This window comes from Teleopsis dalmanni, chromosome 1 (genome assembly GCF_002237135.1).
Source record: "Teleopsis dalmanni isolate 2A chromosome 1, ASM223713v2, whole genome shotgun sequence".
Taxonomy (NCBI): domain Eukaryota; kingdom Metazoa; phylum Arthropoda; class Insecta; order Diptera; family Diopsidae; genus Teleopsis; species Teleopsis dalmanni.
In genome coordinates, this window is record NC_051846.1 from 93104359 (window position 1) to 93169012 (window position 64654).

Sequence of the window (64654 nt, forward strand, 5' to 3'; positions counted from 1 at the left end):
TTCAAACACAAGCGTGTTTGAAGGAATATCAAAATTACACAAAGAAACTTCGCATTTCATAACAAAGTGCGAAAAAAAATTCTCATGTGTAATACGTGCATAAAGTGATGAAAGTCGTTGAAATGCATGTATGATATTATTTTCTAGTATATTTGTTGTTTTCTCTGAGGCGTGTGTAAAAACTATCGAATGGGCTCTTCAGACAGAAATTTGATATGCAAATACACACAGTGCGATTTGATAGCACGCATACCTTGTCTGCAAACATGTAGCTTCGCCTATATCCTGCTTCAGGTATGTGGGCAATTTTTTTTCGAAAAATCGGTTGACTGCACCCCCCAGATCGGTTCATTTTACTAAAAACATAAACTGTGTAAAATTTTAGTTGAATTGGATAAGTGGAAATCGCAAAAAAAAATTAGAAAATAATCATTTATTTCATAAAATTCATATTTGATTGATTTTCCTTAGCAATTTCAAAATTTTGTATTATTGAGAATGCTCTAATAACACTAGTTCACAGCAAAAAATTTCCAAAGACGAGACCTACATTTTCTATAGTAGCATATAATTTAGTAAAGTAGCATATTACATTTTCTATATAATTTTCTGTAGCACTAGAAAATCATAATGATTTTTTTTTGTGAGTCGTTTATTTGTGAATAACCATTATTTTGATTTTTCTCAAAACATCATTATTTTGATTTTTCTCAAAACATCATATTCACACTACTTTTTTTGGTAAAGTTACTGCATACACACAGTAGAAAAATTTTGCGTTCAAAGAAACACAATAATATTCAAACTTAAAAAATTAACATTTACTCTTTAAAAAAAAATTAAACACAAGCAACAGTTTTTAAAGCAGAAAAAGTCTGCATTCACTTTTTAATATTTACATATAGATATTTTAATATTTTAGTAATTAAATGCTATTTAATTAACAATTACTCCATAAAGAATCTAGGAATTAATATTTAAAAATATTCTTAGATCAAAACAGTAAATTGTTACAATGCAAAATAAAAGACCTGAAATTAGTATTAGTCAGCGACATATAAGTTATATGATATAACTGTTAAATTTTGGAAAAATGACGTCACTCAATGAAAAATTGCTAAATATATTGGTTGTCAATATTCATCTGTCAATATTCATCAGAGTTATAAATAAAATTAGTACGCCATGTTCAAAAAAATTCTAAAGCAAATGCTATAATTTTTTGTAGTATTGTTCAGGAATATTTGGGAAAAGAGGTCAGATCACAATCTATTCGAAATTTGCTTAAAATTAATGGTTATAGAGGAAGAACTTCACGAAAGAAACCATGTGTAAATAAAATCAATACATTTCAAATGGACACATCTCGCAAAGACTTATGTAAAAGAGCCAGAATTGTTTTAGTGCAATTCGGTGTTTTGATTTGCGGATGTATAGCGACATCTCGTGTGTGAAATATCGAAGTAATAAGTAGAATATTGGATCATAAGTTTTGAAGAAAAGCATATATTATACCTGGGTTGCAAGAAAGAAGCTATACATATCCAGATATAATAGAATAAAATGATTAAGCTTTGCAAAAAAGCATATATGTAAGTAAACCTGCGGAGTTCTGACAATGAATTATTTTCTCTGATGAGAGTTAATTTTGCATATTTGGAATCAAAGACAACAAACTTGTGTAGAGATAATCATGTACAGCCTATGACAAACAAAAATTGATTTCAACGGTGAAACAAAGTTATGGAGGCGGCATAGTTTGGGGGTGTATATCAAGTAATGATGCTGGCAAACTTGAATTTATACAAGATACAATGCATAAATATGGGTATCTAAATATACTAAAAACAAATTTGAAAGTAAAATACAGAATGTTAGGGATTGAGGCAATCTTTTTGTTTCAGCAGGACAACGACTCTAAACATATAGCAGCGATCTTACAAATTTGGCTGTTGAACCATGCTCCCAGGCAACTTCAAACACTATCAGAATCACCAGACCTTAGTCCTATAGAACATCTGTAGGTGAACTTGGAAAATAATATTCGCCAGTTCCCGATTTCCAGCCATGATATGTTACTAAATGTCATCAAGGAAGAATGGCTAAAAATAAACGCACAGGATACTGCAAAGCTGGTTGAGACCATGCAAAGACGCTTAAAAGAGGTTATTAAACGCAGAGGTTATCCCACAGGCTATAATATATAATATTTTTGTGAATTTTAATTGCTTTAATTTAAATGTTAAGAAATGAATGCAGACATTTTCAGCTTCGAAAACTGTTGCTTTTGCATGTAACTGTGTTTAATTTTTTTTAAAGAGTAACTGTTAATTTTTTAATTTTGAATTTTATTGTTGTTTCTTTGGTTATAATAAATCAGAAAACAAAAATCAATTTGAATAAAAATTAAATAAATTATGTGAAAGTTAAAAAAAATTTAGTTTGTGAACGCAGACTTTTTCTACTATGTGTATATTATTAGGTCTGTTCCACAAGCTACTCGTGGTAAAACTCAAATAAAACACAAGTACAAACTGAGAGCGTAACACAAAAATATGCCGAATTACGCTCTTTACACAGATTATCATGGAACAGCTTTGTGTAAAGTCTGGTAAGAACAGCAGGGCCGTTCAAATAAACAATACAAAAATTTACTCTCATTTAAAATTAGAGTAAATTTGCTGGTGGAACGCACTTGTGAATACACCGTGTTACTTAAAGTTAGTACGAGTAGTTCGGGGAACAGACCTATTATTTTGAAAATATGTCATGTCACTATTTTTGTAGCAAAAACTTATCGAAAACGCATTAAATTCAGCACGGATTTAGGAAAACGTATGAAATGAAATCAACTTTCAATTAAAGTACGAAGTTTATTGTGCTTATTTTTATATGACAAAATCAACTTTGGTTGCTGTTTTTGCGGTCAAAGTCGATTTCCACCAGCAAAGTTCGTAATATAAATCTCGTATTATAAACAAAATTCGCTTACAATTTATTATAACGATATAAACTGCAAGTTGATAGTTTTGATAGGTTAGCATTGTTCACTGAGTTCTGCCTAATAATCCAATAGTTATCAGCATTGGTTTTAGTTCAAGAATTTGGTTTATTATTGCATTGCTAGATTTTTAAACAATAATAAAGTTTAGTTTTGCAGACAAACTCTAACCATGATGTTTCATTAATATACAGCCCTAGTCAAAAGCATTTACACAACGAACATTTTTGTGCCTATTACACTAAAACAGATTTTTATTGTTGTTGTGGGAGGTAAGTTGCAAAAAAATTTTTGTTGTCACTTAGCTTTATCTATGCAGAACCAAATAAAAACTGTCATTAAAAATGTTTGGGGCTTTATAAAACAGCAAAGGATGACTATTAAAAAAATCGAAAACTTAGTGATACCATAATTGAAATAAAGGAAATTTGATCCAAATTGACTTGCAACATGATTGAATTAATTCCACTTAGGTTGCGGACAGTTATTGATGCCAAAATTGGTGGACCTAAATATTAATTTTATTAATTAAATAAGCATAAAAAAATTTTGAAAAAATTTTATAAAAATTTTAAATTTTAATAAAAATCTTGATTATTATTAAGAAAAAAAATTTTTTTTTTTTTTAATTCAAATTCAGTATGTATTATGTCATATAACATAGTAACATTTCACAATTTTTTAATGAACACTATTTAACATAAGTCATGAAAATTTACAATAAAGGTAGTTCTCCCTGTGGAGAGCTATTCTTTTCCTTTTAAATTAAGATTTTTATTATAATATCTGAAGCGGCGTTTTCCTTTTCAGTCTCGTAAACATTTTTGAGGGGGACATTAAATTCGAAGGAAGGATGTTTGGATGAATTTGTATTCGTTCATGATATTTTCTAGCTACCTTTTTTACTTCGTCTCTTACCTGGATTATCCAAAGGTCCCGATAGATTTGAATGTTAGTTACATACCATGGAGCATTTACCATTTCTCGTAAAGTTCTCCATACGTGAATGCGATAGGTCCATACTGGTTTTAGCACACTTTTATATAAAATAAGTTTATTTTTTAGAGATATTGAAGATTCTTTATTCAGTAGCCAAAACATTTTTCTGTATTGAATCTCAAAGGATTTTCTTTTGTTAAAAATGTGTGTTTTCCATGTCAGACGTCTATCTAAGTGAATGCCCAGTTATTTAGCTCTGTTTGAATTATTATATTATTAAGTTTAATTTCCGGGCAGGTGTATTTTCTCATTGTGAATGTAACATGAGTAGATTTTGTTTCATTTGCTTTCATGCGCCAATGCTCAACCGTTTGATATACGATCAAGACCAGCTTGTAGTTTGAAAGAGGGATCGTTTGCACTTGCCAGGATAGCTGTATCATTTGCAAATGTACCGGTTACAATTCCTACCGTCTTCGGTAAATCGTATGTGAAAAGCAGATAAAGAGTTGGACCGAATACACTGCCTTGTGGTACTCCAGCTCTAATGTAGAGAAGACATTTCATTCTGATTGTTGACATAAAAGAATCTTTTCAATAGATACGATTTTATGTACGTATAATAGTTAAGTGGCAGAAGCTTTTTACATTTGAAAAGAAGTCCTTGGTGCCATACTCGATCAAATGCTTGAGATATGTCCAAAAATGCTGCTGTGCAGTATTCTTTTCGCTCAAAAGTGGTCTGTATTTTTTCAACAATTCTATGAATTTGCTCAATAGTTGAGTGTTATCTTCTGAATCCAAACTGGTGATTCAGAATTATTCGTTACGACTCAATTATCGGCATAACACGTTTTATAAATAGTATCTCAAGAACTTTTGAAAGAATGGGAAGGAGGCTTACGGGACGATAGGATTTTACATCTTCAGCTGGTTTCCCTGGTTTTAGTATCATCTTTATTTCGGCAACTTTCCATTAATCTGGGATGAAACTTTTTAACAAGGATGCATTTTAAAGATGAGTAATAAATATTAAAGCAACATCTGGAAGTTTTTTAAGAATTTCAGCAGTTATGAGATCATAACCAGGTGCCTTTTGATTTTTAAGAGATTTAATTGTAGTAATTATTTCTCGTTTTTTAAATTTCCTAATTGGTAACTCCATTTGGTGAGTTTCTTCTAAAAATTTGGAAACATTGACATCTATTTCTGAATCGCCAGTCATATCATGTGGAGTAAAAACATTTTTTAGATGGCTTGCGAAAAGTTGAGCTTTTTCAGACGGTTTTTTCGCCCAAGTATTATTTGTCTTTTTAAGTGGGGGTCGATAATATATTTTATTATTTACTTTATTAAATATTATATGCTTCCATAGAGAATAGTGAGCTAAGTGAGACGTGTCGAGGCTATGTAAGAACTGCTGCGTATTTTGTTCCGTCTGTCGTTTTAGCAGTGTTTTTAGATCTTTAATAATTTTGTTAAGTTTCCTCTTGTCTTCAGGAAATCTGGTACGATGCCATATTTTTCTAGCATTTCGTTTATCCTTTAGTTTTTTTGTGATCTCCCCAGTATACATTACTAGATTCTTCGTATAGACTATGAGAGTAGCTTGCCATGCTGACTCTTGAATAGATCTGGTTAGGTATTCAGTCGCTTCAATTATATCTTCTTCACTTTTTAGTGGCATTTTGACGTTTAGAGACGATGACAACATTGTTTCAAATATAGTCCAATTTGTTTGCTTATTGTATAATTGACATTTTTGGATCTTGTTTCTAAGGTGTTTATCTATTATGACAATCACTGGTGAATGGTCCGATGATAACTCTAAGCTGGTCTTACATTGCACATATTCATAAAGAAAGCCTTTGGTGACGCAGAAATCAATAAGATCGGGAATTTTTTCTGTATCTGATGGTCAGTATGTGGGCTCTCCTGTGGAAACAACTTTAAGTTTCAAGAGTCTCACTGCTTTGTATAATTCACGTCCCTTTGTTGTGGTTAGTCGTGATCCCCAGAGTATATTTTTCGCATTAAAGTCACCACCAGTTATAAATCGATTCCCTAATGTTGAAAAAAATTTTCTGTGGATTTCTTCCTTCAGATTATGTTTTGGTGGATTATATATGACAAATATAAGAATTGGTCTGATTCAGTTCTCAGTCATAACATTTCTGGCTTGAATTTCTGACTTGAAGTGTTGTGGTAAGTACATTCATAATGTTTAAGTGTTCTTTTAATTAATACTGCAGAGCCTCCATGAGCTTTTCCGTCCGGATGCGGAGACTGATAGAAACAATAGGATGGAATTTAAAAAACTTTTTTTTGTGAAATGAGTTTCTGAAACTAATAATACATCTACGTTATTTTTTGATAGAAATAATCTCAGTTCAGAGGAATGTTTTGACAACCCATTGGCATAAGACCTATAAGACGAGCTTTATGGGCATATGGTTTGTTTAGAAACAAGACTTACTAAAAGATTTGTCATGGTAGTTATTTGATTCATTACTTCCCGCATTAGTTTCATCATTTCTTTCATTTCACTCACCAATGCATCGCTGTGAAGATTATTTTTATTGGAAGAAATTTGGTTGCTGACAGTTTTTATTTAGAATAGTTTCAGAGCGTGCAGTTTGAGCGAAAGTTTGCTATTTTTCGTGTTGTTCTTGATGCTGATTAGTTGAGGATACAATTTCAGCATCAGGTTTTAGAAATTTTTTTCTTAGTGTTGGGAAAGTAGACGCTTGCAGTTTTTTATAGACTAAGCAGCTGGGTGGTTACCTTCACAAAGAACACATTTGACATCATTTGTTCTGGATTTTCTTTCGCAGTCAGTCGATGCGTGATTATTAGCACACTTAATGTATTTGAGTTGTCTTCTACATCCTGACTTAGTGTGGCTATAGTGTTGGCATCTTGAGCATTGAGGTAACTCACGCTTAAAATGGGGTGGCTCAAAGGTAACTCGACTGTAGAGTAAGCTTTTAATGTTGTAGATATCTTTATTTGGTTTTTGCTCTATTTCTACAACGAACATTGGAAGGGACCTTTTTGTTTGGCGATGTTTGATATTCCATATATTTGTAGTAGCATATTCAAATTCTTCTAGAGCTGTTTTTATATCCCCAATATCGACGAAAGGATGCATATTTCTTAATATGACCTTAAAGCTCCTTTCATTTTTAGGTTTGTATGTATAAAATTCCGTGTTCTTATTTTCCAGCAGTTTACCGATTTTTGCAAAAATTTCCGGTGTACCGGGCTGTATACGAACCCGAGTAGATGAAATCACTCTTATTTCATATTTGTTATTTGTAATTTCGTTAAGCAGATTTAAAAGTGGCCGGACGTCCTCAACTTTATCTACAAAAATTGCTGGTGATTTAAGGGGTTTTCCTCTTGTTTAGCTGGTTGGTCTTCTTTTTGTTCCACTACCAGTCCATCAAATCTATTCGAATTACTGAGCCAGTAGTTCAATTTTTGTTGCCTGTTTTTTTCATTTTTTCAGGACTGTCTCTAAGTCTTTTACTACCTTTAACTTCGTTCCATTCTTCTTTTCTGCACGATTTAATATCATTAGGTGGAAAATCGATTTTAGCGTTATGGATTTCGCTCATATATCTTGATCGTTCTCGTTGAGAAACCTTTAGTAAAGTCGAAATGTCTTTATTTTGTTTATTCATTTTTTCTGCTGAACTATGTTCTTGTTTAGTTCTAACATCTGCTGGTGAATTTTCATTTTTTAAGTGCTGTGTACCACCTTCTTTTACCGGAGGCATGAATTATTATTATTAAATTTTATTTGTTCAGTCGCTTTATATAAATAAGACAAAAGAAAAATAAGAAGAAAAAAAATAAATAAAATAAACAGAAAAGATTTTATTAGTAAATTACACAATTAAAAATAAGCGAATTGCAATTGGTATAATTTCTAAGTCAATTTGCAACACTTTTTCTTCTTTATTTACGTGAAGCTTTCAAACTTTATATGATATCTCCATCAGCTGTTTTAAATTTGTGTGGAAAAATATTAATAAAGAAATTCAAAACAAATTAGTTTTGCAAAGTTAAACTATTTTTTTTTTTTTTTGATAAAAACAAATGTTTTAATTTTATAAAAGTTTCACTTATCTTTTAAAATCGGGCACAATTTTATTAGAATTTTATTTAGTGTCACTGCCTCAATTGATTTAATTAAATTTGTGATCACTGTATTCCATTTGTTAATAAAAAAAACATTAAAAGTTGCGGAGTGATTTATTTTGCGCACATTTCATGTAACAGATTCTTTGAAATAAAATTAATGTTTTGTGTAAATGCTTTTAACGCAAAAAAATGTGTGTAAATACTTTTGACAACTAATAAGCATCAGTGCATTTGCTTCTATTTTTGTCAAATGAACAGTTATCTTTCCAATTCTTTTTTTATTTGTTTCTGCATAGATAAAACTAAGTGACAACTTACCTCCAACAACAACAACAACAACAAAAATTCTGTTTTAGTGTGATATGCACAAAAATTTTTCGTTGTGTAAAACTTTTGACTAGGACTGTATATGTGAACAACAGTTGATATATTGTAATTTATGTTCAATTAAACAATTGATTGTTTCTAAAAAAAATCGTAGAAATAAAACAAATATTATGTAGATAATCCTTACAGCATCTGTTTTATTTAAGATATTTAAACTAATTTTTACTTTATAATAAAAACAAATTACGTATATATACAATAAATGTGTATACATTGGTATAACAAAATAGTTTTATGAATGTTATGTATTTTGATCTCTTCGTATATATGTATGCATTTTAAATGCATTTTAAATTGTATGTGGAATATACTATAGTAATATAATAATATATAAAATTGTTACAGTTTTAAAACTTTTCAATTGCATTGATATATTTTTCGTCACATTTTTATAAAATTGTACAATTTTATACAAAATGCTAATAGAATTATATATCATAGATCACTATCTCATTTTAATGTAAAGATATATTTGTTTGTGCCTTTAAATTTGTCTAATATAGAAAATATTTTTATAAAATCTTAATAGTTTAAATCATTTTCAAAATTAACTACAAAAATATAATTATAACACTAACACCCTGCACATACATAAGAAAATAGGAACGCATAATATAAATAGTCATCATACATAGACTAAAAACATAATGCAAACTAATAATTAAATATTTTAACTTTCACCGTTCTTTTCGTGGCTTATATTTTGTATATTTGACGTCGCATTTGATGAACTACGCCTCTGCATATTTTCTGTTTTATCAATCAAAGCTGCAGCAATTTCTCCATTAAATTGTAATAAACAGCCCAGAGCACCAAAATACCCTTCATGCTCTAAAAATATTGCTTTTGTGTTGCCGTTTGACCAAAAATTCATTGCATAGGCTAGAAGTTTTGCAGATATTGGATTAACTCGTAAAAAGTTGCCAACAAAAACAACCTAAAAGTAAATGGCATAACATACATATCACATATTTAGTAATGTATTTTAAAAATTATAAAAATCTAATTTATATTCTGAAACATTTTTTAAATTAGTTATTTTTTTTTTGCAAAAACATTTTTATAAATTCAATTTTTAATGGCTTATTCGGTACTTTTTTTTACATTTTGTTAGACATATGTATATACCTAAACACTGATAATTTGTAATTTTTTATAAAAAAGATTTTGTGATTTATATTTAATGGAAATATATTTTATATTCTATAGCTATCCTTAAAAACCAAATACAAAATACAATATAATTATAATACACATATCATAAATTTATTACACATTATTTTAAATGTTATTTTAGAAGAAAATAAGAAGAAAGTAAATTAAAATAAAAATGTAAAAATAATAATTAAATCGGCTTTATATTATAATTTTCTAACTAATCGCAGTCAGCTTAACTAATTATAATTAGGTGTATTCGGTAGCCCCGAAATGTGACAAACAACAGGTTGCTAGCTTAAAGTCGCTAATTTGTACGCAAAACAACAACACTACTTTCCCTATCCAAAGGATTAGTTATAAAGTGGCCGAACATCTTGACGACTGTAGCAAAAAATCATGGAAAGAAATCATTGAAAATATCAACGGATATTCCAGTAATCTGTCAACAAATATTTGTAAACGAAAATTTAAAAAGTTTCACAAATTTGAAAATAAAGTATTTTAAAAGTATGCAAATTGTGGAAAATAAATCTTTTAAAACTATATAAAAAGTTGTAGGAGTTAATGAAGAAAGTATAATTGAAAAGCGCTTTAAATGTTTTAACTTATAATTTACTGACAAGTTAACACTCATTCATGCATAAATATAATAGACTATTGTTAATTTTGTTGTAAAAGGAAATTTCAAAATTTCCTGCGTTCTCAATATTGCTTTTAGTTCATTTCAAATTTTAATTTTTAAGTTTATATTAATTATTTATTTTGATAGAAAATGTGGATTGCTTGTATTTTGTGCGCATACATATAAAATATTTATTCTTTGCGACATTTTAAAATATTTACTCACAACATTTTACAGATTGCAACAGTAATGCCAATATTAACATATTGACATATTAACATATTGGCATTTTTGTTGCAATCTGTAAAATGTTGTGTTTCCGCAAAGAGTAAATCTTTTATATGTGCACAAAATTAAAGCAACTTGTTTTTTGCCATTCTTCGGAGAAGCCGAATATACATATTATTGGCTTTTTTCTATTTTAACGCACAAATATCTAATACATTCTGATTTTTGTTTTATTTCATAAAATGCAAGATCGGATTAATAATGAGAATACTTATTAAATAAATAAAAAATTCACTTTTTACCTCCTCCAAACGTTTTATACATTTCGAGATTACAAGAACAATTACAAGAACGGCTTGTTAATTATATTTGTTTTTTAAATATAAGCTACACACAAGAAGTTTTATTTTTGCTTTATATTATAGTTATTTTTAAGTTTTCATTTTTAAGGAAAGAATAAATTTGCGTTTTAGTGATTTGTGCGTTGAAAATTATAAGGCAAATAATAATAATTATTTTTGGAAATTATAATATAAAGCATATTCAATTACTATGAGTTCTATTTTAAAAGGCAAATATATATAAAGCACATATTATATAGTATGAAGTATGAATGTTGTTAGAATGATATTTTACTGTTTAAATTCCAATATAGCTACTTTTTCCTGCCTCTTTTTTCTTGCAAACAACTTGAAACAACTTGATTATTCGTGCTTATCTAAATAATAAATAAATAATAAAAAACTAAATAATATTTCTATATAATTGTGCACAGTTGTAAATATTTGATTTAGAGTTTAGTGTAATACTGAAAAAATTATTTTGGATGGATAAAATTGAAGACGTATCTGTTTTGTATGTCACCCTCTTGATACAGAATCCTTACATTGTCCAAATCTGGTTCATGTTGATTACTGATACAATGTAAGCTATTTTGATCCTTCATGAAGTTTACATTTTATGCTATATTTGAGTTCAGCGGTGAGTGCATTTCCGTCAGATGAACATTGGTTATAAGAAAATTTTTTTTTTTTTAATTTTGATTTGTATCATTTGTACCAGACAAGAACAGTGAAACGCATTTATTTCGAAATGTTATCAAATATTTCGTTCTTTATTTTAGAACTGATAAAGTTCTAAAACAAAAAAAAAAAGACCATAAAGTTCTTGATGACTCATTATATGTAATCTAGACTTGAGATACGCCATTACAATTGTTATGGAATTGAATGCAACCATTTACTGATTACAGTTAATTTTCAAGAGTAATTGATTTTAGCAGCAGCAGCATAGTATTTGTGAAATAATAAATTTATTGGATTTTATATCTTCGGATGCTAATTGTGTTTGCATTTAGTTTGCCTTCTCATTCACAGTCTCTTATTGAGTTTTTTGTTATTGCTTTTACTATTGCATTAAGTGTGAGAAAGTTTTTCATCTGCACATCAAACCAGACCAAACGGGTAGCAGATATTTTTCTTGAAAAAAAACCGAAATGTTAATTTGTTTTCATTGCTGCTTCTTTTCTTTCATTCAATAGTTCTGACATCATGTTTCCTATTTTTTTGTATAATCACTTATACTTTTGGATTGCTGCGTAATGTAATATAATCACACAGTTGATCAATAAGCCCATATACATATATTGAATATATAAAGATATTTATTTGGTGATTATTTAATAAATTGGAAAGGAAGGGAACAGAAGAAATGAGGTGAGAAAACCTGGTCTGAGGCTGGCGACCTCTTATCAGTTATAAAATCTATTGCTACGAATCCAACAATACTGCCTCGGAGAAAAATACCCCCAAGATATCGACCTACGCAACGTATAAAGGACAACGATTTTAAATTAGCAACATGGAATATTTTAACTATGCTTCAACCCGGTAAAATGGCAGAAATAGCTAACGAACTTAGAACGTATGGCATTACAGTAGCGTGTCTAGAAGAGATAAGGTGGAAGGGGCATGGCGAAATCAAGAAACGAGATTATAGCATTTTTTACAGCGGCGCCGAAATTCAAGGTCATGAAGGCACAGGATTTTACGTCAACAAAAAAACCCGAAATAGTGTAATGGCTTTCGAACCAATAAATGAACGCATATGCTATTTGCGACTCAAAGGTAAATTCCAAAACATATAAATTTTGTCGGTCTAGGCGCTTACAGAAGAAAGTGAAGATGGGAACAAGGATGAATTCTACGATAAAATGTCGTAAAAGGAACAATCAATAATACAAGTCGCAGAAAAACATTTGCTTCATGAAAATACAAACGATAATGGTCTACGTCTACTTTGCCGAATCCCAAGAAGTATTTATAAGTAGTACATCCTTTCAGCACAAGTGTACACATAAGCAAACATGGAGAATACCAGGACAAAATGATACCAATCTAATTGATCACATATTAGTAGATAAGAGACATATGTCTTCAGTTATTGACGTACGATCTTACCGGGGTGCAAATTGTGACTCAGATCACTATATGGTTGTTGCGCGTATTCGTCAAAGGATATTGGCTAAAATCGCAAAAAATGAATACAATAAGAAACATTGGGACGTCGAGGCCGCCATAATAAATAACACAACACAGAAAGAAAGCGAAATGCAGAGAACAATGGAGGCGTATTGTAAAGGACGCAATGGTCCATCCTGGATTGTGATGCCAAAATGATGATGATGATGATTTAATAAATTGAATAAAAACATTTTATATTACAAATTAAACTTTTTTTTTTAAAAGAAAATTAAAATATTTTTTACCTTGTCTATTTTTTCGTTTAAAGCACACATTCTTGCAATCAAACCAATATTATTGGTAATTGTCACCAAAGTTGCATTTGCAAGATCTTCTCGTGAAACAGCCGACCTTTTATCGTCTAAATGCATCTGTCCAAAACTGTAAAAAATGTGTTATCATTTATATAAAAATGTTAAAAAATTCGCACCTGGATGCCACTAAATCACCTGTAAGACCAAATCGTTCATAATCACCACCATATATATCTCTGACTAATTTATCTACTTTTTTATTGTCACCTTTCGTAGCAAGTTGAATTGCTTCTTCAAATGTATTGCAACCTGTTAAAAGACAGCATAGTCCCAAAAAGCTGCCACCTCCTAAACTATAAAAAAGATAACCAATTATATTATATTAACAGAGTGTAATAAAAAGAGTAATTCTTTTATATATTGTGTCAAAAAAAACTTCGTCCATACGTACCTGGTTCCAGAAACACGTTTGTAGTTATCTGGTCCATATACTGCTAAAACTGATACACCAGATCCAACATTAACAAGTATGAAAGGATATGGTTTTGAAAAATCAAATGCTCTCTTTTCACTTTTCCTAATATACAATTTAAATATTTATAAGTTAGACTAAATAGATAAACACAGTATTTAAAACTTACATTATGTCTGTGCCATTTTCGTAATAGTAACATTCGGTTCGATTTTGAACTTCTGCGAACAAAATTCCTTTAATTAATGTGTCCAATTCGTCAAATTTTGCAAGTTTCATGTTTACTTCCTACATATAAAAATATAAGTAAGAAAATGTAATTCGGAATATATCAATATATAGTATAATTCATTTTTGAACTGAGTTTATATTTGTTTCGATTGCTGTCGAAGGCAATACAAGTCGAAAGATTCAATGAATTTTTACTTTGCCTTATTCTTAAAGTAAGGAGATAATTAGAAGGAAATACTTATATCAAAAATTGCATGAAAATTTATGTATATGTTGTAAGGACCATAATAATAATAAATCAAAATCAAACATGTTTATTATAGTAGCGACAATCTTTATTTAATTATAAATTTACTTCCATAATATAAAAAAATTTGGTACAATATACGGCCATAATAGTTTATCGGTACGTTGATAGCATTGTATTGTGTTACTAATGGTAATGGGGAGTACTAAACTGGTTAAATTTCACATAACTTATTTAATTTTTATTGAAATTAATTTCTGTTTTCTAATTTATTTTAACGAAAAACCAACAATGAAGTTCAAACATAAAAAAATTAAGATATTCTTTAAAAGAAAAAAATTAAACACATTTATATGCAAAAGCAATAATTTTTGCAGCAGAAAAAGTCTGCATTCACTTTTTAATATTCAAATTTCAACAATTCAAATTCACAGAAATCTACAATTAATAGCCTTTAGAAAAACCTCTGTGTTTAATAACCGTCTTTACACAGACTCAACCAGCTTTGCAGTATCCTGTGTCTTTATTTTTTTTATTATTCTTCCTTGATGATATTTCTTAACATATCCATGCTGGAAAACTTGTGCGGAAGAAGAAGATTCACTTCCTTTCGAAATAATCCCACAGATTTTTTATATGATTAAGGTCAAGTAATTATAGTAGTGTTGGAAGTTGTCTGGGTGGACGCAGACTATTTCTACTATATGTATATAGTTAGCCACACTGGTGTAAAAAGGTGGCCAAATCGGTTGCAATTTATATATAACTGCTATAGAAACCAATCTAGTTATTGTTTGGGAAACTTTTAAATTTCAATGTAGGCCTTTTCGGAGGCTCGCAAGTGTGGCAAAAAATGCATGCTGGCCTATATTGGCCACGTGAGCCATTGACATCACTGTTGCAATCTGTCAAGTGTTATGTTTCCACAAATAGCAAAAATAACATAATGCAAGAAAATTACATTTTGTATAAAAATAAATAATTAACATAGATTGAAAATTAAAATGAATACAAAATTAAGAGAAATAGGGAAAAATGTTGAAAATTTCAAAATAAAACATTGAAATTAGTCTTCTTTTCCAATTTCCAATGATTGTAATATTCGTTGGAATTTCACAATAGTTCGCTTATTGCGTTGGTAGCACTATACTGGCCGAGGTAGAGAAAATAGTGTTGTTGTTTTGCGTACATTTTGGCCAGTACAGGCCAGCAATTTGCTGTTTTTTGCCGTACTTACGTGCAACCGAAAAGGCCAAAATTTAACTAATGTAGTAAAATATAAAACCGACAAAGAATATTGTCGTTAGACACCAACTGCATTCTAGAAAAAAGTTCAAATAAATAACGAAAACTTGAGATACCATTTAAAATTGATATGGTAGTGTAACATAAAATTTATAGCTCTTAAATTTTACAACACAAAATATTATAAAACACTAACAAGATTGATAAAGCAAGTATTAAAACGCACCACCAAATTTAATACAAAATAAAAAACACCAGAACAATAATAAAAACTTGTAAACAACACACCGTTCGCTAATAGCCCCGTAGAATAGAAATATACATTTCTATTATTTACTTGTTTGTAAAGCAACATTCCGCTAGCAGTCCCGTAGAATAGAAATATACATTTCTATTACTTATTGATAACGAAATCAACATTTCGTTAGTAGCAATAGAAATAGAGGAACCTAGACTTGAGTAATAAAACCTCTATCTACGTCATACGTCCTACCATAGCAAACTTACCACTGCTCCTAACAAATAAATTTATTGTAGGACTGGACCTGGAATCCGGCGAGCAACACCTCGGCCAGAAAGGTTCGTTACAGCAGGAACATGAATTACAAAACCTTTACTTGAAATAGGACAAATTACAGCAGCAAATAGCAGTCATAAGTATGTCTTGAGCTCTACACATAATGATATCAAGCATATCAAATTATTAAGAACTAAGTAACTTGACCAGGATGGCTAAAACTTTTTTACTATCAAACTATTATTTATAAAATAAGTATTACTAATAGTGAAAACTTTAGGACCTTTTCTGAATTGTTAGCTTACTTGACTTACTTGACTTACTGACTTGAAAGAAAAACACATTAATGTTATGAATGCTGTCAATAAATTGAAATGGAAAGTAAAGGAGGCATAGGAACCAATTGTAGCCAATGAGCCCGTCTAAGCTTCGAATCTGGTTCCACACTGTACTACTTGTCAAACATTCAAAAATACTAACAATAACTGTGGTAAACACCAAGGTGTGTGAATTGCGGCGGAAAGAACAATATAATATAATGTAAAAAAACCACTAGAAACCAAAAGTCGAAATTGCGGTCAAGATCATTCTACTATTCACGGTGGATAAATAAACCATATGTATGAAAATATTTAGATAATATAAAATAATTTTTATAATAAAAAACTTATAATAAACTGTCTTCAATGTGTACCAATAGGGTGGCTCAGAAAAACTAAAATGCGATTTTTAATGAGCGCACCCCCTAGGAATATGCCATTTACCAAAAAAATGATATTCCCAAAGTTTTGGAACAATAGTATTAAAAATGACGTTGCGCCACTCGAGCAAAGTTGGGTTTTCAGTACAAAAAACAGAAATTTTTCATTTCAAGGTCATTTTTTATCTTTGTTACTTGTCTCAACAGTTATTAATATATACTCATTTGATAGATAATTAAAATATCTTTTTAATAAGATACTGATGAGCAAAATCGGTTAAAAATTATGCGCAAAACACAATAATTAGTTGAGCGACTTTGCTCTGTTTTCTATTTCATACCTTTTAGCTGGCATGCACAATTACGTAATAGGTATATGCTTCAATTTAGTTAACTATTTACAAAAAATTATAATTTCAAGAAAATTCTTTTTTTCAGTAATTAATATATTGTGTTTATTATGTTTTATAACATAAATCTGACTATGTGAAGGATAATTTTTATGATAATATTCGACTACTTGCAGAACATATTGTTTCTTCTCCTCATATTTTGTCAAAATCGAATTATAATCCATCATAAGCCTAATTCCTCTTTCTATACAATCATTACCACATGAAGTCTGGCACAGAATTCAAGTGCATCTCTATAATCTTGCGTTTCCATCCATGGCGAAGGATCGAAACTAATAAAACTATTAGATAGGCAAAAACGATCCAAAAAATTTGTTATCTCTTCTGTCACGAAATCAATAAGGTTCTTTGAGGAAAATTACTTCATTAGCGGATTCCCACTCTTTATCTAACCAGAGAGACCGGTAACTCTACAGTTACTATCTACACAGATGGCTCAAAGATGGAAGGCGGTACGGGAGCAGGAATCTTCTCGAAAGATATACAGATAAGACAGTGCTACCGAATCTCTGTTACTTACAGTGTCTTTCACGGCGAGATATATGCTATCGAAAAAGTGGTCAACATTATACAACAAAGTACAATTCGTCCTTCGAATATCACGATTTTTGTAGATAGGCCGCACTGAAAGCAATAGAATCTAAATTCCAAGATAGTATTAAAATGTCGCTATTCACTGATGAGCATCAAACATCATAAGGTCTCTCTTTGTTGGGCCTAGTACATTTCGAATACTTGGACATAGCAATATTGAAGGAAATGAACTAGCAGATGAGATGACCAGAAGAGGTTCTGAATTGCATACCGGAGAGGCCGACCTCTCAATATACACACCGATACGTAAACTGTTTAGGATAATAGAGGAAATCAATACGGTGACTAACAATTTATAAACTAACTGCGAAGACTGTAAGGTCGCTAGAATTTTATGGCCTAAGTTGGACAAAAATAAAACGAAAAGGCTTTTAGGCTTCAGCAAACCTGCATTTCGTGTGCTTTCTGGAGTACTAAAGGTGCACTGTGCGATTGCGCCTATGTTCCAATGGTGGCGAGTTCCAACAAGTGGTTTATGCAGAAGTTGCCAAGATGAAGAGGAGGTAAAATCTATCAACCACTTCCTGTGTCTCTGTCCAGGACTTCAAACAAGGCTATTTTAATGTCTTGGGGATCCTTATTTTACTGGCTTGGAAGAGATAACGAAAGCAAATTTATCAGATCTCCTCAACTTCATCTGGAAAACCAAATGGTTTAACAAGGATAACAAAAGTTAGCAACCCCCATCTCCTGGTAAAATTTTTTGAGGTCAATGGGCAATATATGTCTCCGAGTAGAAGTGCTGACAACTGTCAGCACGTGCCTTCCGAACATAACCTAACCTAGTGTGGGTTAAAATTTTCACACATATGCTCACCATAAAAATGTATATATCTCGTACTAATCATCCGAGTTATATGTAAATTGATCTCTTAAAATATACAATTTTAGTAAGTACATGGTTTTCGCCATCCATCGAGAATCTTGGATGGCACCTGGGCGCCACAGCTAACCATACCTACAACTACAAAATATGTATAGCGTAGCGATCCGAAACCTTGCATTTGTCAAAGGCGGAAACTAAACTAGATGTAATAAATTCAATCGTTCTGTCTGCGTTATCTCAATTTTGTTGAACTGTGACTAAAGATTCAGCTTCCATTTTGAGACAAATTTATCCTCGAATTCATTTCAATTAAAATCAATGAAATTTTTAGCCGCTCTTGCTTCGTTTGCTAAAAGGATATTAACTTCAGTCATACTCCCTGTACGACCATTTTCTCTTTGCTTACGAAAAAATTCTTGTTTTGACTACTTTTTCAATTCTATTTAAATGTCTATATAAATTATAAAGTAGAAATGTATTATTTTTATTTTTTATTTATGTTTCTTCCGTTTCTTGTAAACATTTGCGATTGCATTGTGCATGCCAGCTAAACGGTATGAAATAGAAAACAGAGCACAGTCGCTCAACTAATTATTGTGTTTTGCGCATAATTTTTAACCGATTTTGCTCATCAGTATCTTATTAAAAAAATATTTTAATTATCTATCAAATGAGTATATATTAATAACTGTTGAGACAAGTAACAAAGATAAAAAATGACCTTGAAATGAAAAATTTCTGTTTTTTGTACTGAAAACCCAACTTTGCTCGAAGGGCGCAACGTCATTTTTAATCCTATTGTTCCAAAACTTTGGGAATATCATTTTTAAGGTCAATGGCATATTCCTAGGGGGTGCGCTCATTCAAAACTTCATTTTTAATTTTCCCCCTTATAACGTGAGCCACCCTAGTGTACCAACCATGTGAAATTTGAAAAGAAAATTACGCATACATATGGTTTCTTTATATCAAACAATCCCCCTTCTGCCGCAAATCACAGAACTATGGGAACAATTATTTTTAATCTCATAAAACCAATTATTGAATTTCGTAACCTAATCCACACTCACCAATTTGAATTTTAGGTGCACGATACTTTGTGTAAAAAAAAGAAAATAAGTACTCCAATTTTGTATAAACAAAAGCTGGCGTCCCTACAATAAAGCATCATTTCATTTCTTTAGCAAACAGGACACACTTGAGAAGCCGCGGCCGCAAAACAATTGCGGTAGATACAATTAAAAACTTAGAGAACCATTAGATGCAATTAAAAACTCAACCATTAAGGCTACTAAAAGTTTCAATTCCATACGTAAATACTACGGAATATCTTAGCATTCTCTTGTTGCTCAGTTCTGATGAATAAGCACATAAAAATAAAAAAAAAATCAAAAAGTTTATAAAAAAAGGCTAGCTTATCAGACTAAGACGGTTTTATGGTACAAAAATTTGATTCGGTATCACCGAATGTAATATCAACATATTTCAACGGATTAAAAATTTTCTGAGATATTGCAGACTTCTCAATATTATAGTCCTATACCGATGACTTTACCGAAAGAAGCTACATCATATAATTGTCATTTAAATTGATGGTTAAAGTTAAAGGTCCTACATTAAATTGGTAAAAATATATGATGACATCAAAGGCAATCTACTCGTTAGTTCTTTTCATATCAATAATCGTAATGATATCGTTGTCATATTCGCTATCAGAAACTAGGCTCCATTGGCTGGTAAAACTTTATTCATTTTGCCAAATTTCCGAAAACAAGCAGCTGTAACGTTGGGTTCTGAACTCTTATTAATAAATAGTTACCAGTGATTCTCAACATTTCTTAATTTTTTCAATTTTTCTTATGTGCTGTTGTATTTAACAATATTTATTAGTTATAATTCACTTTAGAATTATTTTAAATTTTTTTATTGCTATTTGAACTATAAGTTTAATAACTAATCAGTAATCAATCGTGACAAACGCGTTTTTCTGCGTTCATCAAGTTTATCAGCAATAGACAAAAGAAAATAATAAATTATAATAAAATAAACATGTGATGAATACGTCTGTATTCATTCGTGATTTAAATTAATATTAATAAAATATTAAACAAATTTAATTAATTTTGTAAAACTGACCTTTCGAAATTCGTTTTCAAATTTGAAAGCACCTCCACCAGTAGCACAAACCGTTGTTAGCAATTCAGCCATTCCCTTTTGTCTGGCCAATGACAAAAAATTACGCATATCTGCTGTCTGAAATCGAATGAAATGTAAAGATCCTCGCCTTTTTCGAATTTCAACATTGTCCATCTGTAATTAAGTTATCGATTATTTTCATAGTTACATAATTTTTTTTAACAACACCATAAATTATATGTAGTAATGGTAACTAATAACAACACTACCAGACAAACCCTGAAAGCAGACAAAAATGACTTTAAACGGCAAAACTGACAATACTGAAACTGATCGATGCGGATTCTGGCATCAAGACCAAAACACACTTTGACGCGGCTTAAAATATGCCGTCTTCAATGACATACAAAAATATGTATGTCATTGCAGCGTGAAGAACAGAAAACTGATCTATAGCCAGATAATTAGACCAGCATTACTTTATGGGTGTGTCGCGTTTAGCAAAGCTGCCGACTCTACTATACAAAAGCTACAAGTCGCTCAAAGTCAGGCTCTCCGAAGACTGTTCAAAGTCCCTTGGTACATCCCCACAAACAATATGCTAAGAGACCATAGAATAGACTCGATCAAAAAATACATAAGGAACAGAGCCCTGAAGTTATATGCGAATATTGACAGACTATCCTACTTACCACTATCTAATCTTAGAGTAATCAGTCTCCGCACGGGGAGGTACGCAGATCTTAGATCAATTACTGAATAATCATGAAGCTTATGAGACATACAAATTAGTCAATGAGATGGGTGGGACCCTGTAGTACCCTCTGCTACCAAAGAGTAAAAGTCCCCAGTTGCGCTGACTCGAAAAAAGGATCAACATAGACCTAATCAGTCAGTTAGCCGGCTCATATTTGACAACTCGAAGTCTAGTTCTTCTCTCTTAATAGAGAAGTGCTTTTGTTACATTAGTCGGCGATAGAGATGTATTCATAGATATATAGCTTACTAATTACTAAAAATACAATACATCGGGAATCTTGTTTCCGAATTTTAATTTTTTTCTTGCTGGTTTTGTATAAAAATGCTTCTAAATCCGTTAATGTATTTAAGCCAACTTTAAAAAAAACATATTTTGGACATTGCAATTAGACTACCAAAGATTTTTAAAGACTGTTATTGTATTATTGACAGTTAATATTTAGAAGTTTAAAAGGAATATACCCAGCAAAGTACAGTATTGAAGCATCTTTTATCGCAACCTGTCACTGAAATATTCACATTTTCATGCTCAAATATTTATATTTCGTTGCATAATGATGTATAAGTAGCTTCAAATTCCATATTGGACTATTGTATATACAAGCAATACGTGTAGTCAGTTATAATTGTACTATGTGCTCCGACGAATTTGCTGTCATCCTATATGTGATTAATAAATCAGAATGCCAGTAAATAAGAGAGTTTTTGATGATTTCTTCATAATAATTAAAAATTCGTTAAGCTAAGGTTTCTTACTATTTCATCTATCACTTTTTATTATTGAAGTCTACTTATTATAACCATGTTGAAGTTTGCTTATTAAAATAAAGTCTCTTTTAGAACATTATTAAAAAAAATGCGTTTAATAACATCTGCACTCCATGTAAAGTTTGTATGAGTGCATTACATATATATTCAACAGTTTCATTATCATCGCGTTTACATCTACGCTTAAAAGAGTTTCTATGTTTTAAGATCGACCTAGTCTAAACTAGACAGGAAACATATTAGTTATTGCTTACTAAGAGGACATAGTGTAAGAATGGGTTTACTCTACACTTGCACACCACCTTACACGTAAGTGTCCAGTATTGGCTAGAAGATTCAAAATCTTTGGGCCCCTTTTTTAACCGACCTGGCAATGCTATCTTCTTGCAAAATTAGGAACATAGCTAAGTTTGTAAATTATTTTGGTTTCTTCGCTTTTACTTGAATGGAGGTGTCATGCCTTTTAGTGGAGGTCGTACACTGACCGCTCCAGTTGTTTTAGCGACCTTTCAAGGCTACGTGTTAACAACGCTAATACGTGGTGTTACAACAGGCTATTATTTAAGTTCAACTGGGTGCATGGCTGTTATTTCAACCTACCTTACCTTATATAGTTACAAATTCATTCGAAAGCCAAAAATATTGGACGCACTTCCAATATAAAGTAATTTTATTATATATTGTAGTTTCTGTCGTAAAAAATTTTATTGATGATGATTCTTATAATCTTTAGGTTAGGTAAGGTTATACTGGTGATCCCTAGGCCCATTGTATTACTTTATATATAGCAATAACTCAGGGTTTAAAACCACCTAGAACCTTTAGCAAAGCTCAAAATGATGTTTAGTGTCGGGTCTTGTAATTGATCAAGATCCTCAAGAAAGATCCTCTTAAAGTGTTAAGTCACCGCCGTGCATGCGCTAGACAAAGACATAGTAGATGAGAGACACTCTCATCGTCTTCCCCACAGCTGCAACAGGTTTGATTAAAAATGAGATTTAATCTTCTAGCATGGTTCCTTAGTGTACAGTAACCTGTAAGTACACATACCAAATAACTGATATCTTTTCGGGGCATCTCAATGAGAGTTTTCGATTTCCTTTTAGCGGAAAATTTACTAGATTGCATGCAGATGCCTGCATATCGTTGAGCTTTCCTATATTTTATTAAAAATTTTAGCACAGAAAGAACTCAGTAACAATTTGCATAGTAACTTGTTAAAAACGAAAATAACTTTACTTATTTTTTTTTTGGATTATGTACTGTTCTGTATGTACATATAAAGGTGCATCCACACCAAAGCTAACGCTTACGAACGAACGAACATTCTCAGGTAAGTTGGTGTGGATGCAACTTAACATAATTTATTGCTTAAAATCGGAGAAGGCTTTTTCTACTGCAACAATTTTTCAACGATTTTAATAAACTTGTTTACTATGCTGATGGGGACTTAAATGCGCATGTAGCAGATAAGCAAATAGACTAATTTTTTTTTTTTTTGAAGAACTTCTGTACGTAGAAAAAGTTAAAGTTTTACTAAATGGTAGTAATATTAATAATCAGTACAAATTTATGAAAATTATTTTATGTTACAGAAGATTAATTATTGAAGAATTAATATGAATAATAATGTTAGTAATATGCGCCACTTTTTTGTATGCCAATCTGACACACAACAAATATGTTGTCAATTTTAAGTAAAACTTTAAAGTGCTGTATATATAATATATAATTGTTATTGTCTATGTGTACATTATTGTTTTATTTATTTATTTAAATATGTAAATATTACCTACTTTCAATAGATGTTATTTATAAAAAATATTAAAATTCAATTTTAGCTTAGTTTTAGTTATAAGGTTCAAAGAAAATTTAAATAATAGTTTTATAGTTTTAATATTTAAATTATAAGTGACATAAAATTAGGAGAGAAAAGAAAAATAACATTTACTCATAAATATTCGCACAAAGCAACGTCGCTTCACCGTATTATAAGACAGTACACCAAATATACGATACAATGATCAACAGCAAATTGAGAATTTCACTGCTTGGTGCGCGACCCAAATTAAAGCTGATATAGGAAGCGAGCATTACATTGTCGTATGCGCTTTTAGGATACAAATTAACATAATTCAGAAATGATTAAAAGCTGCACAGAGCAAAGTCGAACGACGGACAAGCCAAATAAAGACAAAAACAAAAACTATTGACTAACTGCTTGTTAGAAGATCGGACGCCGAACACATTAAAAATATTTTGAGCAACCTTTAGGTTAGGTTAGGTTATACCGGTGATCCCTAGTGGATCCACTTAGGCCTATTGGCCCATTGTGATGCCGTATATAAATAATAAAAACCTCAGGGTTTAAAACCACCTAGAACCTTTTGCGAAGCATAAAATGCTATTTAAAGCCCGATCCTGTAACTGGTCCAGGTCCTCAAGGAAGGGGGCCCCTAGAGTACTAAATCGCCGACGTGCATGAGCTGGACAAAAACACAACAGATGAGATGCGCTCTCATCGTCCTCCCCACAGCTACGACAGATTTGGTTGAAAGGAAGACCTAGTCTTCTAGCATGGTTCCCTAGCTTACAGTGCCCTGTAGTCAACCCTACCAGAAGACCAATGTCCTTGCGGGACATCTCAATGAGAGTTTTCGATTTCCTTTTATCGGAAAGTGGCCAGATTGCATACAGATGTCTACATATCGTTGAGTCTTCCCATCTTTTATTAAAAGTATTAGTGCAGAAAGAACTCAATAACAATTTACATGATGTTAGCGATATGCCCAGATAGTCTAGGTGCTCCGAGTATGGTTCTGAAGCACCCTTTCTGGCTAACTCGTCTGCTTTGCAATTTCCGAAAATATCCCTATGGCCGGGAACCCAGATTAGAGAAATATTGAGCTGCGTCGACATTTCGTTTAGAAATGTGTAGCAGTCAAGAACCGTCCTAGATGTAAATTGGACCGAACTCAAGGACTTTAATGCAGCTTGACTGTCTGATAGTATGTATATATTCCTGCCAAATATATCATCTACATTCAAACAAGCTATAGCTTCCCTGATGGCGACCACTTCCGCCTGAAAGACACTACAATGATCTGGAAGCCTAAAGAAGGAAGATTTGTTCAATTCCTCTGAGAAAACTCCACTACCTACACCACTACTTGTTTTGGATCCGTCAGTGAAGATGGTTACGCCCTCATCTAAGAAGGGACCACCTGACGTCCATACCTCTCTAGATGGAAACACGACATCAAATTTCCTGTCAAAGTTGAGAGTGGGTGTGATGTAATCAATGTTTTTAGGAGTAAAATTGAAAAGATTTAGACTGGAGGCATGACCATAGTCACTGTCTCTCCATTGTGAGGTAGCTTTTAGTCTTAAAGCAGATGAAGCTGCCATTTGTTTACTAATAATATCCATTGGCAGTAACTGAAGCATCAAATCTAGTGCAACGGATGGTGTGGTGCATAGCGCCCCGCTAATACAGAGTTCAGCTCTACGCTGAATCCTGTTAAGTACTGAGCAGTACGAAGATTTATCAAGAGCTGTCCACCATACCGTAATACCATACATCAATATGGGCCTAATAACAGCTATATGTAGCCAATGGATGATGCGAGGTTGAAGACCCCACTTCTTACCAATAGCTTTCTGACATAGAAGAAGCGCAACATTGGCTTTTCTTGCGGGCTCTAGAGTGTTTTTCTTCCAAGTGAGTTTCCTGTCGAAAACTATACCTAAAAATATGGCTTCCTCCTTCACATGTATCACAGAACCTCGTAGAGAGGGTGGAGAAAGATTCGGGACCGTATGTTTTCTTGTGAAAACTACGATTTCAGTTTTATTGGGATTCACCCCAAGGCCACATTTTTATGTCCAATTGTTTAGGATATTAAGACCATTTTGTAGAATATCCCTAAGAGTGGTAGTATATTTTCCGGTGACTGTTATCGCAATATCATCCGCATATGCAATAGTTTCGCATCCCTCCGCCTTCAGTTGTATTAGCAGTTCATTCACCACTATGTTCCAAAGGAGAGGGGAGAGTACTCCTCCTTGGGGGGTACCTCTATTTACCCTTCTGCGTGCCGTTGATGAGCCCATCGTTGCTTCAATGAGTCTGCCAGTTAGCAGCTGATTTATAAAGCCAATGAGCGCATCATCAACACCCAGACGCGAGATCGCGCTTACTATTGCACTCGGGAGTATATTGTTGAAGGCCCCTTCAATATCTACAAAAGCAACCATTAACCTTTAATACCAAATAATACAACGGAACAGGAACTGTAAACAGAACTAATTATGCTCGCTATGTAACTTCGTAAGTTTACAAACTGAAGTTTACACAAAAATTTGCTTACATTTTGATTTCGCTATTCCTCAACTGCGAATATTGAGTTTATCTGTCAAAAAGTGTACACTTTTCTCAAATTTTATTCATCGTACATTTGACAGTGAGTTTTTAAAGAAACAGAAAATGTTGTGCGAAATTTAATATATAAACGTGTAAGTAAAAAGTAAGCAAAAGGAGCAAAAGAAGTTTGTACTCAAATATCAATATTGAATTTTTAACGATAATAAAATTTTGAAACTTATAAGAACTGTAAAAAAATTATAAAAATATAAAAGAAAAAAATTTTTAATATAATAATAATTATAAAATTGCATTATAATTAGTAAAATGTCTGCCATTTTGTTTATTTCTTTATTTTTAATAATTGAGTTTATTCAGTGTAAATACAAATAATTTTAAATTCAGCACCAAAAAAGTCACTAGCACTTGAGGAATACCATTTTACAAGAAAGTGTAAACTGCGGTGAGAAATAAGTTTTTCGTTTACGTGTTACACAAAATTTTTTCTACAGTTGTGGAATAGACCCCCAGCACTTACAAAAAGTGGTAGCTAAAATAAAAGTTACAAAATGTAGCGAATCTAACGTCATTCATAAAATATATGAAACAGAAAAGATATAACAGCAAATCCCAAAATAACCGCAGACATACGTATTCCAATACTACACCAAATTTTGCAAGACAAAATCGCATCAACCTGATGAAATAAAGGAATCTAACGAAAACTGCCCAAAGAGACAATTTAAACAATTGCAACAACTACAACGGCATCATGCTCTACTAACAAGAATATCAGCAGCTGTCAAGATAAGACTCTTTAAACATCAAAACGATCAAACCAGTTGTGTTAATATCATTACGATTACGGGTTCACCTTATAAACAATATTAACATAATATTAGAAGAATGCAACAACTGCGGAGTGCAGTATACATAGCGTTCACTGATTTTCGAAAACAATTTAGTACAGAATGAAGTATTCTCAATATGTATTTTATAAAAAATTGTTGAAAACTTTTAGTAGAATAAAACTATGACAACAATAACAGGTTAAAATGCTGTGTTGTTTTTCTTACTCTGAAGCGTGTAACACTGCGTTGATTGCGAACTGTTTGACCAACTAAGGTATTTTTACAATACTTTGTAAGAAAGTACATTTAAACTTGCAAAGTTTATATTAGGCGTTTTCGGTAGCTCGCAAGTGTTATAAAAAATGCGTGGTGACCTATACTCGCTAAGCGAGACATTGGCATCACTGTTGCAATCTGTCAAGTGTTATGTTTTGTCAAATAGCAAATCTTGCATATGTATACATAATGCAAGCAAACTACATTTTGTATAAAAATAAATATGTAATTAAATATAAATTGAAAATAAAAATGAATACAGAATTAAATTGAAAATTTCAAAATAAAACACTAAAATTTTTTTTTTCCAATTTACAAATTTATGAAATTTTTGAAATTTGTTTACATATGATTTTTGACATATTGTAATATTCATTGGAATTTCCTCTGAAATTTCACAAGTTCGCTTATTGCGTTGGTAACGCTTTTTTCTTTACTGGACGAAGTGTGTGGCCAGCATACAACTACTGGCCTAGATTGAGTTTTACGTACTTTTCGGCCAGTGTAGGTCAGTAGCAACTTGCTGTTTTTTGTCATACTTGCGAGCCACGGAAAAGGCCTATTATTAAATTGACGGTTCGAAAATCCAATTGTATAAAATTATTAATTATATGTTTTGATATAAAAAAGCTAAATTCAGTTTATTAAATAGATTTTACATATATAAAAATATATTGATATATATTTAATTATGAAAATACAAAATAAAAAACAAATAATAAAAGCTTGATACTATCGTATTGTTAATACATTATCAAATAAATAATAACGTTTTTTTTATTAAATTTCATATTTGTAATATTAGCAGAATTAGTTCAATATTTTAATGTCCATATACATACATAAATCATCATAGAAGAAATGTATTCAAATATTGTGGGCATCATAATACGGCACTGTTTTGCTTTTGCTTATATGTAATCTACATTTAACTATGATAACTTCTACTTTATGTGGTGACATGTACCCGAAAAACGGAAATAGTTTGTTAAATAGTTTGTCAAATAGTTTGTTTTGGAAAAAAATGAATATCTATTCTGATATTACTCTAATCAAAGGTCATTTATTCCAGCGTGATTCTTGAAATTCGTTTGCAAATACATTTTTACTTATATGTATATATAGCTTGAACGTTATATGTATTGAAATAAAAGTCAACAACTTCGATACAAGAATAAATTTCACCACTGCATATTAAAGTGAATATATCTATAGACACTTCGGACAGTTTTAATGCAAATTATTTAAAAGGCTTGAAATGTATTATAATGAGCGAATTATTTCAACGAAATTAAGAAAACGACGTAATGAAATTCCGTAATGAGAGAGCGGTGTTAACCTTTTATTCTGTTGAAGGTTACATGAAATTAACACAGAGCGAGTGCTTTTTCTTCATTTTCTGAAAGCGACGCAACTGCTTACAATATTTGCAATAAGCAACATTATATTGTATAATTTAATTAAAGTGTTTATGAGCAAGTCGGATAATATAAAGCTGTACATTTGTAAGCTTTTTAGGATGAGATATGGTACCTGATATATTGAAATCTGTAAATGAATAAATAAAACTTAATGATTGTTAATTAATAAACATATTATACATTTAGTAATTTTCAATATTATTTTATTATTATAAATAAAATTGTGCAATTATTATAAGAAATAAAAGCGAATAATAAAATACAAATATACCCACATCATTGTTATTAATTTAAAGCAATGATTTAATTTATAGAAAAGTATATGTATAACATACAAAACCTTTTTTGAAAAAAAAAAAATGGTATTTAATACTGTTACAGTTTTCCCTAATTTATCATAAAAATAATAAAATTCTGACCTGTAAATGTGTATCCCGATGTCCAGTTTTGCCATAAGCAGAATTTTTCGTTAAATATCGTCTTATATTTCTTAATACTTCAGCTTCTCTGTCAAGTTCATGGACAGTTTTATCTTTTGGCTCGAAATATACTAATTTTGTTAAAGTTCCTCCGATATCCATACCAAACCAAGGCATAGCTAAAAATATTTATATTTTCAAATAAATTATCACATTTTTTTTTCAATTATAAATAAATAATTTGATTGAATTAGAATAACATTAGTTTACATAAGTCAACATAATTTTGACTTCTAAATTATATATGGCATGCGCTACTTAATTTTTATAAAATAAGTCAACATTTTCCTTCATATAAACATAGTAGGCAAGAGACAGTTAATAAATGAACATTTGTTTTGTAAAAAAAACGTTATTCTTACTTTTTGATTCTATATTAAAATTTTATCTAAACGAATCAGCAGCAAAATGAAAAATAGAGGCGATATTGTATTCGCCGAAAAATTTATTTCAAATTTCGACTACGAAATGTATCTTATTGAACTCTCTCTTAAATTTTAAAAATTTATTTTCCAAAAACAGTTATGTGCTACTATACTAACCGAAGTAGTTATAACAATTTAAACATTTGCTTTCCTATAAACAATATCAATCAAATTACCTTTTTGCATACATAACACACAAATTCGTATTCGATCTAAACACTTACACATATATTTATCAGTTTTATCAATGATATCCTTTGATAACACTCTACTTTTAAATTTGTGAAAGTTAGTTCTCTTTTCTCTTAAGAGTAGTTCTTTTCTCTTAAGAGTAATATTCACATTATCATTTCTATTTTGCCCTTGATTTCGAGATACGGTATTTTCAATTTTTAGCACATTTTTTAACTTTGTTGAGTTTTTATGGGTCATTGAAAGTTTATTTTTTCTTTGTGTTGAACATATTTCATTCAATAACGCTGTTGATCCATTGGGTGAATTACCACTGTTCAAGCAATTTTTTTCATTTATAACGTCATTATTCACAACACTATGGTTACCTGCGTATGCGACTTTATATTTGAACATTTTTAAATTGGAGAAGTCTGGAGTATCACACTTTTGATATTTTGTTTAATTCAGATCCAAACGTATTTGTTTTATAATTCCTTTTTACGTTTACGTTTATTGTTTTTAATTTCCACATAATATTATGATTGCTTTACAATAACTTTTTGTAAATATAAAATCTATATAAATTCATACGTTATCAATAAAACGGTGGACGTCGTGCGATAACCATTTGTAATGCAGCTTGATACACGTCTAAAGTTATTCACTCACTATTTGTTTTAAGTAACCTAAACTTTGTTCAACAAATATTAAGCTTGACGCTTTTAATAAATATAGAGGGGAAAGCATAACATAGCCAGCGTGTGTTGGGCATTCATTTCTGATCTCTTATAAGTATAAAGCGCTAAAACTTTTCTTTTAATACTGCGACTACAAACACATTTACGCATATGCATTAATTATACATCTTCGTACGAACATTATTACATAACGTTCACATTTTACTCTTATTTTGAAAATTGTTTGCATATCATGAATACCAATATAAAAAAGTTAAAAGGGCAATATGGTTAAGAAAACACCAGATTAGATATATTTAACTTTAATTGATATACTGGAAAAAATAACAAAGTCAAGTATCGGTAGATAATTCCGTTTACTTATATTTTATATTGAATCTACTTATAAGTTGAAAGTAATTGTTTAGAATCACTTTTTTTTTAGTTTTTAATTATCTTAAACATTCCACATTTTTTCTCTTTAAAACATATTCAAGCTGAGTTGGAGCAATATTTTCTTTTTAATAAATCTATCTTTTAAACAATTGCTTATACAGTGATCGTTTTAGTTAAATTGTTTAAGTAAGAATAAATGCCTAGAATTGTCCCTTACAATTGCATAATGAATTCGCTGGCCCATATGCATACTTTGTACTAAATCATTAATAAATGTTTAATAAAATAATCAACTGTCATTAATTCTTCAATTCATATTTGCTGTCTTGAGTATGAAACCCATTTATACAACACACTTATGTTACATAATGTTTACAATGGGTCAAGTTACTGATTTGACTGATATCTGCACACAAAACCTCAAATGCGCAAATGAATTCCATTTGTTGATTTTGTACAAATAGGTTCCAACGAGTTTCAAATACGTTCCAAATGCAAATTAATACATTCAACATTCCTTAAATAAAAGCTTTTCATGACATTTTGGCATATTAACAAAAAACAAAAGGTAAACAAATATTTCGGATTGTTTGCAGCAATAAGCAGCGAAAATTTACTAAAAAAAAAATTTTATTTTTTCTAAACAACTCAATTGTTTTGCAATAATCAATCTTTTATATTGAATGTTCATTTTTAACAAATAAATGTAAATAAAATAAATCACAACTTTTCAAATAAAATATACGTTGACAAATCAGCTGTTTGAAACGAGAACAAATGAATAACGAATGTAAACATTTTCAAATCACTGATTTGAAGTGAATCATTTGATATGGCATTTAAAGTGGTCGCAAATGACTAATATATTATATATCATATATTATATTATATATTATATTATATTATATCATATATTATATTATATATTATGTTATATTATATCATATATTATATAATATATTATATAACATATATTTATATAGAAATATACCTAACAATATATTTATACTGATGTCGATTTATGAAAAGAACTAATAGAAAAATGCATCTTCTTTTGTAACCATAATAGTAATCAGGAACCGTAACTGTTATCATTAAGCAAAACAAAAATCATTCACATTATCATACACATTTTAAAATTAAATTCAAAGAATAATAATTATGTTACATTTGCTTTATATTATATCCATTAAAAATAGTTATTATCATGTCTTTTATTTAATAATTATTTATTTAATTAATTAATTTAATTATTTGTTTTAGTACACATTATTTATGTTATGTTATTTATTTTAAATAAAATAATAAAATAATAATAATAAAAATAAAATTATAGAAGGTCATTGCACACTTTAAAGTTATTATGATCGCATGGCTGATCACACCAGTTGTTCTGGTTTAATAATATAAATAAGAGCTTATTAAATTTATATATATATATGAGAGTTCTCAATTTTCTTTTGAATTTTACAAAAATATGATAGTTCTCACTTTTTTCGGATTTATGCTGAATTTTTAAAAAGAAATCCCTAAATTTATAAATTGAGCACGAATGTATTTGAAGCCTCGTCGTCCTCTAATTTCTATAAATAATGAACAAATTTTTTATCCTTTAACAATTGGTATACAATTTGTTAACTTTGCAACTATAAATTTTTACATTTTCGTCCCCGCTCAGTTAGAGTGATGTACTTATTTTTCACTTGATATTAACACTTGATGTGAGACTATAAAATAAGGTTTATATATAAACCCCAATTTTTTTGTCAGAGTAGCAAAAAAATACTCGCAACTTACAAAAGTAAACATATGAAGCGCAATAACAATACTCTTAAAATTTTCATAATTAGGTTTTACTTGCAAAAAATTGTGGTTAGTTTCAGTGCAGTCAAATTCAAAAATATGTCTATTGTCAATGTTCACTGGAAATATGTAGCAAAATTCCAGCCATCACTTAAAAACATATGAGCATTTAATTTACTAATAAATTCAAACACATAAATAAATTAATTTATAAAAATGATTACAGTTACTCTTCTAATATTAATTCTGTTTTCTTCTATTTAAATTAATTAATTTTTAGTTTTAATTAATTAATTAATTTTTAGTACAATTTTTATATTTAATATTGTACACAACACAACAAAAAACATGTGTCAAAAATAGCATTTAAGATATTTAGATAAAGTGATGCCAATTTGTTTCAACCAGACTTAATGTTTTTTGCAACTCTGAAAGAAAAAATTATGGCTAATATTAGGACTTCAATTCAGTTGCAATTTAACGCATTGTTCATAAACTTAAAAAAATATTCTTGTAAAAAAATATCACATTTTGTATTTTTATTTTAAATTCATACACTACCAAAAAGTATTCAAATAATTGTAACAGCATTGAGTAGGGATTTGAATGCTAGCAAAAGAGACACGAAACTAACGTGACCAATAACCGTCGCGTCTGCATGTCTGCAGATTTTTAAATATTTAAAATCTAAATCAGACTCACAATTTATCTTATTTCTAAATTTATGAAAACATCTTTTGGATTATCATAGCCCAACTCAACCTTATATGGTCAAATGGAAATCCATGGCATGGAAGAAACTCCCACATTTGTTTGCTATGCAACCTATGTATGTGAAGTAGAAGATCTAGAACAATTAATGGGTAGATAAATGTCCAATACTTACAAAATATTGAAGTAGATGGTTTAAAGGATGAAAATTGGTAACATGTATAAGAAATTGTTGAAAAAACAATTATGTTCCGAAGCTTTCTTATATAGGAATATAGTAATATTTAACATTCAACAGACAGTTTTTGATAGCATGAAATATTATGATCTTAAATATAGAAACGGAATCGTGTTTTCAAGTCTTTAACTTTAAACTACAAACTTATAAAATTGAATACTGTTTCTATAATAATGTAAATAAAGAGGGTCTGTTAAAAAAGTGAATAAATAGAATGCAGAAGGATATATAATAGAGATATTATATATCCTCATACTGTGTTATTTTTAGTATTTTTGTCATCTGCTATGTACTCCACTGAAGGTTCCGCTATATTTTACACTAACATAAGGTATGCAAACTATAATATATATATATAACTTATGATTTTGAGATAAAGATAATAGGCTTAAGCTCACCTTTCGAAAACTGTGCTTTTGACATTACGTCTTCAATTTTATTCTGCATTATGAACAACTAAGAAATTATATTATAGCGAATATTTAGTTATATATATGCACATAACCAGCCGAATACTGCTTTTTAAAATAGAACCGCCGCGTGAACACAATAAACAAAAACTACAATTTAATAGCGTATTAACTGTTTCAATATACAGCTTTGCCTAAATGTGTCTATTATTCATAGATAAATAAATGTTTAACAGAGTCATATATAATTAAATATTAATTTAGAGAAAACTATGTAGTTCGGTCTTATTTTGACTTGTTTGTGAAGTATTTATTACGCAATATATGTTAAAATGTCTTCATTTATTTAGGCATTTTGAAGTATTTTACAGACATATGCTTTTGTTTAATAATTTGCACGCACAAGCACAATATATTATAACTTAAAATTCGATTTATTTTCACACATAATAAATTGAGAGTGCAACAACTAATCAAGACCAAACAATTTAATTTCTACCTTTTACAATTATTAGAATTCCTAACAGTACAAAATTTTTTGTAAAACGAAGAAATATTCTTGATGTTAAGCGTTTATTTACTCAAAAATTGATAATATAGAACGTTTACGAGTAAGACAACAATAAACTTATTATATTACTATATAGTTGGACTTCGTTTTTAATAATCATATTCTCTTAATAAAACCAAAGAACAATTTTGGGAACTAAAAACGGAAGCTACAAATATCTCTTACTAAATGTATGACAACAAATATAAATATTATATGGTAATTATTATAAAATATAGTTCAAACTAAATTCGTAATCCTTAAAATATCATTTTTTGGGAAGCAAATGAAATAAACTATCGAATATACCAAAAAACTTTATATCATGTTTTTACTGCAGCTAAATCAACTTAAGCAGGATACAGACGATGCTACATATTTGCAGACAAGGTATGCGTGCTACCAAATCGCACCGTCTATATTCAAGCTGGCATACCAAATTTCTTTTTGAGACATGTATTCGATAAAATTAAAACTTTTCAATTATTTGTTAAGTCTGCACACATGTCTGATGTGTATAGCGAAATCTGCAGACTTCTCATAATTTGAGAATTTTGGTGAGCGTCGGACGAGCAAAGATCGCGGAAAAAAATTGTAAAATAATTGAAAAAGTTGCAGACATTTATTTTTTTTAAAAGAAGCAAATTTGAAAAAAAGTGCTACAAGTTTATATATTTTAAAAATTATTTTGTGCTAAAACATTTTTTAAGTAAGTTTTCATATGTAAAAAATCATTTTGTGAATAAAAATATTAAAATGCAACATTAAAAATAATTTAAGTTTCAAGAATTAAAATAAGAAATTATGTTTAATTCTATAATATAATTTCTTTATATAATGAAATCATGAAATAAATAACATGTTGCACTATCATCATCTCAATTCCTTCAGTTTTGATTACTATCTTGCAATCTGCACTTGCTCTGCTGATGTTCTTGTTGTTATGTAAAGTACTTTTTTAAATATTAATTGCCTGGCAACTCTGGCCTGTCATTATTCTATATTCCTTTTCTTATTGTTGTTCATTATTCATTTTTAGTATAGTTAATAAAGCGAAGTAAAGAACTTGTTAAAAATACATCGGACCGTGTGTTTCACTTTTGCTAAAAATATATAATAGTTCTGAACGCTGTAGAAAATAAATCAAAATGAAGTATACAAATCTTATTTCAAAGTGTATACCAAAACGCATACTTGAAGTTCATACTTGGTGTAGCATCGTCTACGTCATGCTTTATAGTACGTTTCAATTGCTTACTGAGTAAGTTTAATACCAAGTTTACATAACGAACTTTAGTGAACGAACTTTGCTAAAGTTGATTCAGCGTTTACGTTATCGTTTCGGGTTTTCATTTTGACAGTTGTTGTTTTTGTTATCTTTTGTTTACATTTTGATACTTGTGAATATTGTGTGTTGTGAAGTCTTTGGATACTTGTGAATATTGAAGTCTTTGGAAGCATGTAAGATTTTATGAAATATTTTTTATGGATATGTTGATATAACTGCCAAAATAATATTTTTACAGGAGAGATACCGCAAGCAAGATGACCAATTTGAATAATTAGCTAAAAGTGATACATTAAATTTAATAAAAAATTTTTTGCAATTATATTCATAGTTGCTAGGTGTGTATAGGTATAACATATATAATTTATGAAAATATTTTAAAATATATTTAATACTTTATACTGCATATAAATTTCAACTCCGCAAGACGTTCTTCAAATAGAGGTAAATACAATGATGTCTGTAATGAGTCCTCCGATAAAAAACTCATGGAAGAACATTTGGGATATGCAAAATATGTTTGCAGCTATTAGAATCTTAAATTATGGAAGTAAACAATCTCGTGGCGTATAACTGAAACACAATTTCCATAAGCAATTCCCTTTCAAGTAAAAATAAAATATTTTACTTTTCAAGTAAAATAAAAATAAATGAAAAGTCTGTTTTATGCTCTATTGATGCAACGTCTTGACCGCCTTTTGATAGAAAAATGAATGTCCAGCCACCAAATAGTGTTTCAACGACGTCACAAGTACGACAAGAACCCTGGAAGTGATAAAGCCAATAAAATATATTGCTAGAATTGATTCAATTTAATATTAATTTTAATACCAATAAATGTCGCCATTATGTCAGAATGTTAAGACTTTTTTTCTTTAAACATGTAAAATGGTCTACTGTTTTGACTCATGGAGCACCAACGACACACACTTCTCTTTAACCATCCACGGTAAATGGTGCTTTTTATTATTACTCCTGTTAATTATATTATATTAAAAATATATATGTATGTTTGTATGTTTAAATTTACTTACTTATCTTTTGTAAACACAAGTCACAAAATTCGTAAACAAAAGTCAACAAAGGTATTAATTGAAGCCAACTTTCGATCAAAGTTTGAGTTTTGTTGTATAACTTACTAAGTAAATTTCATTAATCATATAAAGACCATCCATGCTTTTTAACTTACTTTAAAATATAGTAAACAAAATTGTACCAAAAATAACGAATGCAATATTGGAAATGATCGAAATTTGACATATTTGTCACAAAATGTAAACATAAGCAATCAAAAAATCAGAACAAACAGGAGGTAAGAATTCTTTTAAACATTTATTTGTTCTTATAAATAAAATGTATAATATATAAAAATAAGTTTATATATACAATATAAATGTGATATTATTGTAAAATATATATTATTTAATAAAAAATATTTATTTCATGTAAATATCAGGAAAACAATAATTGAGAGCTCACAAGTTTGTATTATAAATTTAATATTCGTTTGTAAAATGGAAAGAAAAATCTTCTTTAATAAAAAATGTGGAAGAGGTTACATGGTAACACCATACGGAGTGCAGACGAAAGTTCACAATTACACCCAACAGTATTCAATAAGTGAAATTTCTTTTATATCATCACTTTTTTGTTAAATTTTGTACGATTAATACCATATGTTTTATTTAATAGTTAACGTAACGTGATGTATGATATATGTTTTTAAGTGTTATGTAAACAACACTTTTTTTAAAAAAACAAAAAGGATCAACAATCTATTGGCGTTTCCAATGGAGGTCCCGTTTGTCAATAACGTGAATAGAATCTTGGGGAACTTGACTATGGACAACATCTTCGTATTAATTTCTAATAACCATTCTCGCCGTTATTATCAGCATCGTCAACATGGGAAGTTTTTCTTTTGCAAACATATCACAAAAGAACAACTGCTTATTTTAAAAATAACATTTGAAACAACAATACTGGTGGTTTATTTATTTCAACTTTTTTGAAACCGCTTAGCTAATAAGCAACTCAAATCACATTATGAACAAACGATTATTTTAAAAATAACATTCGAAACAACAATACTGCTGGTTTATTTATTTCAACTTTTTTGAAACCGCTTAGCTATAAGCAGTCCAAATCGCATTATGGCCAAGACTAAACATTCGTCTATTGTGAACTGTTTTCGGAAGTGCGTACAAAATGTTCAGTTAACTGTCGACATATATTTGAAAAATACTCAAGTCTTTTTAATTTACTTCTTTTTTCTGTTAGCATTGAAAAAGTCTGAAAATATAAATTTTATTCACAATCATGTAAGAAAAATACTTTTATCCATAACTGCAAAGAATTATTACTCCTAATAATTTTAGAAACTTTAAATTTTATTACGTATTTTGCATAAGCCCAACAAAATTTCCGGTTTTCATTATAATTCATAATTATAGTATCTTGTACTATAATATAGTATAATTTATAAACATAATAATATACATTTTTTATAAATTTCATAATTACATAAAAAATATATAAAAACTAGAATTTAACCCGGCAAACGTTGTTTTGCTGTATAAATTATTTCTACTGATTTTTTTTTTAAATAAATAATAATGAATGTATTGTATTGTACTGCCATTTGCCGCAGTATTGTGAACTGTTTCCGTTGCTCCGAACGAAGTCATTTGAAAGCATTAATTAAATGTGCGAATGGACTTCAGGCAGTGGCGGAGCTAGACCAACTCTAGACGTCGGCGACATTAGAATTGCGAGGATTCCTTTATAACCCAGTTGTAAAAGTAAATAAGTTAAATTCACTAATATGACAAAGCATGATTGAAAGTTTTATTGCTAATCAATGTAAAATAAACACAAATTAAAATAAAATTATTTTCCTACTTTTAGCTTCACTCAATTTTTTTAAAATTATATCATAATTTGCGTCAGCTGCTATTTTATAGAATTTCGAATGGAGATAGTCTCTCTTGGATCTTCATACTTTTCTAGTATGTCTTAATCAATTTTAAATTTGAAAAGCTTCTTTCCGTCGGAGCTATACTGACTAAAACTGTGAACATGAATCTGGTTACTATGTTATATAAATATTCGGAAATATTTCGAATATGGTTAATGCCATTATCAAATTAAATTGTTCAAAATATTTATTAAGTGCTTAGAATCCACAGTCGGTAACTTTTTGCGAGGCCCTTGGGGACGCGAGGTCGTCGGCGGTCGCCGACATCGCTGACGCCTGTCGACGCCACTGACTTCAGGAACAGGTTTGAATCTTTATGCGTGCCAATGAGCAAGCCGTTCAATGGTTCTGGTGGTCTCTTAAATGCTGGTAATTGTACTTTTCCTGATGCGCAACACAACCCTTCTGATTCTTGTTTGAATTCGAGTGCATGACAATAACGGCATTCTTTCTGCATAGAACCAATCATCACTTTCGGATGTGCGGAATATTCGATGTACTTATTGACGTAGTTACATAAAAAAATAAAAAAAAATTTTTCTTGTTCAAAAATATAAAAAAAATTTATATCGAAAAAATAAAAAATTTTTTGTTAAAGCAATAAAAATATTTTTGCTGGATAGGGACGCCTTAATCACTTTTGCTGTATGAAATATACTTTACGACCTATTCTCATACCTACCAAATATACACAAAAAGTTTCATGACAATTGGTCAATTGGAGGAGTTTAATCACAAACACCTTGACTCGATATTTTTATATATAAAATATCATTTTTAGTTATTTTTATTTTTAATTTAAAAGATAGTGTTATTATTAGTTATAGGATAAAATAAAACTTACTGAAAATTTAAACTAAACCTCGTTTTATTTATTTTCCATTTGGACAAAATTAATAACAGATGCTTACGCAACATATCGGAAGATGCGAGCCATCTTATCCCAAACATTATTTGCTGTATGTGAATATGTAGGTGAATATCCTAAAATCTGAAAACACGTCACTGTTGTAGTCTTCCCTAATCCCGACAAGGAATCGAAGTTCCCTCAGAACTGGCGCTTCATTAGCTGAGCAGAAGGGAATCACGGGTATGATTACTTTTAACATCGCCAAGGCATTTGACAAGGTATGACACGATGGCCTAATAGTTAAAATGTGTCGTTTTGATATCCCAGTTCTCGGCAGCTTCCTACACAAGAGGTCCTTCTGTCTAAGAATTAACAATACCATTTCATCAGTTCGAAGAATAGAAACCGGTGTTCCTCACGGATTATCGCTCTCCCCTTTGTTGTACAACATCTTTATATCTGACATCCCAACGCTAAATCCCTCGGCTCTAGCATTATATGCAGATGACACGTACATGTTATATTCCGATAAACATGCCAGATATATAACCAATACGTTGCAGCACCTAGTTAATCTTATCCTGTTGTCTTCTGTTGTTAAAAAATTGAAATTAACAAAGAGAAAACTAAAGTCCTATTTATAACTCGTAAACACAGACAGCATTCACCGAGAGTGAGAGATGGTGACATTGCGATTAATTGGGAGGACAGCATCAAATACCTGGGAATCACGTTTGATAAGCAGTTCAATTGGCACAAGCACAAATAAATCAAAAGAAGCAGTTGCGCAAAAAGACCGCACTGCTTACAAACACTTTTCAAACACAATAACCTTAGCAAGAAGTACAGAAAGCTGATTTACAGCCAGATAATTAGACCAGCACTACATTATGGATGTGACGCGTATAGCAAAGCTGCCAACTTTATTTCTAGAAGCTACAAGTTGCTTAAAGTCAAGCTCTCTAAAAAGTTTTCAAAGTGCCTTAATACATCCGCAGAAATAACATGCAAAGAGATTTTAAAAAAGACCCGGTCAAAAAATATATGACGAACAGAGCCCTGAAGCTATTCACGAAAATCGACAGGCTGTCCTACTTATGTTAGCACTATCTAATCTCCAACCAAATCTTAAACTTAATATCTAATCTCTCTAGCCACACGGGCTGCTATGCAGATCTTAGATCAGTCATCAATTATCACGAAGCTTTTGAGAAATATATAAATATATAGATTATATAAATTATATATAAATATATAAATTAGTCAGTGAAAAATGTGGGACTCTGCAGAATACCCCCAGCTATCAAAAAGAAAACGTGTTCAGATGCATTAACTCGGAAAAGATTCAAAATGGATTTACTAAAGTTGTAACGACCTTTTTCGGCCCAATCTATAGCTGGGGTATAACTCAGCGAGTATACTAGGGTATGTTATAAGAATTTAATATAATAAAGAATGAGGCACTGTGTTTTGTGTTTTATACAAATCATTTTTAATAAATGATAACATTTATTGTTTCTTTTGAAAAGCCTTAAAGTTATAGGTAGAAATAGAATCAAAAGCGTAAGTGTTGGAAGCGTTGTAATCGTTGAAATCGTTGTCAGCGTTGTACTTGTTGGAATCGTTGTCAGCGTTGGGAGCGTTGTACTCGTGGAAATCGTTGTAAGCGTTGAAATCGGTGAAATCGTAGTGACCGTTGGGAAGCGTTGTATTCGTCGGAATCACTATAAGCGTTGAAAGCGTTGGAATCGTTGAAATCGTTGTCACCGTTGGGAAACGTTGTAATCGTCGAAATCGTTGTAAGCGTCGAAAGCGTGGGAAACATTCAAATCGTTGTGATCGTTGTACTCGTCGAAATCGTTATAAGAGTTGAAAGCGTTGAAATCGTTGTGACCGTTGGGAAGCGTTGGAACCGTTGGAATCGTTGAAATCATTGAAATCAGCAATGTAAAAGCTGCAATGGTGCGAAATTCTAAATAGCCAAATTAAGTGAATAATTGTTAAAGATTTAGATGAATACCCTTATTAGCTATAGCCAGGCAAAGATCCCATCCTTGGTGCTACGCGTGAACACGCTCATCAGCAATCGCCAAACGCTCGTATAATCCACACGTCTCCTAACAGTTTTGGTGACTCGTCATCCATTCCTCCATCAGCTTTAGCCAAATGGTAATTTGAATGACTGGTTAAGCTACCGTATGCCAGCATAAGCCAAGCAGGAGGCAACTGACCCATTGTCACTTCACCCAGACTGGTTCGCCCATCCACAGCAACGGCCAGACGAATCGCCATGTGTCCAGCCCATCTAGCCCGAGCTACCACTGTTGTCCCTAGCAAACGCCTACAGTTGTGCTGGTGATTTGCCATTCAGTTTTCCATCAGGAATAACCAGATGAAAATCCGATTGACTGGTTAAGTTACTCTTCGTCAGCATAGGCTAAACAAAAGGCAACTTAACCAATGTCATCCCGCTCATGCAACCTCAACTGTCCACGTCAGCAAAGGTCAGACGAACCATCATGTGTCCAGGTCACTAGGACCGAGCTCTAACTATTGTCCCTAGCAGACACATCGACTTAAAATATGGTCGTTGCTATAGATATATGTTGATTTGAGCATGTGAAATAGGTTTTATGTTGGCAGATATTATATAATTTTGTATTGATAACAGAAATAAATTAATTGTTTTAATTTTAATTTTGTTTTGATTTTATATATGTATGTGAAATTGACATAACATTTAATAAACAATATGTATGCATAGAAATATCCGCGCAATGCATCGAAAATATTTAATGATTATTAAAAAAAGCAATTAGCTTACTTTGTCAACAGTTTTGAGAAAACAGAGTAATTGTTGCATTTTATGTAATAAAATATATACAGTGGTAGAAAAAACAATTTTTTTTTTCGAAGCTAGGGAACAAAAAATGTCTACACACACCCGCAGAAACGTCTTTCTGTGGGTAGTGCACGGTTCGCGCTAATCGTTGACATGTTAAAAAACTCCCCTTTTCAGGATGAAGTACATGACCTGGAACCACTACTAGGTATTGCTTTAGGCCATGCACATCCTGATTGTAAGATTTAATCTTACAACTCTGTTGTTGTACCTGCGTCCAGGCGCCCCTTTTTTGCATGGAGTACTGCCTCCACGTGCCTCGCCACCCCGGACCAGTTGCTCTCGCTCGCTCGCTTGCTCCACATTTCACCAATCTGTGCTTCTAGGCTGGCTCTCTCGGTTGACCATTTATTGCACTCGAAGAATGCAAAGAAGTCTGCATCATCGACTTCTGCGTCGTCAAACTTTCTTGTCGTCCAGACCATTAAATCGTGGATGAGTCTTGGAGTCTACCTACCAATAGTTTCGTTGCTCCACCTGTTCTGGCATTCTTGCATTGTGTGTTCTCAGTAGCTTGCTCTCATGCTGTTGTTATCGTTGTTTTGGAGGCTTAACCATGCTCGCCTTCGTTCCATGTCAAAGAGATTGATGGGTATTGCGCTGCTGATCACAAGAACCTCCGCGCCGGAAACCGTTCGGTAAGCTGATGCTATTCTGGACTTTTTGGAGCGCATAGCGCTTCTGACTAATCTGTAAGGTGTTTGACCATACTTCCGACCCGTAGAGTAGTACTGCGTTCACTACTGCCATTAGCAATTTTCGTTTACCTTCTGTTGGTACACCAACGTTTGCCATCAGCTTGCTAAGGGACGCTAAAGCCTTTGAAGCTTTTTCGACAGCATGGTTTATCTGAGCCCAATACGAAACCTAGAGTCCAGTCGCATACCAAGATATTTCATTACCTTGGATGTTTTTATGATCGATTCCCAGACCTGCATTTCGATTTCCAAGGGTATTTGCCGCTTCGTTAGTAAGATCAATTCAGTCTTCTCGGTTGCTAGCTTCAGCCCACGGTCATCCATCCAAGCCATTGTGAGTATCATCACCTGGTGCAGTCTGAGTTGTGCCTCGTGCGCATTTCGTGCTGTGATGACTGCAGCTACATCATCAGCAAAGCCGACTAGGTGAACGTTGTGTGGCATTTCGATGGAGAATATTTCGTCGTAGCTCGCATTCCATAGATCGGGGCCGAGAACGGAGCCGTGTGCTGCTCCAGAAAAAATCTTCTTGGTTTTCCTGCCGTTACTTGTGTGGTAGAGAAGCTTTCTTTCGCTAAGGTAACTGCGGATCATTTGCAGTAGGTACATAGGTGCACTAAAGCGCCTTTCTAGGGCGTTGATCACATCGATCCATTATAGGCTGTTGAATGCGTTTCGAATGCCTAGAGCCACCAGAAGGACTATACGCTTCGAGTAGGCGTTGCCACGCTGTGCAGCCTCTACGGATACCACCACGTCAGCACAGCTCCTATGATGGACTTTCCTGGCCGGAAACCGTGTTGTCTGTTGGATAGTCCCCCAGCGATTTTGATGGATTCTGCTATACGCGGTTTTAGCAGTCATTCTAGCAATTTCCCTGATGTGTAGAGCATACAAAGCGGACGGTATGCGTTCGGTATCTGGGGGTTGCCCTTCCCTTTGCTAATCAGAGTTAGTTGCCGTTTTTTCCAAACCTCTGGAAAGATTCCTTCCTTCAGGCAAGAATTAAACATTTCAAGCAGGAGTTGCGGACGGTCATCTGCTATCAGTTTAATCACCTCTGATGGAACACCATCTGGTCCTGAAGCCTTGTTGTTCTTCTAAGATTGTGCGGCGGCTTTAAGTTCGTATTTTGTGAAAAATGGTGGGTCGTCAATGAAGGTCCTTTCGGAATCTCTTCGCTCTTCATGGTCCGAAAAGAGAGAATTTACGATGTGGTCCATCATACTTACTTCCAGATCAGGAATTGATGCCAAGGTACTTAGTTTGAGCATAACGATCTTGTAGCCAAGTCCCCAAGTCCCCAAGTGTCGTTATTTACGTTGTTACGCAGTTCTTCCCATTTTCTTTTCTTGCTTCTGTGGATAGCAAGGTTTAACGCTTTCCTCGCCGCTTTCAGTGCTTCAATTTCTGTCGTGGCGTTACTTTGGGTTCTGGTCCTAGTCATTCTCTTCCGCATTTGGAGGCAGACCCTTCGAAGCCCCGCTATTTCCTCAGTCCACCAATAGGATTCTTTTCTTCCAAAGTTTTTCGTAGATCTAAGCGTTGCTGCGTTCATAGCTCCAAGCATTACTGCGTCGATTCAGTTTGTTCGTGGACCATTTGCAAGTAGATTTTCTTCCGGAGTTTCCATTTCCCCTGCTGAGTAATTCGACGATGTCTGGAATTGTGCCTTCGCAACCTAGTTTGCGAAAGGTGGGAACCGTTCCTCTGTTTGCGACAACCAGCCCTAATCTGGCCGCCATGTCGAGGACTCGCCGACCTCTAGAGTTTGTGGTCGTCATATTCCATTCGATGGCCTTCGAGTTGAAGTCGCCCGCTATGATGAAGTTGCCGCTTGTTTGGATGGCGCAATCCTCGATTGCGTTTAGTTTTGTTTGGAACTCGCCAATGCTGTCGCTAGGTGTTAGGTAACAGCTCATGAACTGCGTTTGCAGTTCATGAACACCCTCTTTAATGTCCGTCGCGACATTTCTTTGCCGGTTTATGGCTTGCTTTATTTTGTTAAGGGCGGTCACGCATTTTTCGAATGTCTGCGCCTCTTTATTCTACATTTTGTACTCATTTTCCGGTGAAATAGCACACCATTCGTTTTTTGTGACATTTTTGGTGTGCCCTCGTCATTTGCGGACTTCTTTAGGCCATCTTGTAGTGGCACTTCCGCTGACATTTATGTTGTGTCATTGTTCATGTTTATAAAGTCTAAACTCCTAGCCGCTATCAATGTTCGATTGTATAGTCGCTCATAACGATTCCCATGGTTCTCTATGCAAAAGCAGGGAAACCATTCGAGGGTTTACACAATTCCTTATGGGAGACTGTGTTCAGAGCCATGGTTTACTTGCTGCTACTGGAGGATTCTTTTTGTTACATGCACACTTTTCACAACGTCTGGTTAACATTTCTATATCTTCATATAAACCAGGCCACCAAAAATATATTCGCGCAACTGCTTTCATTGTCGACATGCCCTGATGAATTTCGTGCAACATTCAAGTATTCTGGGACGTAGTACTGCCGGTATTATTACCCTGGCTCCCCATAGCAAACATTGTGCATTCACTGATAGTACCTGAATTTTATTCACAAACGGTTTAAACTGGATTGACTTATATGGCAAAACTGTATCTTTCCTTTGGATATGCCACATTACTTTTGATAGTACTGTATTTCTTCTGGTTGCTTGTGCAATGTCATTCGCAGTGATCAAAAACTGTTCTTCAGCCTCATTACAGTATAATATTTCAGGTATTTCCGGTATTTGTAGCTTTACATCATTTAAAGGTAACCGGCTCAATGCATCTGCATTCTGGTGATGTTTCCCTTCTCGAAATTTAGTCTCGTACTGGTAAGCGCCTAACTTTAACGACCACCTTAACATTCTGGGTGATATATGCTGTGATATTGGTTTTTCTGGGTTGAATAATCCCACTAGTGGTTTATGATCAGTCATTATTGTAAATTGTCTACCACTTAAAAATTGATGAAACTTTTGCACACCAAACATAATCGCTAGTGCTTCTTTATCCAACTGTGAATAATTTCGTTGCGCTCCCTGTAATGTTTTGGAGCCAAAAGCAATCGGTGCTTCACTATCATCCGGCATCTTGTGTGCCAAAACCACGCCAACTTCATACGGCGATGCGTTTCCGCCTAATATCAGTGGTAGGTCAGCCGAAAAATGCACTAACAGATTTTTTGATTGTAGTAGTTCTTTTGCTCGTTCAAAACTTAATTTCTGTTCTCTACCCCATTTAAAAGGTATCTCTTTTCTTAATAGTTGATACAGCGGTTCCAATAGATCGCCCTTATTCTGTAAAAATCTATCATAAAATGTAAATAACCCAAGAAAAGCTTGTAGCTGTTGTTTATTTATTGGTTCTGGTGCTTGAGCTTTTGCCTTCACCTTTTCGTCAGTTGGCCGCACTCCTTCTCAACTTATCTTAAACTCCAAAAATGTTATCTCTTGTACCGCGAAAACACATTTTGATTTTTTAAGCTTTAATACTGCATCCTGTACACATTTCAGAGCAGTTCATATTCTATCTCATAACTCTTCCAGAGTTGTTTCGCCAATTAGAATGTCGTCTAATAAATAATCACACCATCTATGTTCTTAAGAACTCCCTCCATTACACGTTGAAAAATATCTGGTGCTGTTGAAATTCTAAACGGTAATCTTGTAACTTCAAAAAGTCCGCGATGTGTGTTTAATGTAAGTATCCTTGCTGATTCTTGGCCAACCTTCACCTGTGTATACGCTTGATCTAAATCTAGCTTTGTAAACTACTAACAATTTGCTAATGTTGCTAGTACTTCTGCATTAGTAGCTAATGGATACGTTTCCTTGCAAAGCATTTGATTCACTGTGCACTTATAATCTTCACAAATGCGTATGCTACCATCTGGTTTAATAATTGGTACAATCGGTGTTGCCCACTCACTAAAGGGTATTGAGAGTAGTGCGCCTTCACATTTCAACTTCTTTAATGCTGCTTCCACCTTGAGTTTTAGTGCAAAAGGCACTTGTCGAAATCGAAGAAATTTAGGTTTGCTTGAAACTGGCATTTGTAACTTCACAGGATTTCCCTTGTAATCTCCAAGATTTCCATCAAAAACCGAACTGAAGTTCATCACTTCTACTAGAATAGTTGATTCTATATTGCATAAATTGCTGGTTATACTAATTCCCAAATCGTCAAACCAATTTCGACCAATTAGAGTCGGACCATCACCTGCTGCTACTAACAACTTTAGTTTCTTTGTGACATTCCCAAACGAGACTGGTACTTCAGCTTCTCCACTCAGTTTAAGATTTTCTTCTGTTCTCCAAGTTCTTAATTGTATTTGACTTGGTTTTAACGGAATATACGGCATTTTTCCTCTAAATAACTTTTCACTTACTATTAAGTAACTTGCACCAGAGTCAATTTCCATTTGTACCGGTGACTTACCTATCGTAATCACTCTCTTAACCGCTGGGCTACTTTTAGCGAACATTGACCATACATACTCCGTTGTTTGAGTTTCCTGGTTTGTATCTAAAAGATTTACTCTGTTTGGCTTTCTCCAATTACTTGTTGCTGGCTATTTGAATTTTGTTTTTTTTTATGCAAGCTCTCTTAATATGTCCAAGCTTTTTATAATAATAACATTCCGCGTCTTTAAATTTGCACTGATCTGACTGATGATTTCCTCGACAACGATAACAATTCTGAATATGGTCTACTGGAGCACGAATATGTTTTATCTTGTTGCTTGAAATTTTATTCAAACCTGGCAGGCTGGCTGACGTTTTAAGTTCCGTCGCATTTTTTTGTACTGTTTCTGATGCAATAGCTTCCTCCTGCGCTATTTTTAATGTTAACTGGTCATTCGCCAGAAGCCGCTTCTGTAATTTCCCGTCGTGAATGCCACAGACTAACCTGTCTCGTAACATTTCATCTAAATCATTAAAATTGCAGTCTTGGCTCAATTTCCTTAGCACTGCCAAAAATTCGGTAATTGATTCGTCTTCTGTTTGATACCTCCTATAAAATTTAAAACGGTGAATTATTATATTAGCTGCTGGACAAAAATGACTCGTCAATAGTTTAGTTGCCGCATCAAATGTAAATTTCTCATCTAATATGTTAACCGGTGTGGCGACCGATTTTAATATTGTAAAAGTTTCCATCCCACATGAAGCTAGAAAGATAGCTTTTTCTTTTTTGCGTCTGTAATATCCTTAGCTAAAAAGAAAAATTCCATTTGTTCCATATACGTTTGCCATTTTCCTGATGCCACGTTAAATTAGCTTAAATCTCCGAAATTCTTCGCCATCATTTGACATTGTTTAAAAATAGTCTGCTCACAAGAAATGTTTTATCCTCGTCGCCAATGTTGTTATATACTTTATTGATTTAAAGTTATATAGATTTTACAATTTAATAATAATAATAATAGTTTACACGGCATGGCACGCTTACTCCTTTGATCACAACGACGAACAGCAACGCACTTTGTATTTTACCTTTTTTTACCTATTTCTTTATACAGAAATAGGTTGCTATGATCGAATATACTACTATTTTTATGCCTTTATATATTAATGATTTTGTTGACTATATTTTAAAGTAAGTGAAAAAGCACGGATAATGAAATTTACTTAATAAGTTAAGCTTTCTAGGTAAGCAGCAGAAATATACTATAAGCGTCTCCTCTGCTTATGACCAAATAATTTTCCGAACAAATAATTTAATAGAAATATTTAATCTAGTTACAGAAAGCGTTTACACAAATTTATTGTCATACTCGAATGCTTTGGAGAAATAAATGCTACACATAAGCAATTTTTATGATGAAACGCGCAAATATTGAGATGAGCACACTCGGAAGTATTTAATTTTTATGTAAAAAAATGAAAGTTGTTTGATAAACTTAGTATTACTGCAGGCTTGACAACATGCCGTGCTAAGCAACTTTTGTCGAAAAATTGTGTCTGCGTCCCATAGTTGTTTTGATATTTATATCACTTTAAATAAGGATCGACAAAAATAAACGTTTACTTAAATTACAGTTGTCCTAAAACAAATAATACAAATGAAAGATTTGTGTAACAATTCTGGAGACGAAAACAATGCTTCTAAAAAATCATTTCCGTACCCATCATGTTACAATGACGAGCAAAGAATTCATGCGTTAATGGCGCCTTTCCGCGAACGTCATGTAAATCCAGAAAACTATGATTCGAAATTGAAATTTTGGGAAAACTGTATATTCTTGTATTGTGAGTTTAAAGGTGAACCCAAGTTCAATAAAAAAGAATTACAAGATGTGCTTTCAAAAGGGGTGCATTCTATTTATGCCCTAGATACAGTTGTGGATGGAATGATAAGTTCAAAAAAAATACGATCTCTTCCTGAATATATGTATAATCCTAATGATGGTTGGAAAGGTTGGATTATAAACAATTTTATACGAAAACCATTAGCTTGGGGTGCGCACAAATTCAAATCTAATTTTAAACAATTTCCTGAATTGAATTCAGATGTACAGTATTTTGTACATTTACATACTTTAGATGTAAGGTTTTGTTTATAAATAGTGTATTGCATTATATATGAAAAATGTTGTAGAATTTTTGCAAGGATTTGGAAGTTAAAACTCTTCAACAACAACAAGGCAGATTGGTTTCGTATAATGATTTTAAAGAATTGGTGAATAGTTCCTTGTGTCTTTCTGAAGATGGATTAAAACTATGTTTATACACTTTATATGGACGTGAAAAAATTGGTTTAAAATTTTCTTCTCCAAATGATGTACTATACATTCATTTTATTAAAATACCATGTAAGTGAGTACATAAATTTAAAAGATGTCTACTAATTTTTTATTAGCTAGTTCGGATGATAGTATCAATATCACAGAAGCTGATCTTGCTTCATATAACTTAAAAGTTTGCCAAGGGAAATTATTACAGCAAATAAATGAATTGGAATCGGAAGTAAAACAAAGTGAAAATAAAGTGTTAGAATATATTAGCCAAAATAGACGCTATCTTGCAGAACCACATTTAAGAAAGAAACGTTTCTTGGAAAATAAATATAGTATGGTTCATAATAGAATTCATTTAATAAAATATATTAAAATTTAAATGTTTAAAATTTACAGAAAAGAGATGTTCTGCTTTACAAAATATCGAGACGTTACTTAATAATATTGCCGATGCAAAAACGAATAGTGAAATACTTCATGCTTACCAATCTGGGTCTAAAGCATTGCAAACCACTCTTAAGGAATCAGGTCTCCAATTTGAAAAAATTGATGATATTATATCCGAAGTCCGAGAAACAATGGAAAATTATGAAGACTTGCAGGATTCAATATCTAATATAAAATTAGGTCATTCAGACATGGGTGAAACTATTGGCGAAGATGAACTGGAAGCTGAACTGAATATTTTAATAAATAAAAGTCAATCCGAAGAAAATGTTAAAAATGATACAGATATTAAAATGGCTACAAAGCAAATAAATATATGCAATGAAGATCTATTCTCAATGCTCAAAAACTTAGATGTTGAAAGCAATTCCCCGCAAAATACCGCAAGTAAAGGTCGTGTTTTGATTAATAAAAATGACTGACTAAATAATTTTTTTTAATTCTCCTGCATACTCTAAATTAAAATCTTTTGTTAATAAGTTTGATACAATCTTGATTTGTTTTTGTAAATAATGTAAAAATCAGAAATTGAATTGACAATTTTTTAAAGGAAGTGTTATATTGAGGAAATAAAATAGCCATGCAAGCACAAATTTTGAATTAAATTACTTTTTTAAGTTAGCCGTAAAATGAGTTCATAAGTGATGAACACGGAATATAACAAATCATGGTTTATCATAAGGGATACTTGATATGAACATTACATTCGGAGACAACTACTATCAATTTGTGATGAACTTAATGTTTCCAGAAGTAAGCACGTTATGCTAACAATTATTCCCAATATGGCTCCATGCGTTATGCCTGTTAAACATTTGGTTTTTTAGATGAAGATAACAAGTTTCGATAAACATACTTTCGCTAACTCTGCCAATGTATAATAATGTAATAAGTATTATATAAGTATAATATATATACACTCGGAGTCATAAGTGTACAAGTAGGCAGTACAAAAAACTTTGAAAATTTTTTCCAAAAACTCAATTTATTGGAAACATACTGTTACGTTATCGGCTGTAATGCATGTTCGTCCGAATTGCAGGATTTTGTACAGTGAAAGAAACTTCTTGACTTGAGAATCTACGAGGGCTGCTATATATATTTCTGGCCTAGGCAACACTAAGTATTGCCAAGTGCAATCTGATATTTCCATTGGAAAGGTTGATGTTTTTTAGCATAACATCATTCAGAACGTGTTGTCATTTAATTGTGATTTGTTTTATTTACAGAGACTTGAAAAATGAAAAAAAAATGGAATTAACACTTGGACATTTTCATGCGATCATTTTTCACAACTTTCGACGTGGATTATCACGACAAGAGTGCAATGATGAACTTAAATCTTTATATGGCGATGAAGCACCATCCTATAGCATTGTGAAAAAGTGGTTTAATGAATTCAATCGTGGCCGACGCTCGTTCAACGACGAATACCGTGAAGGTCGTCCGAAAACGGCCGTTGTGCCAGAGAACATTGATGCCGTGCGTGAACTGATAATGCAAGATTTTCATGTGACATACCGTGAGATAGAGGTATCCTTCGGCATTTCTCCCACCAGCATACATTCGATATTGCATGAACACCTGGCCGTAAAAAGGGTTTGTTCTCGTTGGATCTCTCACAATTTAACAATTGCTCAAAAAAAGGCTCGTGTCGATTGCTGCAAAGAAATGTTGAAAAACTGCGTTAGCGGTGCTTCAAAAGACGTTTATAAGATCGTCACAGGTGACGAATCATTGATCTATGCGTATGAGCCCAAAACAACAATCGACCGTGTGGGTCTTCGAAGACGAGCCAAATCCAATGAAAGTTGTTCGTGGAAGAAGCACTTCGAAGCAAATGGTCGCCTGTTTCTTCGGAAAACATGGTTATGTGGTTATGTGGCGACTATTCCGCTTGAGCAATGAAGGACAGTCACTTCTGAGTGGTACACCACAATTTGTTTGCCTAAAGTCTTCGGAGAACTTCAAAAAACGAACATGAAATGTCGAATCATTGTTCACCATGACAACACGAGCTCTCATACATCGGTTCTAAACCAGCGCCTTTTTGATCCGCCAAAACGTCGAATTGATGGGTCATGCACCGTACAGCCCTGATTTGGCACTCAATGACTTATTTTTATTCCCGCACATCAAGAAACATATGCGTGGTCAATGATTTTCGTCGCCAGAAGATGCTGTTGAAGCGTTCAAAAACCATGTTTTGGAGGTGTCTCAATAGAAGTGGAAAAAGTGCTCCGACAATTGGTTTGAGCGCATGCAAAATACTTTGAAAAACAATAAAACAATTTTTGATGATAAATATTCGCATTTTCATTATTAGGCCAGAAATATATATAGCAGCCCTCGTATATGCTGTAGTGGCATATTAACCATTACCACAGACAATGCGTTGTTTGCGATATTTAATGTCTCACACTAACCCGAGATGGTGGATATAAATACATTAATAAAATTAATACCCGAGTTTAAAAGTGATAAAACTGAACTTTACACATTTGTCTCCGCTTGCGATGATGGTATAGGCGTAGCAAAGCCGCATCAAAAAGATTTCTTATTTAAATATATAAAGTCACAGATATCAGGGAATGCAATATTGATATTAGAAAATAAAGTTATAGACAGTTGGAATGAACTTAAGACTCAACTCAAACAGAACTATAAAGATAGTGACAGTACACTAGCTTTATATAGACAACTGATATCTACTAGACAAGGGGGACGAACGGTTAGGCAGTTCCAATTGTTTATGGATACCATGTCTAGGAAATTGGGAACAGATGCGAAAATAGAAACGCAAGATGCTAGTGTTAGAGAAGCAGTTTATAATAATATTGAAACTAAGATCGTTTTAAATGCGTTCATAAATGGCTTAGATGGAGAAATCGGCCAATATGTGAACAATTGTCGTCCACAATCGTTGTCAGAGGCTGGAAGATTTGCACAGGATGAAGAATTCAGAATAAGTTACAGACAAAGTGTGAGACGAAATTTCAGTGTTAAAGTAACACAAATAAAGTGCTAAATTGCGGAAAATTAGGGCACATTGCTTCAAAATGTATCATAAAAAAGGAACAAACTAATAGCACTGGAGAAAAAATTATGAAGTGCTATAAATGTGGCAAAATAGGACATTTTGCAAATAAATGTTACTCAAAGGTACGTACAAAAGAATGTTTCTCCGGAAGGAAACAAAAATTTTCGAAAGTAGAAAACGCAAGTAAGGCAACGTTTTCCTTAAATGTGAGTAAAGAAAGTCCTTACATAATAATAGATCATAAGAAATGCTTTTATAAATTCCTTATAGATACTGGGGCTAGTATTAGTTTAATTAAATCTAAATGCATATATATAGAAGAAATGAATAATATTAATAAGATATAATTAGTTGGTATAGGCAAAAAATCTGAAAAAACAATAGGAAATGCATCTATTAGAATAGGAATTAAGAATTTAAAAGGCAAAACGCATAATTACAGATGGAATTTTCACGTGATACCAAATGATCTGGTTTATGGATATGATGGCATAATCGGAGCTGATTTTTTAAGTGCAAGATAGATTATGACCAGGATTTATTTTATGTTGATAAAAATGTACATAGTCTCCAATGTAATAAATTTGAAGAATTTGTTCCTCCAAGAATGGAAGTCTTTCGTTCTATTAAGGTTAAGAAAGGTAAAAAGAATGGATTAGATGTATATGTTCCGCGTTATGAAGATGAAAAAATTGTCATTCCTCATTGTATTAGCACAATGAGAAATGGAAAATGCTTAGTAAGTATTATAAATAAATGTGAGGAAAAAGTTGTAATTGATTTTCCGTTGAAGGTAGAAGATCTTAGGGATTATAATATTGATGATAATTGTAGGAAGGATCCTAAAAAAGAAAAATTAATGAAAGAGAGAGTCTTTCAAATAAGAAATAGGTGTGAATGTATACAAAAGCGTTTAAGAATAGATCATATGAATGATGAGGAGAATGAATCAATTAGGAAATTGATTTCAGAATATAGTGATTTGTTCATTTTAGAAGGAGAAAAATTGAGTTTCACGGAAACATTAACTTGTGATATAAGAACACAAGAAGGAGTAAAACCTATTTATACGAAAACATATAGATATCCAAAGGTACATGAAGAGGAAGTGAAGAATCAAGTGAAGAAATTGTTAGAAAACGATGTAATACGGAATTCTAAATCGCCGTGGAATTCTCCTGTGTGGATGGTTCCGAAAAAGAAAGATGCTTCTGGAAAAGCTAAGTGGCGAATGGTAGTCGACTTTAGGAAATTAAATGAAATGACGATAGCGGATACATATACAATACCAAATATCAACGAGATTTTAGACCAATTAGGAGTGTCTAAATATTTTACAACACTTGATCTAACAAATAGATTTCGTCAGAAGAGAGAGTGGCCGTAAAGGTATACCAATTCAGTTTATTAACAGAAGTTTCAATAGTGCTGAGAGAAATTATAGCACTACAAAAAAAGAGTGTTTGGCCATTGTTTAGGTCGTGAAAGTATTTAGACCACATTTGTATGGAAAGAAATTTTTGATCAGAACGGATCATGAGCCATTGAAATGGTTGTTTAATGTAAAGGACCCTGGATAGAGATTAGTACGATAGAGACTTAAGTTAGACGAGTATATGTATGATATAGAATATAAAAAAGGAGTTGAAAACGTAGTAACTGATCATTTGAGTAGAAATGTCTTAGTAGTAACAAGAAAAGAAAAGAAACGTTGTAGTTGTTGTAACGAACAGAGCAAAGGAGAAGATGAAAAAGCGGAAAATACTCAAGAGAAAATGGAAATTGAAAATAATGGAAAAGAAGCGATTAAAGTAAATTTTAAAAACATTGTTAAAGAAAATGTTCAAGAGACAGAGAAAATGATCGAGGTAACAGATTTTCAGAAAATGAAAGAAATAATTAATGAGTATCATGACAATATTATAGGTGGTCATGTCGGACAAAAAGCAACTATTGCGAAAATTAGAGAAAAATACAAGTGGAAAAATTTAAATGATATGGTTGCAGATTATGTAAGAGCCTGTAAAAAGTGGCAATTATCTAAAATAGATAGACATGCTACTAGAATGCCTATGCAACTGGTTTCAAATGCTTCTTGTGCACTCGAACAAGTCAGCATGGATTTAACTGGTCCTTACCCAATATCTGAATCAGGAAATTTGTAAGCATTAAGTATACAAGACAGTCTTTCAAAATATGTACGTTTTACACCACTTAAAGATAAAACTGCAGAAACTGTTGCTCAAGCTTTTGAAGGATTATGAAGCTAACGAAGGATTTAGCTAAAATCTTTAAGATTAAACATATTACTACTAGTGTGGCTCATCCATAAGCAAATGGGTCAATAGAAAGAATTCATGGAAGGTTGAAAGAATATTTGAATACAGTTGATTTGGAGAAATCAAATTGGGATAAAGCAATGAAGTTTGCAGGTTTATGTTATAACACAATAACTCATTACTCCACTGGTTTTTCACCACACGAAATAGTTTTTGGAAGGAAAGGAAATAGACCGAGACCGAGGATATGTCAATAATATAAAAATATCATAGAGAACATTGAAAAGCAAGTAAAAGAAAATACGACGGTTTGTAAGGAAAAGTCAAAATTAATTTATGTTAAAAAGATAACAGATACACCTAATTATGAAGTAGGTCAAAAGATAATTGTGAAAAATGTTGCAAAAAATAAAAAGTTAGAGAACACTTTTACTGGTCCATATACCACTGTAAAAGTTACCAAAGCTAATGTCTTTATAAGAACAAATCCTAAAACAAGAAAAATTTCAAAAAATCTGATCAAAAGATATATTGAAAACTAATTTTGTTTAAATTGTTCAGCTTCTTTCTAGCTATATTCGCTCTTAAAATCGAGGATATTAATGGGAAAAGAAGCTTTTATTTCAAGAAATTACAGGAAACCAGAATCGTGGATGGTCGCATATCCATAATTACTAATGTAAATCTAACTTCTTATGAAGATAAAATTAATTGGCTTGGGAGTAAAGTAGATCATGTAGATAAAACTTGCATGGATCCCTATCACGAATGTGAAGAGATCATTGTTTTTGGAAAACAGCATTTTAAGAATTTAATAAAAAAAAATGTAGTAAATAATATGCTTGGAATTAAGTCCAGTTTGAAGGGAAATAGAAACAAGAGAGGAATATAAAATATAATAGGATCAGGGCTCAAAGTTTTATTTGATACAATGGATAGTGAGGATGCTGAATATTATAACAAGGTGATAACGGATATAAATAATAATGAAGAGTTTATACAAACAGGATTGAAGGAAGAAATTAAAATTATTCAAAATTTAAACGAACAAAACTTAAACATAAAGAAAAGTTTCGAAGATATACAGAACACTACCAATAAATTCATGAATAAACTTAACTCATTAATAGGAACAGTTAGTAAAAATAGTAAAAATATTTAGTAAAATAGTAAATAGTATGGCTATATAATATTTGAATACATGCAAGAAATGGAATTAAAAATAGTAAGCAATTGCTTAGACCTTGAATTTGAATTTGAATTAGAAAGGTTAATTGATATCATTTTAATCATGCCACTAAAATTAATACACCCAATGTTATTGAGTCCAGAAAAATTTATTGATATACATATTACTGAAAAGTAAAAATGTACCAAATCTTTTATATACACCTAGTTTGGAATCATAAAGTTAAATTATAAAGTATTATAGTTCCATTATATAATATTATATAATAGTTCTAGTTCCATTTGTCAAAAAGGACATATCATAAATTTCCTATCAGGTAATACCAGTTCCAATATTTGAAAAGAATAAACAAATGATATTAGAAAAAAAAAATAATAATTTTTAATATCTAGGGACAAGGAATATTTTGCCATGTTTGACAATTTAAATGATTTCGAAGTTGTTGATAATAGCTATCTGTTAGCTAATGAATTAATATCTGAGTCAACTATTACTGTAGAAAATTGTGTTTTAAATAACTTTATGAAACGAAATAGTAAACGTTGTCAAATTAAATACATACCATATAATGTAGAGACTGTAACGACCTTTCCGGCCTCTACCGCGGCCGGGGTATACTCAGCGTATACCAGGGTTCAGTACAAAAAAACTCAACAACCAAAAAATTTAATAGGCCAAATTAAATTACAAATAATTATAAAAAAAAATACATTACACGATTTAACATACTTCAAATAATTATATTTATTTATCATAGATATTCTTAAAAAAAATTAAATAATACTTCAAAAAAAAAACTAAGTATGTAGATAATTAATGCACTAAGTAATTCATTTAGTTATTATTGCTATTCTGGCAATTGATGCCTGAACAAGAATGTTCATTAACAATCTTTATGTCCCTTACCACTGGTGGGGGGAAACAATAAATGATTGGTGAGACGTTGATTTACTTTCAACAACTGATTTTATTTAAATTGATTTGTTCTTTTATACAAAATAAAATGCAAACGTAATTGCAAAACATACAATAAATAAAATAACTTATTGCTTAATTCGCACAAATTGCTTAATAAGCAATAGTTGCGAATGCTTTACTTATGACCTAATTTTTACTTTTTGTTGATTCGTCAACCAAGAAATTAAGCAACAGGTGTGAGCGATTAACTCATGACCTACTTCTTAATTTTTTGTTGATTCGTCAACATTATGCCGGCTCTGCGTTGGTATTACGAGTTGGTCTAGATTTGGTAGTTTCAGCAGGTTGTTGTTTATGTGCAAGACCAAGCGACATCGTAAGTGGACGGTGATGTATGATTATTGGCTGATGTTGATAATGTAGTTCCTAATGTGAGATATGCCAACAATATAGCAAGAACTGTCGATTTTGATTGCCTAGCCGCTAACCATTGTCGTCGCGTTCTAGGATCTCCTACAGTAGAATTTGTCGGAACTACTTCTTTATTTCTGACAAGGTTTCCCAATGGTAACATATCTTGAATGTCTGAATCTGCCTTGGTTGATGCCGTCTCTGAGTTGGTTTCTGTAAAGTTAAGACTATCATGCGCTGGAGTCATCATAATACTATTCAGTGATTGTCCTGATGTCGTTTTCGCGGACGCATCAAACACCACTCGAAGTTTTGTTGTCGTGCTGTCTTCTTTAATAACTGCATGATGCGGCAAATAATATACCTTTGTCTTTGGTTTCTCATTAACTTCCTTCATATGACCCAGCTTGATATACTCTTGCATAAAGTTCACATACTCTTGCTTTAGTGCTGGATTCTTCTTAAATCGTTCTTCCAATGAAAAGAACCGTTTTAATGCCATCTTTCTGGATTCACCTAACGTTTCTCGATCATTTTTCAGTGGTAACCTAACGATGTATCGTCCTGTTTTATCGCGGGTGCAAGTTAAATCATAATGTCGCTCACAACGCCTTTCTTCTACTGTTCTTAAGTCTGCATTTGGAATTTCCTCTAATTCCCAAAACCGTTTTAAATACTCGTCGCTGCTTTCGCAAGCCATGGAGTATAACATTATTTTGTTTGTGATTGTACGCTCTACATCTAAAGGTCCTGATAATATCCATCCAAATAGTGTGTTTTGAGCCATTGGAGAGTTGTCTGGCCCTTTAATTAATCCTTCTTTAAACACTTCTGGTAATACGTCCGACCCGATTAACAATTGTATTTCCTTTGGTTCAGCGTACCAAGGATCTGCTAACTGCAATCCATCAATATGTGACCATTTTCCTGGCGTGAATTCTGCATTTGGCATTTTTGATGTGATTTTTGGTAACACTATTGCTTCGATATGACAGCTTTTATTTTCATCATGTATAGATTGAATTTCTAATGAACATTTGGCTATAACGCTTGTTGTTTGTCCATTGATACCTTTTACATGAGTTTGATAATTGGTCAATGGTGCTCTGATTGATCTTGCTAATTGTTCTGTTATTATACAAGATTGTGATCCTTGATCAAGAAGCGCTCGTATCGGATTAACTTGTTTTTTAGTCCTTATAATTACCATTGCGGTTGCTAGTAAAACAGTTTTTTCCTTTTGGATGTTGTACGACGCTGCCACTTCGGTCTCTGTGGTGTTCTTCAATGTTGGCATCCTCTGTTTACTTATATTATTTGTGACTGTTGGTTTGCCCTTAACTTGTTCATGAATAAGTTGATGGTGTTTTTTGTCGCAAATTGCACATCTTTTTTTATTCAAGCACAACTTACTAAAATGCCCACTCTGAAGGCAATTAAAACATAATTTGGCGCTCATAATCTTTTCACGACGTTCCGGCACCTTCATATTCAGAAACTTTGAACATCGAATTAATTGGTGGTCACCATTACACACTAAACATAGCGTATGTATTGTATTTACATGCGTTTTTGTATTTACTGCTGTTGGTCGAAAATTATTCTTATTTTCGCGATTTGTGTCACGAATTGCCTCCAATCCTCTAACTCTGCTCTCGATAAACTCGTATAAGCTGCTCAATTTCGGTATTTGTGTTGATGCCCCTCTTGAATGTTGGTATAATTTTCTGGTTTCACCATCTAATTTTGGAAACAGTATCTGTATAATTAGTGGATCCCAACTTGACGTGTCCACATTTAAATTACGTATACCATATAACACTTCTCTAGAAGAATCCACTAATGTTTTTAAATCCTGTGCATTCTCATTTCTTATAGCTCTGAGCGACAATAACTTATTGATAAGATTGTCCACAAGTATTGCTGGATTGTTGTATCTTTGTTTCAGTAGTTCAACTGCCGCTGTATAATTGTTCGCTGTTATTGTTAAATGATTGATGAGTCTGGCGGCTTCTCCCCGTAGACTTCCTTTTAAGTACTGCATCCTTTCTACATCCACTAGATTATGGTTTTGTTGAACTAACCGGTCGAACAATTCCCAAAATGGACACCACTCTTCAAATCTGCTGTTGAATATTGGTACATTCAACGGTGGTAGTTTGATATTGTTACTTACGGTTGTTCTAGTTTCTGAAACGTTTTGACTGCGAACGTTCAGTTCTTCTTGTAACTGGATATATACTTCTTCGTATATCGATTCCAGTTGAATGAAATCTCCTTGGTCTATTTCATCATTGTTAAACAGACATTCATCGTTTAATTGTGAGATCTTTGCCCAACAATTCTTCAATTTTTCCAATTTGAACTGTAACGTTTCAATACTTTTCGTTAAGTCTATTGTCTCTTTGATCTGCAACAGACTTGTACTTAAGATTGCTAAACGTTTGTTCGTAATATCACATGGCCCGGTGATGGTGACTTCGTCATTGATACTTATGTCTTGATTCCTTAGTGACCGAGCTTCTTCTTGCCCTCTTATAACTTGATGCCTTGATACTTGAGCTTCCTTTTGCTCCATTTGCCTTATTATTTCCAATTCATTATTAAATCGCTTTTCGATTTCATTCCGTCTTTGTTGTAACTGGCCATAGTAATTTTTTGTGATATATTCGTGATCAGGCTTCAAATTCTTGATCAGATTATCATTGTTGTCTTCAAATGCGTCCCATTTCTGACGCAAATTTTCCAAACGTGTCTCAAAATACTGCTTTGAATATCTTGTAGAAGAATCCTTTTTAAAATTTATCCAGATCCTCTGGATCTCACCTTCAATGTCCTTTTGATGTTGGATAACTTGATCTATCTCTTCGATCTCCATGATGTCCTCTGTTAGTATTTGATTTGATTTGTTGAGCGCCTCGGTACGCTTCTGCTTGTTTCACTTCGATGGTACGTTTGCATTCACTTCACTCCGATGTTAAAAGCCTCGGTACTCTTGTATTAACTTCACTCCGATGTTAAAAGCCTCGGTACGCTTGTATTAACTTCACTCCGATGTTAAAAGCCTCGGTACGCTTGTATTAACTTCACTCCGATGTTAAAAGCCTCGGTACGCTTGTATTAACTTCAATCTTAGACTTAAGTCTCTTTGTTAGGTATATTTGAAACTCTTACCACTGGTGGGGGAAATTTCAAATATCCGGCTCGAAGGACCAAAAATGAACAAGAATGTTCATTAACAATCTTTATGTCCCTTACCACTGGTGGGGGGAAACAATAAATGATTGGTGAGACGTTGATTTACTTTCAACAACTGATTTTATTTAAATTGATTTGTTCTTTTATACAAAATAAAATGCAAACGTAATTGCAAAACATACAATAAATAAAATAACTTATTGCTTAATTCGCACAAATTGCTTAATAAGCAATAGTTGCGAATGCTTTACTTATGACCTAATTTTTACTTTTTGTTGATTCGTCAACCAAGAAATTAAGCAACAGGTGTGAGCGATTAACTCATGACCTAGTTCTTAATTTTTTGTTGATTCTTCAACAATGCCTTATTGTTATTAACGTTCGCGCCACTGCTACTGTTGCCGTCGCCGTTGCTGTTCCAGGTGTCAGTTTGATTTTATCACATTCAATGCATTCGATAATTGATTTATTGATATTAAAAAAAAATGTCATTTGATATATATTATTGAAATATAAAAATTATTAGATGTTAACTCTTTTCTATTGTTTAGTTTCGTATTTATAATTTAGTTAGTAATATATTTGAATTTCTTTAAACACTTCATTTAAGTAATTTATTTTATTTCTCTTGTATTCTTTGCGGATCACTGAAGTTAAACTCTGTCATACGTTCTGCCCGTTCCGTTCAAAATAAACTCCACCAAAAAGACAGAAAATCCTCCGAATCCTCCTTTTATTTACTTTTTTATAACTGCTTGACTCATACTTTTTAATCCGCCGTTTTCTACTTCGAGTCTCACGAAAGCTTTCCATTATTTTGTTATTGATTCTCTTACCTTGCATTGTTTACGCTGCATTCTCAGCTTCTCTTATTACTCACTACAACTTTTGGCGATCAAACGAAAATTATAACAAAACAAATTAAAATGACATTTCTCATATTGCAGGTTTTTTTGTTTTGATTTGTTCCATAAACGTGTTTGGGTGCTAGTTTCTTTTTTTTCCTTAACTATTATTATAAAAAAAAAAGAATTTATTTAAACTAAAGTAAGACGGATAAACCGAGAGGACATGTTAAATGTTATTATTCTATAAGTTTCTTTATTGTGGCATAGTTCTACTTTCTTAAGAATTCCCGCTTACATCCAGCAACTTCTTTCACTACACAACTCCACTGACATTATTGCTGTAGACCAGCCGTGAGGATTCGAGGTAATATCAATGAAATATTTGTCAATCAGTGCTTTTAATTACTTATTTATCCTAGGTCCTCAACGCTGTAAGATCAATTTTGCTTTTACTGCAAAATTGATCATTACAAGACATACATGAAAATAAATGATAATAAATATATGTACGCCGTAATCAATGAAATAAAATATGAATATGAATGTGAACAAAATAAAATTAAAGAAAAAGGATATTGAAATGGAATTGGTTATTGTGCAAGAAACTACAACTAAAAACACACGTCTGTTCGATTTTACAATAAATATAAGACTCCTTTATTTTCTATAATTTTTGCTCTTAAATACTAAATTTTACATAGTCTAATAATTAGGTTTAATTAGGTTTTTCTTTTAGGTACAAGGTTAAAGGAAATGTCCCTTAACCTTTTTCTTTGTTACCTTATTTAATTACTTCCTTTTCCTTTAGTTACATTTTACATTTTTAACTAATCCCTGTTATTACATTTCATATTTTAATGTCTAAAAGAACCTTGGTAACAAATATTTTAATGCTTTGAAAAACCCTTGTTAGAAAATAATTTAATTTACTAAAAATATAAAATAAAATAGTAAAATATTAAATAAAATGCTAAAATATTTAATACCCAAATAACAGAATATGTTACTTAGGTAATTAGCGCGCAGACACATGTTCAAATTTGAACAGTTATTGTATTTTGATTTTAATTGCAAGTTCGAAACTGTAGATTATAAAATTATAATATCAGATAATAAAAGTGAAACTGTATTTAACGACTTATATTTTGATTATTCTGATGATTGTTGTTTAAACATAAAAATTAATGAATTATTATCTAAACTAAAACCTAGCAATATTAAAAATATTGATGATTTAAGTATTAAAATAAATAATCAGAAAAGTTTTATATCAAAGTCTCTCAATTTTATTAGTTAAATTGAATTCTAACACATATTGGTACGGATTTATGTCATTATTTATAACCATAATTATGATAATAATTATTGTAAAATGTATAAAAGGAAATTTATGTATAAATATGTTATATGTAATAAATATTATTCCCTTAAGGAATAATATTGTTGTATACACAACTAAAAAATCTGATGGCGAAGTAATTATTGAACATATTAATTTTAAAAATAAGTACAATTACGAATGGTAAAAATAAATACTTACTTAATATATCTAAAAGTTAATATATATACATAAGTATATAAATAAATATACTTAATATTTTTTAGTATAAAAAATTTTAAATATAAAAATCAATTTGAATTCGATAAGCATATACTGTAAGAAAGAAATTAGTTAAGTTAATCATATAAAAAAACAAAAAAAACATTTAATTATAAAAAAAAAATTGTTATTTATGTTAAACAAAACCTGTATGCTAATTTAATTATTGCTATATATATATTTTAATAAAGTTATTGATTTGGATTAATTGGAGTCAAGGTTGAAGTTGGACATGCCTGTTATGATGTGATTTGCTTCTGGAAGTAAAGTCAATTACTATGTCATTGCTTTTCTTTAAGGGCGGAGGTGTT

The 64654-nt window shown here is 31.8% G+C and overlaps 4 protein-coding genes across 8 annotated transcripts; 2 read left to right on the forward strand and 2 right to left on the reverse strand.

Moving 5' to 3' along the window:
• Positions 1-8867: 8867 nt before the first annotated feature.
• On the reverse strand, positions 8868-34968 carry LOC119672841 (pantothenate kinase 3-like). Of its 5 annotated transcripts, none has more exons than XM_038083986.1 (8): positions 34892-34968; positions 29499-29677; positions 20642-20815; positions 13902-14020; positions 13712-13837; positions 13437-13613; positions 13252-13387; positions 8868-9413 (listed from the first exon to the last, which is right to left on the reverse strand). In XM_038083986.1, the coding sequence occupies exons 2-8, from the start codon at positions 29673-29675 to the stop codon at positions 9147-9149; spliced, it is 1176 nt and encodes a 391-aa protein (XP_037939914.1). In that variant the 5' UTR covers positions 29676-29677; positions 34892-34968; the 3' UTR covers positions 8868-9146. The 5 variants fall into 5 exon arrangements, with proteins under 5 accessions (XP_037939914.1, XP_037939913.1, XP_037939912.1 ...); XM_038083985.1 differs by lacking the exon at positions 34892-34968 and adding an exon at positions 34381-34883 and having other exon boundaries at positions 8869-9413; XM_038083984.1 differs by lacking the exon at positions 34892-34968 and adding an exon at positions 30208-30851 and having other exon boundaries at positions 8869-9413.
• A 13066-nt stretch (positions 34969-48034) lies between these two features.
• Positions 48035-49015, reverse strand: LOC119673457. Its single transcript, XM_038084737.1, has one exon. The coding sequence runs from the start codon at positions 48831-48833 to the stop codon at positions 48231-48233; it is 603 nt and encodes a 200-aa protein (XP_037940665.1). The 5' UTR covers positions 48834-49015; the 3' UTR covers positions 48035-48230.
• A 644-nt stretch (positions 49016-49659) lies between these two features.
• Positions 49660-51466, forward strand: LOC119672844 (charged multivesicular body protein 7). The gene is made up of 4 exons (XM_038083994.1): positions 49660-50221; positions 50275-50488; positions 50536-50745; positions 50810-51466. The coding sequence occupies exons 1-4, from the start codon at positions 49739-49741 to the stop codon at positions 51280-51282; spliced, it is 1380 nt and encodes a 459-aa protein (XP_037939922.1). The 5' UTR covers positions 49660-49738; the 3' UTR covers positions 51283-51466.
• Positions 51467-51900: 434 nt separating this feature from the next.
• On the forward strand, positions 51901-53888 carry LOC119688351. Its single transcript, XM_038103033.1, has 2 exons — positions 51901-52513; positions 53442-53888. The coding sequence occupies exons 1-2, from the start codon at positions 52025-52027 to the stop codon at positions 53886-53888; spliced, it is 936 nt and encodes a 311-aa protein (XP_037958961.1). The 5' UTR covers positions 51901-52024.
• The last annotated feature ends 10766 nt before the right edge of the window (positions 53889-64654 follow it).

Coding starts and splice junctions, on each gene's coding strand:
- LOC119672841 (XM_038083984.1), bottom strand. CDS start 30,571: ATGTTCAAATATAAAGTCGCATACGCAGGTAACCATAGTGTTGTGAAT. Junction 14,021..20,641: donor TTGAAAACGAATTTCGAAAG/GTCAGTTTTACA, acceptor TTTTATATGTAG/GAAGTAAACATGAAACTTGC. Junction 13,614..13,711: donor AAACGTGTTTCTGGAACCAG/GTACGTATGGAC, acceptor TCTTTTTTATAG/TTTAGGAGGTGGCAGCTTTT.
- LOC119673457 (XM_038084737.1), bottom strand. CDS start 48,833: ATGGAAACTTTTACAATATTAAAATCGGTCGCCACACCGGTTAACATA.
- LOC119672844 (XM_038083994.1), top strand. CDS start 49,739: ATGAAAGATTTGTGTAACAATTCTGGAGACGAAAACAATGCTTCTAAA. Junction 50,222..50,274: donor TACATTTACATACTTTAGAT/GTAAGGTTTTGT, acceptor AAAATGTTGTAG/AATTTTTGCAAGGATTTGGA. Junction 50,489..50,535: donor TCATTTTATTAAAATACCAT/GTAAGTGAGTAC, acceptor ATTTTTTATTAG/CTAGTTCGGATGATAGTATC.
- LOC119688351 (XM_038103033.1), top strand. CDS start 52,025: ATGTTTTTTAGCATAACATCATTCAGAACGTGTTGTCATTTAATTGTG. Junction 52,514..53,441: donor TTGCTCAAAAAAAGGCTCGT/GTCGATTGCTGC, acceptor ATAAAGTCACAG/ATATCAGGGAATGCAATATT.